Genomic DNA, 72,089 nt, shown 5'->3' with positions numbered 1-72,089 from the left:
CAGCATGACCCCTACACTGCCCGAACACCACTGCACTGCCTTAAACCCTAAAACACCACCCCCAGCATGACCCCCTACACTGCCCGAAAACCACTGCACTACCCTAAACCATAAAACACCAGCACGACCCCTACACTGCGCAAACACCACTGCACTGCCCTAAACCCTAAAACATCAGCCCCAACACAACCCCCTACACTGCCAGAACACCACTGCACTGCCCTTAACCGTGAAACACCATCCCCTGCACGACCCCCTACACTGCACTAACACCACTGAACTGCCTTAAACCCTGAAACACCATCCAAGCACGACCCCCTACTCTGCCTAAACTCCACTGGTCTGCCCTAAACCCTGAAACACCACCCCCAGCACGACCCCCCACACTGCAGGAACACCACTTCACTGCCCTAAACCCTGAAACACCACCCCTAGCAATACCCCCCTACACTGCCCGAACACCACTGCCCTAAACCCTGAAACACCACCCCAGCATGACCCCCTACACTGCCAAAATACCACTGCCCTAAACCCTGAACACCACCCCTTGCAAGACCCCCTACACTGCCCGAACACCACTGCACCACTGCCCTAAAGCCTGAAACACCACCCCCAGCAAGAACCCCTACACTGCCCGAACACCACTGCCCTAAACCCTGAAACGCCATTCCCTGCAAGACCCCCTACACTGCCTGAAGACCACTGTACTGCCCTAGACCCTGAAACACCAGCCCCAGCACGACCCCCTACACTGCCGAACACCACTGCCCAAACCCTGAAACACCACCCCCGCAAGACCCCCTACACTGCCCGAACACCATTGCACTGCCCTAAACCCTGAAACACCACCCCCTGCATGACCCCATACACTGCCCGAACACCACTGCACTGCCCTAAACCCTGGCACACCTCCCCCAGCATGACCCCCTACACTGCCCGAACACCAATGCACTGCCCTAAACCCTAAAACATCACCCCCAGCACGACCCCCTTCACAGCCCGAAGACCCCTGCACTGCCTTAAACGCTAAAAATCCACCCCCAGCACGACTCCCTACACTGCCCGAACACCGCTGCACTGCCCTAAACCCTAAAACACCACCCCCAACACAACCCCCTATCTTGCCTGAACACCACTGCACTGCGTTAAACACTAAAACACCACCCCCTGCAAGACCCCCTACACTGCCCGAACACCACTGCACCACTGCCCTAAAGCCTGAAACACCACCCCCAGCAAGAACCCCTACACTGCCCGAACACCACTGCCCTAATCCCTGAAACACCACCCCCTGCATGACCCCCTACACTGCCCGAACACCATTGCACTGCCCTAAACCCTGAAACACCACCCCCAGCATGACCCCTTACACTGCCCGCACACCCATGCACTGCCCTAAACCCTAAAACACCACCCCAGCACGACCCCCTACACAGCCCGAACACCACTGCACTGCCCTAAACGCTAAAACACCACCCCTGCATGACCCCCTACACTGCCCGAACACCGCGGCACTGCCCTAAACCCTAAAACACCACCCTCAACACAACCCCTATACTGCCTGAACACCACTGCACTGCCCTAAACACTAAAACACCACCCCCAGCATGACCCCTACACTGCCTGAACACCACTGCACTGCCCTAAACCCTAAAACACCACCCCCAGCACGACCCCCTACACTGCCCAAACACCACTGCACTGCCCTAAACCCTAAAGCATCATCCCTAGTATGACTCCCTGCACTTCCCGAACACCACTGCACTGCCCTAAACACTAAAACACCACCCCCAGTACGACACCCTCCACTTCCCGAACACCACTGCACTGCTCTAAACCCAAAAACACCACCTCGAGCAAGACCCCCTACACTGCCCGAACACCATTGCACTGCCCTAAACCCTGAAACACCACCCCCAGCATGACCCCCTACACTGCCCGAACACCAATGCACTGCCCTAAACCCTAAAACACCACCCCCAGCACGACCCCCTACACTGCCCAAACACCACTGCACTGCCCTAAACCCTAAAGCATCATCCCTAGTACGACTCCCTGCACTTCCCGAACACCACTGCACTGCCCTAAACACTAAAACACCACCCCCAGCACGAACCCTACACTGCCCGAACACCACTGCACAGCCCTAAACTCAAAAACGCTACCCCAGCACGACCCCCTACACTACCCGAACACCACTGCACTACCCTAAACCCTGAAACACCACCCCCAGCATGACCCCCTACTCTGACTGAACACCAATGCACTGCCCTAAACCATGAAACACCATCCCCTGCACGACCCCCTATACTGCATGAACACCACTGAACTGCCCTAAACCCTGAAACACCACCCCAGCACGACCCCCTACTCTGCCTAAACACCACTGCTCTGCCCTAAACCCTGAAACACCACCCCCAGCACGACCCCCTACACTGCCCGAACACCACTGCACTGCACTAAACCCTGAAACACCACCCCCAGCAAGACCCCTACACTGCCCGAACAACACTGCCCTAAACCCTGAAACACCACCCCCAGCATGACCCCCTACATTGCCAAAATACCACTGCCCTAAACCCTGAACACCACCCCCTGCAAGACCCCCTACACTGCCCAAACACCACTGCACCACTGCCCTAAACCCTGAAACACCACCCCCAGCAAGACCCCCTACATTGCCCAAACACCACTGCCCTAAACCCTGAAACATCACCCCCTGCACGCCCCCCTTCCTCTGCCCTAAACCCTCGCACACCACCCCCAGCATGACCCCCTACACTGCCCGAACACCAATGCACTGCCCTAAACCCTAAAACACCACCCTCAGCACGACCACCTACACAGCCCGAACACCACTGCACTGCCCTAAACACTAAAACACCACCCCCAGCATGACCCCTACACTGCCCGAACACCACTGCACTGCCTTAAACCCTACACACCACCCCCAGCATGACCCCCTACACTGCCCGAACACCACTGCACTACCCTAAACCATAAAACACCAGCACAACCCCTACACTGCATAAACAACACTGCACTGCCCTAAACCCTAAAACATCAGCCCCAACACAACCCCCTACACTGCCAGAACACCACTGCACTGCCCTAAACCATGAAACACCATCCCCTGCACGACCCCCTACACTGCCTGAACACCACTGAACTGCCTTAAACCCTGAAACACCATCCAAGCACGACCCCCTACTCTGCCTAAACTCCACTGGTCTGCCCTAAACCCTGAAACACCACCCCCAGCACGACCCCCCACACTGCAGGAACACCACTTCACTGCCCTAAACCCTGAAACACCACCCCTAGCAAGACCTCCTACGCTGTCCGAACACCACTGCCCTAAACCCTGAAACACCACCCCAGCATGACCCCCAACACTGCCAAAATACCACTGCCCTAAACCCTGAACACCTTCCCTGCAAGACCCTCTACCCTGCCCGAACACCATTGCACTGCCCCAAATCCTGAAATACCACACTCAGCACGGCCCCCTACACTGCCCGAACACCACTGCACTGTCCTAAACCCTGAAACACCACCCCCAGCACGACCCCCTACACTGCCCGAACACCACTTTACTGCCCTAAACCATAAAACACCACCCCAGCATGACCCCTACACTGCCCGAACACTGCACTGCCCTAAACCCCAAAACACCACCCCCAGCATGACACCCTACACTGCCTGAACACCACTGCACTGCCCTAAACCCTAAAACACTACTCCAGCATGACCCCCTACACTACCCGAACACCACTGCACTACCCTAAACCCTAAAGCACCATCCCAGCACTACCCCCTACACTGCCCGAACACCACTGCACTACCCTAAACCATAAAACACCAGCCCCAGCACGACCCCCTACACTGCCCGAACACCACTGCACTGCCCTAAACCATAAAACACCAGCCCCAGCATGACCCCCTACACTGCCCGAACACCCCTGCACTGCCCTAAAGCCTGAAACACCACCCCCTGCATGACCTCCTACATTTCCCGAACACCACCACCCTACCCTAAACCCTTATTCACCAGCCCCAGCACGACCCCTCACACTGCCCAAACACCACTGCACTGCCCTAAACTCTCAAACACCACACTCAGCATGGCCCCCTGCTCTGCCCGAACACCACTGCACTGCCCTAAACCCTTATTCACCAGCCCCAGCATGAACCCTCACACTGCCCGAACACCACTGCAATGCCCTAAACCCTGAAACACCACACTCAGCACGACCCCCTACACTGCCTGAACACCACTGCACTGCCCTAAACCCTGAAACACCACCCCCAGCACGTCCCCTACACTGCCCGAACACCACTGCCCTAAACCCTGAAACACCACCCCCAGAACGACCCCCTACACTGCCCGAACACCACTGCACTGCCCTAAACCCTGAAACACCAGTCCCCAGCATGACCCCCTACACTGCCCGAACACCACTGCACTGCCCTAAACCATGAAACACCACCCCCAGCATGACCCCCTACACTGCCCGAACACCACTGCACTGCCCTAAACCATGAAACACCACCCCCAGCAAGACCTCCTACACTGCCCGAATACCACTGCCCTAAACCCTGTAACACCACCCCCTGCAACATCCCCTACACTGCGTGAACACCACTGCATCACTGCCCTAAACCCTGAAACACCACACCCTGCAAGACCCCCTACACTGCCCGAACACCACTGCCCTTAACCCTGAAACACCATTCCCTGCAAGACCCCCTACACTACCTGAACACCACTGTACTGCGCTAAACCCTGAAACACCACCCCCTGCTAAACCCCCTACACTGCCCGAACACCACTTCACTGCCCTAAACCCTAAAACACCACCCCATCACGACCCCCTACACTGCCCGAACACTGCACTTCCCTAAACCCCAAAATACCACCCCCAGCATGACACCCTACACTGCCCGAACACCACTGCACTGCCCTAAACCCTAAAACACTACTCCAGCATGACCCCCTACACTACCCGAACACCACTGCACTACCCTAAACCCTAAAGCACCATCCCAGCACTACCCCTACACTGCCCGAACCCAACTGCACTGCCCTAAACCATAAAACTCCAGCCCCAGCATGACCTCCTACATTTCCCGAACACCACTACCCTGCCCTAAACCCTTATTCACCAGCCCCAGCACGACCCCTCACACTGCCCGAACACTACTGCACTGCCCTAAACCCTGAAACACCACACTCAGCACAGCCCCCTACACTGCCCAAACACCACTGCACTGCCCTAAACCCTGAAACACCACCCCCAGCACGACCCCCTACACTGCCCAAACACCACTGCCCTAAACCCTGAAACACCACCCCCTGCAAGACCCCCTACACCGCCCGAACACCACTGAACTGCCCCAAACCCTGAAACACCACCCCCAGTAAGACCCCCTACACTGCCCGAACACCACTGCACTGCCCTAAATCCTGAAACACCACCCCCAGCAAAAACTCCTACAATGCCCGAACACCACTGCACTGCCCTAAACCCTGAAACACCACCCCCTGCACAACCCCCTACACTGCCCAACCAGAACGGCACTGCCCTAAACCCTGAAACACCACCCCATGCACGACCCTCTACACTGCCCGACCACCAGTGCACTGCCCTAAACCCTGAAACACTACCCCAGGATGACCCCGTACACTGCCCGATCACCACTGCACTGCACTAAAACCTAAATCACCACACCCAGCACGACCCCCTACACTGACTGATCACCACTGAACTGCCTTAAGCACTAAAACACCACCCCCCGCACGACCCCCTACACTGCCTGAACACCACTGTACTGCCCTAAACCCTAAAACACCCCCCCAGCATGACCCCCTTAACTACCCGAACACCACTGCACTACCCTAAACCCTAAAACACCACCCCCAGCACGACCCCTATACTACCCAACCACCACTTCGGTGAATATCCCCTGCGCCAGCATTCCGCGGAAATTCTTTCCTAGCTCTCCCACATCGACGACGATGTCATAATAGCACGGCTCCGCTCCCGACACCGTATGACGTCATAGGAGCCATAAGAGGACCTCGTCGGCGTGCTGAAGTCAGTCCCACCCATTTTTTCCATGCCACCGAGGTAAACAGGTGGACCGACACATTTTCACATGTATACATAGTATACTAAATATATATTTTATATATATATATATATATATATATATATATATATATATATATATATATATATATATATATATATATATATATATATATATATATATATATATATATATATATATATATATATATATCACCACAAAGTTTGCCCGAAGAGGAGAGGCCACCACAGGTAGGTCTGTTGCCAAAATTTTAATGAAAGTTGCAGCACAGATTAAAAACAAAACTGCCAAGCTCAAATAATGAAGTCCATCCTACGCGTTTCGTGATCCCAGCACTTAATCATGGGCTCATGGCTTCTGGACTGCAGATAGGCAAACAGCAATTTTTTGGCACCTGAAATACATCACAGTCTCCGCCCAGGTGGACGTGGCCAACACTCTGGCCTGATGGTAACTGTAGTGCCCTACGTCTCAAGTGAGTTGCTGTGCCCTCTCTTCGTAGTTCCAAATAATCCCAAGTGGGTTGCGAGGCCGAAGTCTTTACCCCTGCTGCATTTTACAACCTTCATTACCGGCTCCTGTCCCCAAGGCTGTCACGTGTTTGGCGCAACAACGGGGCTGCTTGCACAGCGGGGCTCTCGCCGCGGCCCAGGCAAGGCCGCTACACATTACCACAAAGTTTGCCCGAAGAGGAGAGGCCACCACAGGTAGGTCTGTTGCCAAAATTTTAATAAAAGTTGCAGCACAGATTAAAAACAAAACTGCCAAGCTCAAATAATGAAGTCCATCCCCGACGCGTTTCGTGCTCCCAGCACTTAATCATGAGCTCATGGCTTCTGGACTGCAGATAGGCAAACGGCAATTTTTTGGCACCTGAAATACATCACAGTCTCCGCCCAGGTGGGCGTGGCCAACACTCTGGCCTGATGGTAACTGTAGTGCCTTACGTCTCAAGTGAGTTGTTGTGCCCTCTCTTCGTAGTTCCAAATAATCCCAAGTGGGTTGCGAGGCCGAAGTCTTTACCCCTGCTGCATTTTACAACCTTCATTACCGGCTCCTGTCCACAAGGCTGTCACGTGTTTGGCGCAACAACGGGGCTGCTTGCACAGCGGGGCTCTTGCCGCTGCCCAGGCAAGGCCGCTACACATCACCACAAAGTTTGCCCGAAGAGGAGAGGCCACCACAGGTAGATCTGTTGCCAAAATTTTAATGAAAGTTGCAGCACAGATTAAAAACAAAACTGCCAAGCTCAAATAATGAAGTCCATCCCCGACGCGTTTCGTGCTCCCAGCACTTAATCATGGGCTCATAGCTTCTGCACTGCAGATAGGCAAATGGCAATTTTTTGGCACCTGAAATACATCACAGTCTCCGCCCAGGTGGGCGTGGCCAACACTCTGGCCTGATGGTAACTGTAGTGCCTTACGTCTCAAGTGAGTTGCTGTGCCCTCTCTTCGTAGTTCCAAATAATCCCAAGTGGGTTGCGAGGCCGAAGTCTTTACCCCTGCTGCATTTTACAACCTTCATTACCGGCTCCTGTCCCCAAGACTGTCACGTGTTTGGCGCAACAACGGGGCTGCGTGCACAGCGGGGCTCTCTTCGCGGCCCAGGCAAGGCCGCTACACATCACCACAAAGTTTGCCCGAAGAGGAGAGGCCACCACAGGTAGGTCTGTTGCCAAAATTTTTATGAAAGTTGCAGCACAGATTAAAAACAAAACTGCCAAGCTCAAATAATGAAGTCCATCCCCGACGCGTTTCGTGCTCCCAGCACTTAATCATGAGCTCATGGCTTCTGGACTGCAGATAGGCAAACGGAAATTTTTTGGCACCTGAAATACATCACAGTCTCCGCCCAGGTGGGCGTGGCCAACACTCTGGCCTGATGGTAACTGTAGTGCCTTACGTCTCAAGTGAGTTGCTGCGCCCTCTCTTCGTAGTTCCAAATAATCCCAAGTGGGTTGCGAGGCCGAAGTCTTTACCCCTGCTGCATTTTACAACCTTCATTACCGGCTCCTGTCCACAAGGCTGTCACGTGTTTGGCGCAACAACGGGGCTACTTGCACAGCGGTCTCTCGCCGCGGCCCAGGCAAGGCCGCTACACATCACCACAAAGTTTGCCCGAAGAGGAGAGGCCACCACAGGTAGGTCTGTTGCCAAAATTTTAATGAAAGTTGCAGCACAGATTAAAAACAAAACTGCCAAGCTCAAATAATGAAGTCCATCCCCGACCCGTTTCGGCACTACCCTAAACCATAAAACACCATCCGCAGCACGACCCCCTACACTGCCCGAACACCACTGCACTGCCCTAAACCATAAAACTCCAGCCCCAGCATGACCTCCTACATTTCCCGTATACCACTACCCTGCCCTAAACCCTTATTCACCAGCCACAGCACAACCCCTCACACTGCCCGAACACTACTGCACTGCCCTAAACCCTGAAACACCACACTCAGCACGGCCCCCTACACTGCCCAAACACAACTGCACTACCCTAAACCCTGAAACACCACCCCCAGCACGACCCCCTACACTGCCCAAACACCACTGCCCTAAACCCTGAAACACCACCCCCTGCAAGACACCCTACACTGCCCGAACACCACTGAACTGCCCCAAACCCTGAAACACCACCCCCAGTAAGACCCCCTACACTGCCCGAACACCACTGCACTGCCCTAAATCCTGAAACTCCACCCCCAGCAAGAACCCCTACACTGCCCGAACACCACTGCCCTAAACCCTGAAACACCACCCCCTGCAAGACACCCTACACTGCCCGAACACAACTGCACTGCCCGAAACCCTGAAACACCACCCCCTGCATGACCCCCTACACTGCCCGAACACAACTGCACTGCCCGAAACCCTGAAACACCAACCCCTGCATGACCCCCTACACTGCCCGAACACCGCTGCACTGCCCTAAACCCTAAAACACCACCCCAACACAACCCCCTATACTGCCTGAACACCACTGCACTGCCCTAACCACTAAAACACCCCCCCAGCATGAACCACTACACTGCCCAAAAACCACTGCACTGCCCTAAACCCCAAAACACCACCCCCAGCACGACCCCCTACACTACCCGAACACCACTGCACTACCCTAAACCATAAAACACCAGCACGACCCCCTACACTGCCCAAACACCACTGCACTGCCCTAAACCCTAAAGCACCAGCCCCAGTACGACTCCCTGCACTTCCCGAACACCACTGCACTGCTCTAAACCCCAAAACACCACCCCCAGCATGACCACCTACACTACCCTAACACCACTGCACTACCCTAAACCATAAAACAACAGCACAACCCCCTACACAGCCCAAACACCACTGCACTGCCCTAAACCCTAAAGCATCATCCCTAGTACGACTCCCTGCACTTCCCGAACACCACTGCACTGCCCTAAACACTAATACTGCCCTAAACACCGAAACGCCAGACCCGGCATGATCCCTACACTGCCCAAAGACCACTGCACTGCCCTAAACCCTGAAATGCCAGCCCCGGCATGACCCCCACACTGCCCAAACACCACTGCACTGCCCTAAACCCTGAAACGCCAGCCCCATCACGACCCCTCCACTGCCCAAACACCACTACACTACCCTAAACCCTGAAACACCAGCCCCAGCACAACCCCCTACACTGCTCGAACACTACTGCCCTAAACCTTGAAACACCACCACCAACACGACCCCTACACTGCCCAAACACCAATGCAATGCCCTAAACAGTGAAACACCATCCCCTGCACGACCCCCTACACTGTCCGAACATCACTGCACTGCCCTAAACCCTGAAACACCATCCCAGCACAGCCCCCTACTCTGCCTAAGCAACACTGCTCTGCCCTAAACCCTGAAACACCACTCCCAGCCCGACCCCCTACACTGACCGAACACCACTACACTACCCTGAAACACCACCCCCAGCAAGACCCCGTACACTGCCCGAACACCACTGCCCTAAACCCTGAAACACCACCCCCTGCAAGACCCCCTACACTGCCGAAATACCACTGCCCTAAACCCTGAAACACCACCCACTGCAAGACCCCCTACACTGCCCGAACACCACTACACCACTGCCCTAAACCCTGAAACACCACCCCCTGCAACACCTAAAACAACAGTCCCAGTACGACCCCTCACACTGCTTGAACACCACTGCACTGCCCTAAACCCTGAAACACCACACCCAGCACAACTCCCTACACTGCCCGACCACCACTGCACTGCCCTAAACCCTGAAACACCACCCCCAGCATGACCCCCTACACTGCCCGAACACCACTGCACTGCCCTAAACCCTGAAACCCCACCCCTGCATGACCCCCTACACTGCCTGAACACCACTGCACTGCCCTAATCCCTGAAACACCACCCCCAGCATGATCCCTACACTGCCCGAACACCACTGCACTGCCCTAAACCCTAAAACACCACCCCCAGCACAACCCCCTACACTGCCCGAACACCACTGCACTACCCTAAACCATAAAACAACAGCACGACCCCCTACACTGCCCAAACACCACTGCACTGCCCTAAATCCTAAAACAACAGCCCCAGTGCGACCCCTCACACTGCTTGAACACCACTGCACTGCCCTAAACCCTGAAACACGACACCCAGCACAACTCCCTACACTGCCCGACCACCAATGCACTGCCCTAAACCCTGAAACACCACCCCCAGCATGACCCCCTACACTGCCTGAACACCACTGCACTGCCCTAAACCCTGAAACACCACCCCCCTGCACAACCCCCTACACTGCCAGAATACCACTGCACTGCCCTAAACCCTGAAACACCACCCACAAAAAGACCCCCTACACTGCCCGAACACCACTGCCCTAAACCCTGAAACATCACCCCCAGCAAGACTCCCTACACTGTCCGAACACCACTGCACTGCCCTAAACCCTGAAACACCACCCCCAGCAAGATCTCGTACACTGCCTGAACACCACTGCCCTAAACCCTGAAACATCAACCCCAGCATGACCCCCTATAGTGCCTGCACACCACTGCACTGCCCTAAACCCTAAAACACTGCACCCAGCACGGCCTGAACACCACTGCACTGCCCTAAACCCTGAAACACTACCCCCAGCAAGTCCCCCTACACTGCCCGAACACTACTACACTCCCCTAACCCCTGAAACATCACCTCCAGCAAGACTCATACACTGCCCGAACAACACTGCCCTAAACCCTGAAACACCACCCCCAGCAAGACCCCCTACCCTGCCCAAACACCACTGCACAGCCCTAAACCCTGAAACACCACCCCCAGCACGACCCCTTACACTGCCCGAACACCACTGCACTACCCTAAACCCTAAAACACCAGCCCCAGCACGACCCCCTACACTGCCTAAACACCACTGCACTGCCCTAAACACCGAAACGCCAGACCCGGCACGATCCCTGCACTGCCCAAACACCACTGCACTGCCCTAAACACCGAAACGCCAGACCCGGCACGATCCCTACACTGCCCAAAGACCACTGCACTGCCATAAACCCTGAAACGCCAGCCCCGGCATGACCCCCACACTGCCCAAACACCACTGCACTGCCCTAAACCCTGAAACGCCAGCCCCAACACGACCCCTCCACTGCCCAAACACCACTACACTACCCTAAACCCTGAAACACCAGCCCCAGCACAACCCCCTACACTGCTCGAACACTACTGCCCTAAACCTTGAAACACCACCACCAACACGACCCCTACACTGCCCGAACACTAATGCACTGCCCTAAACAGTGAAACACCATCCCCTGCACGACCCCCTACACTGTCCGAACATCACTGCACTGCCCTAAACCCTGAAACACCATCCCAGCACGACCCCCTACTCTGCCTAAGCAACACTGCTCTGCCCTAAACCCTGAAACACCACCCCCAGCCCGACCCCCTACACTGACCGAACACCACTACACTACCCTGAAACACCACCCCCAGCAAGACCCCGTCCACTGCCCGAACACCACTGCCCTAAACCCTGAAACACCACCCCCAGCAAGACCCCCTACACTGCCGAAATACCACTGCCCTAAACCCTGAAACACCACCCACTGCAAGACCCCCTACACTGCCCGAACACCACTGCACCACTGCCCTAAACCCTGAAACACCACCCCCTGCAACACCTAAAACAACAGTCCCAGTACGACCCCTCACACTGCTTGAACACCACTGCACTGCCCTAAACCCTGAAACACCACACCCAGCACAACTCCCTACACTGCCCGACCACCACTGCACTGCCCTAAACCCTGAAACACCACCCCCAGCATGACCCCCTACACTGCCCGAACACCACTGCACTGCCCTAAACCCTGAAACCCTACCCCTGCATGACCCCCTACACTGCCTGAACACCACTGCGCTGCCCTAATCCCTGAAACACCACCCCCAGCATGATCCCTACACTGCCCGAACACCACTGCACTGCCCTAAACCCTAAAACACCACCCCCAGCAAGACCCCCTACACTGCCCGAACACCACTGCACTACCCTAAACCATAAAACAACAGCACGACCCCCTACACTGCCCAAACACCACTGCACTGCCCTAAACCCTAAAACAACAGCCCCAGTACGACCCCTCACACTGCTTGAACACCACTGCACTGCCCTAAACCCTGAAACACCACACCCAGCACAACTCCCTACACTGCCCGACCACCACTGCACTGCCCTAAACCCTGAAACACCACCCCCAGCATGACCCCCTACACTGCCTGAACACCACTGCACTGCCCTAAACCCTGAAACACCACCCCCCTGCACAACCCCCTACACTGCCAGAATACCACTGCACTGCCCTAAACCCTGAAACACCACCCACAAAAAGACCCCCTACACTGCCCGAACACCACTGCCCTAAACCCTGAAACATCACCCCCAGCAAGACTCCCTACACTGTCCGAACACCACTGCTCTGCCCTAAACCCTGAAACACCACCCCCAGCAAGATCCCGTACACTGCCCGAACACCACTGCCCTAAACCCTGAAACATCAACCCCAGCATGACCCCCTATAGTGCCTGCACACCACTGCACTGCCCTAAACCCTAAAACACTGCCCCCAGCACGGCCCGAACACCACTGCACTGGCCTAAACCCTGAAACACTACCCCCAGCAAGTCCCCCTACACTGCCCGAACACTACTACACTTCCCTAACCCCTGAAACATCACCTCCAGCAAGACTCCTACACTGCCCGAACAACACTGCCCTAAACCCTGAAACACCACCCCCAGCAAGACCCCCTACCCTGCCCAAACACCACTGCACAGCCCTAAACCCTGAAACACCACCCCCAGCACGACCCCTTACACTGCCCGAACACCACTGCACTGCCCTAAACCCTGAAACGCCAGCCAGCACAACCCCCTACACTGTCCGAACACCACTGTACTGCCCTACACCCTGAAACACCAGCCCCAGCACGACCCCTCTACACTGCCCGAACACCACAGCACTGCCCTAAGCCCTAAAACAACAGCCCCAGTACGACCCCTCACACTGCCCGAACACCACTCCACTGCCCTAAACCCTAAAACACCACACCCAGCACAAACCCCTATACTGTCTGACCACCACTGCACTGCCCTAAACGCTAAAACATCACCCCCGGCATGACCCCTACACTGCCCAAACACCAATGCACTGCCCTAAACCCTAAAACACCACCCCCAGCACGACCCCCTACACTGCCCGAACACCACTGCACTACCCTAAACCATAAAACAACAGCATAACCCCCTAAACTGCCCACACACCACTGCACTGCCCTAAACCCTAAAACAACAGCCCCAGTATGACCCCTTACACTGCCTGAACACCACTGCACTGCCCTAAACCCTGAAACACCACACCCAGCACAACTCCCTACACTGCCCGACCACCACTGCACTGCCCTAAACCCTGAAACACCACCCCCAGCATGACCCCCTACACTGCCTGAACACCACTGCACTGCCCTAAACCCTGAAACACCACCCCTCTGCACAACCCCCTACACTGCCAGAATACCACTGCACTGCCCTAAACCCTGAAACACCACCCCCAGAAAGACCCCCTACACTTCCCGAACACAACTGCCCTAAACCCTGAAACACCACCCCCAGCAAGACCCCCTACACTGCCCGAACACCACTGCACTGCCCTAAACCCTGAAACCCCACCCCTGCATGACCCCCTACACTGCCTGAACACCACTGCACTGCCCTAATCCCTGAAACACCACCCCCATCATGATCCCTACACTGCCCGAACACCACTGCACTGCCCTAAACTCTAAAACACCACCCCCAGCACGACCCCCTACACTGCCCGAACACCACTGCACTACCCTAAACCATAAAACAACAGCACGACCCCCTACACTGCCCAAACACCACTGCACTGCCCTAAACCCTAAAACAACAGCCCCAGTACGACCCCTCACACTGCTTGAACACCACTGCACTGCCCTAAACCCTGAAACACCACACCCAGCACAACTCCCTACACTGCCCGACCACCACTGCACTGCCCTAAACCCTGAAACACCACCCCCAGCATGACCCCCTACACTGCCTGAACACCACTGCACTGCCCTAAACCCTGAAACACCACCCCTCTGCACAACCCCCGACACTGCCAGAATACCACTGCACTGCCCTAAACCCTGAAACACCACCCACAAAAAGACCCCCTACACTGCCCGAACACCACTGCCCTAAACCCTGAAACATCACCCCCAGCAAGACTCCCTACACTGCCCGAACACCACTGCACTGCCCTAAACCCTGAAACACCACCCCCAGCAAGACCCCGTACACTGCCCGAACACCACTGCCCTAAACCCTGAAACATCAACCCCAGCATGACCCCCTATAGTGCCTGCACACCACTGCACTGCCCTAAACCCTAAAACACTGCCCCCAGCACGGCCCGAACACCACTGCACTGCCCTAAACCCTGAAATACTACCCCCAGCAAGTCCCCCTACACTGCCCGAACACTACTACACTCCCCTAACCACTAAAACATCACCTCCAGCAAGACCCCTACACTGCCCGAACAACACTGCCCTAAACCCTGAAACACCACCACCAGCAAGACCCCCTACCCTGCCCAAACACCACTGCACAGCCCTAAACCCTGAAACACCACCCCCAGCACGACCCCTTACACTGCCCGAACACCACTGCACTGCTCTAAACCCTGAAACGCCAGCCAGCACAACCCCCTACACTGTCCGAACACCACTGCTCTGCCCTACACCCTGAAACACCAGCCCCAGCACGACCCCCCTACACTGCCCGAACACCACTGCACTGCCCTAAGCCCTAAAACAACAGCCCCAGTACGACCCCTCACACTGCCCGAACACCACTGCACTGCCCTAAACCCTGAAACACCACACCCAGCACAAACCCCTACACTGTCTGACCACCACTGCACTGCCCTAAACGCTAAAACATCACCTCCGGCATGACCCCTACACTGCCTGAACACCAATGCACTGCCCTAAACCCTAAAACACCACCCCCAGCACGACCCCCTACACTGCCCGAACACCACTGCACTACCCTAAACCATAAAACAACAGCACAACCCCCTACACTGCCCACACACCACTGCACTGCCCTAAACCCTAAAACAACAGCCCCAGTATGACCCCTTACACTGCCTTAACACCACTGCACTGCCCTAAACCCTGAAACACCACACCCAGCACAACTCCCTACACTGCCCGACCACCACTGCACTGCCCTAAACCCTGAAACACCACCCCCAGCATGACCCCCTACACTGCCTGAACACCACTGCACTGCCCTAAACCCTGAAACACCACCCCTCTGCACAACCCCCTACACTGCCAGAATACCACTGCACTGCCCTAAACCCTGAAACACCACCCCCAGAAAGACCCCCTACACTTCCCGAACACCACTGCACTGCCCTAAACCCTGAAACACCACCCCCAGCAAGACCCCCTACACTGCCCGAACACTACTACACTCCCCTAACCCCTGAAACATCACCTCCAGCACGACCCCCTACACCGCCCGAACAACACTGCCCTAAACCCTGAAACCCCACCCCCAGCACGACCCCTTACACTGCCCAAACACCACTGCACTGCCCTAAACCCTGAAACGCCAACCAGCACAACCCCCTACACTGCCCGACCACCACAGCACTGCCCTAAACCCTGAAACACCACCACCAGCACAACCCCCTATACTGCCCGAATAACACGGCACTGCCCGCATACCACGGCACTGCCCTATACCCTGAAACACCACCCCCGGAAAGACTCCCTACACTGCCCGAACACCACTGCCCTTAACCCTGAAACACTACCCCCATCAAGACCCCCTACACTGCCCGAACACCACTGCACTGCCCTAAACTCTGAAACACCACCCCCAGCAAGACGCCAACACTGCTCGAACAACACTGCCCTACACCCTGCAACACCACCCCCAGCATGACACCCTACAGTGCCCGCACACCACTGCACTGCCCTAAACCCTGAAACACCACACTTTGCATGACCCCCTACACTTCCTGAACACCACTGCACTGCCCTAAACCCTGAAACACCACCCCCCGCACGACCCCTACACTGCCCAAACACCACTGCGCTGCCCTAAACCCTGAAACACCACCCCCAGCATGACTCCCTTCACTGCCCGAACACCACTGCTCTGCCCTAAATCCTGAAACACCACCCCCAGCACGATCCCCTACACTGCCCGGACACCACTGCACTGCCCTAAACCCTGAAACACTAGCACCAGCACGACCCCCTACAGTGACTGAACACCACTGCACTGCCCAAAACCCTGAAACACCAGCCACAGCACGACCCCTTACACTGCCCGAACACCACTGCACTGCTCTAAACCCTGAAACACCACCCCCAGCATGACCCCCTACTCTGTCCGAACACCACTGCTCTGCCCTAAACCCTGAACCACCACCCCCAGCACGACCCTCTACTCTGCTCAAACACCACTGCTCTGTTCCCTAAACCCTGATACACCACCCCTGCATGACCCCCTACTCTGCCCTAACACCACTGCTCTGCACTAAACTGTGGTAAATAATTTTCCTTTACCAGGACTGAATTTGATACAGAAACATAATAAAATAGCTCAGTAAAATGAGAGGCAGAATCCGTGGTATTAGAGGTTCGGAATGGGCTTTATTCCAATAATCGATTATAATCGGATGCTCCAAGTTCCATCACCACGGGGGTTCAGGAAGTGAAGTACATACATTATTGACATGAAATGACTTTTATAGTACATACATTACAATGAAACGAATGCAATAGGCGTAACAATTGATAAGGAAAATGACGAGTTGTCTGCGTAACCGAAAATGGGTGGAACAAGGAGTAAAAAGGAACATAATTGGTTATGATGTCACCTATAGGTGGATCTATAAGATAATACTTGGCATAGATGCGCGCGCAGCAGCATGACGTGTAATTGACGTGTAACTAGGGGGTGAAGGGGACTTGACATTTAGCTCTACATGTGGAGACAAGAAGTCTGGGGGGTCAAGTCAACCTAATCCCAAATCATATCTAACATCCTATGTTTAAAGAACTATGTTATCCATAAAAGAAGGACTCTCGGACAGAATCTGTTCTATACTGACTGTGTGTGCGTGTACAAGCGTCTAAGTGTCTACACTAAATGCGAGGGGGTAGAAATATTCCATGGTAACAGGACTATGAATTACTTGCATGAGAACCGAGAAGCCGGGCCCTTTGCTTGGTAACTGGAAGAATGTTTACTTAAACTACTAGGCAGGAATGCATCGGCTGAGGGGGAAGCAGATAATTCGAAGGTGAAATACAGTTCTTGGCAGAGAATAGGCTGATGTCAGGCTTCGTGAGCCGCGCAGAGAATGAGACAAAGTTCATGGTCACAGATGCAGGCTCGAACTGGAGCTTTCAGAGGCAGAAAGCAAGAAGAGTTTGATGACAGCATCTGGGCCTACTTGCCTGGACTGTAAAATGGCATAAGTGAACCATATAAAGCCGGTGGCCTTTCGTACTTAGGAATGGAATATCCGGCCTATTCATGGCGGATCTGACAGAGGACATGTTGACGGTGGACGCACATGTATTTGCGTCTTCATAACTGGAACTGGAGGGAACATACATGTACTTGTGACATGCACATAGAACCGTTGGGGTCCAAGATAGGGGACATAACTGACCAGAAAAATCCATATTTCCACATTCCCTCCTTGTCCCCTACTTGCCCGTTAAGAGATATCAATCTTCATCAATCCATTGATCTGTTAATATAACATCATTTGTTCTTCTTTCTTCTTCCGTGACGAATGAAATCTTGGTGGTGGAATACATGATGTGGCACACAGACCACAGATCGCTGGTCCACATTGTAGACATAGACAGCAACTGAATAGTATGAGAAGGCCAATACCTAGGAAGGATAGAACTCTCCATCCCCAGGCTGATATCACACTCCAAAACCAACTGGACCAAGTCCAAGTGCCTGGGTTCTGGTGTATCTGGTTTACAATCTTATGAAGGCGAGTTATGGCTTTATATACTGATGGCGAATTTTCTGGTATGAATACGCAGCAGCTTGATCCGATGACCCTACAAGCTCCGCCCCTATCAGCCAGGATGACGTCAAGGACAAGACGATTTTGAAGCACAACAATCCGCATAGCAGACTGCTCTTCTGTTAAATTGCCTAGGGCGGAAATAGTTTCATTCACTACTGCTTCAAGGGTTCTAGTTAATCTACGTATCAGTTTACTATTAGTAACAGTACCTATATAGGGAAAGATGCCTTTATTGAAATCTGTGTATTTTTCCCATGCTGTTTCAGTGTAATCGACAATTGGGAGATCTCTCCGCTCTCTGTTGTGTACTAAATGAATATTTCTGTAATAATCAGGAGGAGCTAGAAAAACAGGTGGCAAAAGGAATGCAATGTAGCAGGTACCGTCCCAGTCTAGAGGCAGACGCATATATGCAGTCTGACCACATATAAAGTAGGAGTGGTGGTAAGCTCTAAATGAAGATTTGCCTTGATCACTGAATTCTACTATAGTAGTGCATTTACTATGGCCCATATGTATGGAACCAACCTTTCTTACACATAATTCCCCTTTTGCTGGGAATACTGACATGGTGGGTAAGACTAGTTCAACTTCGGATATTACATTTAAAATCATGGGATTAGGTGTAAAATTACCTAATCCATATACTTCATTTTCTAGATTAGTTCCTGTTCTTTTGGGGCGACCCTCCTTGTCAGGGTAGCAGACCTTGAGTAAAACTAGGTTCAGATTTCCCCATACCCATTGATCTTGGTAAACAGCAGTGTCTGAATCTATGGAATTTATTAAACTAAACCATGCTCCACAGGAGCCGTTATGTGTAAATGGGTGTGGAAAGAATGGCAGGACTCCTTCATAATTCTGATAGGGAGGGAGCCGACCACACACCCAACAATTAGTGGCATTACTGGTCTGATGGGAATGATGTAACATACTAATGAAAGTGTTATTGCGCAGCGCAAGTCTATAAGACAATTCATGCGGAGGTAAGTCACTAAAAGAATGTTCAGCAGTAACATTATAAACATGTCTAGAAATAGGGTAATATATGTGCAACAATATGCTTGCAGTAATTATTAAAAGACTCAAGAAAAACAAGATTATTAATGTCACTATGCAATGGCTACGCAGTAATTTACAATACGCCTGTCGTTTCATCATTTTTCGCGACTGTCCATGATTCAGGTCTAGAGGATACATGTCAGAGACAGATTCAACCGTTTCACCTAGGAGAGGACTTAAACAATCAAACCGTCTGACGTTCTAGGCCTCAATTTAGCTTTATAGAGTTCATTTTCAGTTTTTTCAACCAAAGGAAGTTTTGAATCAGTCTGTGAGGGAGTGCAGGGCACAATGTCTATATCCGAGGATTGTCCATGAAATTTCTTGATATGACTTGAATGAATCCAGCCCTTGCGGCCCTCGATCTTCACGGCTGTCCTTGTGGTTAGCAGAACCAACTTGGGTGTCTTCCACCTGGGCTCCAGCTGAGTCTTTCGGTCGAAATTTCTCACAAATACAATATCACCCGGAACTACGTCATGGGGTTTCACCTCAGTGTTGTCGGGAAAGGCTGCAGCTACCTGTGAACGACAAGATTGTAGTGCAGACATCAAGGAAGCCAAGTAATCTGTCAGCATATTACAGTCAACATCAGTTATTTTGCGTGGAATAGGCGTCCCCCACATATTTGGTGGTCTGCCGAAGATCACCTCATACGGGGATAGCCCTGTTCGAGAGTGTGCTACCATTCTCATGTAAAAGAGTGCAACTGGTAATGCTACTACCCAGTCGACACCTTTCTCTCTGCATATTTTGGACAATCTGATTTTCAGTATCTGGTTATGTCTTTCTACGAGACCTGCTGCCTCGGGGTGTCGGACACAGTGGAATTTCCACTGATATCCTAACAGAAGTGAAACATGTTTCATTAATTCGGATGAGAACGGCTGGCCGTTATCTGAGTAGACAACACGTGGTAAACCGTATCGTGGGAAGAATTCTCGAACCAACTGTTTGGCAGTAGTCGGGGCAGTGTAATCTGAAACCGGGTATGCCTCCGTCCAACGGGACAGAGCGCAGACGACTACGAGAACGTATTTGAATCCTCGACATCGTTCCATCTGGATATAATCCATCTGGAGCACTTCAAAAGGGTGATCAGGAGGATGAAATCCACCCTGTTCTACGGGAACGCTTTTTCCTGGGTTAAACTGACAACAGATCATACAGGTACGGACTTTTTGCTTTGCGGCTGCTCGTAAATGTTTATTGAACCAAATGTGCTGAATGCTGTCTAGCATAGCTTTTTCTCCGAGATGTGCTGGACTATGTGTAGTGTTAATTATAACTTGGACCATTGAATCAGGAAGGAACCACACAGACTTTTCCTTCATCATCCATCCCTGGTCCGTTTGGATCCCTCCTAATTCAGTCCATTTCTTTATTTCGTCTTGTGTAGCATGTGTCTGTATGTCAATTACGTCAAGAGTAGGATCTTTAACTGTCATACACTGTGTCGGTGTCGGGACTGTTGTCTTTGTCATGTCGGGGGTTTGAGTTTGAGCAGTCTGTTTAGCTGTTCTGTCGGCTAGATCATTGCCTTGGGAAATGATATCAGTAACCTTCGTATGAGCCTTACATTTCATAATTGATATTGCAGTGGGTAGATGTATTGCATCTAATAAGGCATGAATGAGGGGTCCGTGCTGAATGTGGGCACCGTGGGAAGTTAAATAACCTCTCTCTCGCCACAGCACGCCGAAGTCATGTACAACTCCGAATGCATAACGTGAATCAGTGTATATGTTGACTTTTTTATTCGTGGCTTGAATACAGGCTTGTGTCAGAGCGATGAGCTCTGCGGCTTGAGCTGACAAAGTATTTATACGATTAGTTTCAATGACTTCAGTATCTGTTGTGACTGCGTAAGCGGCCACTAACTCTCCTGTACTTGTTCTCATACATGAACCATCTACATACAACGTCAGGTCTGGATCTGACAATGGGACATCGGTTAAGTCTTGTCTGGGTTTTGTCGTTATAGTAATGACTTCAATACAGTCATGAGCTAGTGGGTCTGTTCCGGTTACTGGCAAAAGTGTGGCAGGATTCAATGTGTTACAGCGTCTGATTTCTATATGTGGCTGAAACAATGTAAGTTCATACCCTGTAAGTCGCGCTATAGTCAAGTGTTGTGTTTGCGTTCTATTTACAAGAACCTCTACTGCGTGCGGTACTTGAACTGTCAATGGATGTCCTAACACTATGGCATCGCTTTGTCTGATTGCTAAAGCTGTCGCTGCTACTGATTTCAGGCATGCTGGCAAAGCCTGAGCTACGGGATCTAATGTACTAGAAAAATAAGCACATGGTTTGTGTGCTCCTGCTTGTTCCTGTGTGAGTACTGACAAGGCAGTACCTTCGCGTTCTGTAACAAAGAGTGTAAACTGTTTTCTGTAACATGGTGTTGCTAGAACAGGTGCTTGACATAAAGCTTTCTTTAGGCTTTCAAAAGCTTGTGTATGTTCCTGAGTCCAAGGGAGAACAGCCGATGTGGCTGCCTCCTGTGTTGTCAACTGAATGAGTGGTTTTGCTAGAAATGCATACTGAGGGATCCACTGTCTACAGTATGAAGTGAGGCCTATGAAAGCCCGTACTTCCTTTTGTGTCTTGGGCATTGGCATGTTAGCTATTAACTGAATGCGGTCGGGTGTAAGCTGCCTTCCCTCCTTGGACAGCGAGTGTCCAAGATAAACAACTCGCTGGACACAGAATTGCAGCTTAGAAGGGGACACCTTGTGCCCCTTTTCGGCTAGAAATTTTAAAACTGTCAGTGATGCTTTTTCACATTCTGGTTCGCTTCTTGCGGTGATCAGCAAATCATCGACATATTGGAGCAGAGCAGTGTTAACTGGCATGTGGATACTATCTAGTTCTCGCTTCAGTGCTTGGCTATAAATGCTGGGGCTTTCTGTAAATCCTTGAGGTGCGCGTGAGAATTTAAAGCTACGTCCATTTAAACTAAATCCGAACAAATATTGGCTTTCCGGATCTATTGGGACGCTGAAAAAAGCATTCTTGAGATCAATTACAGTAAAGAATGTTGCTTCGGAATCAATGGCTGTCAGTAATGACGAGATATCTGGGACCACAGGGAATTGTGGCACAATGCATTTGTTTAACTCGCGCAGATCAATAACCAATCGATAGACTGGCGGGGCCTTTGGATCTGCTCGTTTAAGAATCGGGATTATCGGTGAATTACATACATTGGAGTCCGTTTCCACGACTACTCCTTGGGCAATGAGCTCGTCAATTATTTGTAGTAAAGCCACTACAGCATCTGGTGGTAACTTGTATTGTCGCATTCGTGGTAGCACCACTCCTGCCTTTAATGTGACTCGATATGGTGTGATATTCATGCGTCCAACATCAGTAGGGCCTTGTGCCCATAGATGTGTAGGTAATGTCTGTAGTCGGGGATCCATGTCTCTAGACACATAATGGCCTTTAAAATCACGTAAAAACAACCTTACTCCTTCCGGAGAACAACATATTATGGCTCCTAGAGCTTTCAACGTTTTTATTCCTAGCAAGTTTTCTGGACATGATTTAGTAAGCAATAAATCTGTAGTTCGGGTCAGAGGTCCTATCGTAAGTGGCAGAGGTTGTGACACTTCATTAACAATAGGTTTTCCTGAAAAACCAAGGGAAATATTCTGTGAGCCTGAGAGGGGTGCCCCTGGAACTTCACTACGTTTTATGGTCGTTCGACTTGCCCCTGTATCGAGTAGAAATTTTCTATCTTGGCCTAATAATTCACTATGTACATAAGGTCCTTCTTGATCTACAGGTATTTCAATAAGGGGTAAGTCAACTTCCCTCTCTAGGCTAGTTCATGCGTAACGCTGATACTCAGGATATTCATACTGTGCGGTCTGATACATTTGTCGTGTTGTTGTCTGTGTGGCAGCAACAGGCAACGGTGGTGCAGCTGGCACAAACTGTACTGGCTGTTGTGCGGCTGGCATGGCCTGGGCATGCTGCAGAGCTCCTTGTTCATTCTGATCTTGTCTAAGTGGCCGTGATCTTTCTTGTGTTTTACCTATGGCGATATTATGTTTTAAAACTGGACAATCGTGTACATAATGACCTGGCTTTTTACAATAATTGCATGTCCCCTTTACAGGTCCTGCTGAATCGGAATGTGTCATACCCTTTTTATGTCCTTCAGCTGGAACTGTCTGGGAAACTAACATTTTCATTTTCGTGTCTTTCATGCGTCTGTGTTCATGTTCTTGTTCCTCTCTAATTCTATTGTGATGGTACTGTAACATTTGTAACATTTGTGATGGAGTGTTACCTTGCCAGGTACTCTCGAATTTTAATACTCTATTCTTTACTGGTGGCAGGGCATTTTCTACTAATTTTGTTACAAACAGATGTGGGTATGATTCGCTACTTGCTTTTATGCCACTATTTATACCAAAACATTTTTCAAATCGGGCATAGTAATCACTAGTGTCTTCATCTTGCTTCTGTTTACAGGCTGAAATTGTACCCCAATCTTCCTTTTTCGTAGTTAATAAACGTGGCAGTACCTGTACTAATAAACCTGGCAGTGCTTTAGTTTTATCCCCAAGTCCTGCTCCTGCAGTTCGGGCCTTTTCTTCTGCTTCTAACACTGACCATTCTATCTTTTGGTCTCCTACCTCCCACTCTTTTTCCTTGAGTTTCTCATAAATACCAGCAGGCATTAATACCTTTAATATTGTCATAATGTCGGGATAGGTATACTCTCCCATGAGTAACATGTCCTTAATTTCTCGGTGAAAACCCGCTGGATCTTTGTCATGACTGGGTACCACTTTTTTCATTTGTAACAATTCTATTTTTGATATGGGCGTATATACAAATACGCGCTTAAACTCGTTGTCCTCGCCTTTTATTGGGTGCACTTCTCGTAAGGGATTCTGTCTATCCATGTGATACGTGGTTCTTTCCTTGACGGGCAATGAGACATGCTCTGCGCATACAAAAAGAATATACTGCTTTCTTGATTCTAGAATTTCTTTAATTAATTTAGTACCTGCACCTCTCCATTTATTCACAAGCAATTCAGTCAGTATGTCAGGTAAGGGACCAGGGTCCGAATGCTGACTCCGATATAGTATAATGAGTTGTTGAATCATATAAATCCCAGCTAACCTCTGTTCGTCTGGGGTGAGATTCAAAAATGTGCGTGCTACTGTATCATCACTATATTTTCCGGGACTGTCCACCCAATGGACAGCTGCCCTGGCTAAATCTTGTTCATCCATAGAATCGAGAAAATGATAACCCCTTCGTTCTTGGAGTAGTTTGTCGGCGGTTTGGAACGAATGCTCGTTAGACCTTATATTAATTATAGGTATTTGGAAATTCCTGTTATTATCTGGACATATCGGACGTATCGAGTCAGTAAGACGTCTATTACTATTACAAGATCTTCCTCTACCTACATAGGCTATGGTGTCCGACTGTCCTGTGGGCAGTCCTGACCCTTCTTCCTCGCTTTGTTCGAACTCGTCTACCTCTAATCTCTCTTCATGTAGGCGTTCTATTTCTTTACGGATCTTTCGGCACATGGCTATTATACAATTCTGTTTATCATGTCTCCCTTCTGATATATTCTGGCTCCGCCTTGTAAGAATTTGCATTGCTTCCGGGTCTACCCCCGGTCGGTCTTGGTTTCTGATCACACAGTTTATGAGGAAACGTAACAGTTCCCCCTGTACCTCTACTTTCTGGTATTCCATAGCTCTGTTAATACATTCGGGATCTCGCCCTGTTTGGACAAAATGATATATTTTATCTAGATGCGCAGTCATTCCTGGTAACTTTCCTAAATACACTGCGGCTCGTCTGATACGCAATGATGCCAGGGTCATTTCGTCCTCTTTACCGGGCACAGGGTCATATCTGCAATCTATAAGAAGTTCCTTCAGCGTACGGGCACTTATGAGTTTCGGTGTACGTGAATGTGCTGACTCTTGAAAAGTAAGTTTGTTTATTCTGGGTGGCGTAGAAAAAATGTTGCTAGCACCTCCCGTAGCCCCATCTGGGGTGTCGGGCGTGAAAGGATTCATCGAACGTGACACAGCAACTACAGGTGTGGACACAGCTATAGAAGTAGCTGTAGGAGCGGATGCAGAAACAGATGTGCTTGCCGGAACTTGTGACTCGATTTGTTGCTGTAGGGATACGGGCACTGGATCTTGGCGTTGAACCTCCCTGATATGCGGTCTATGTGGGGCGGAATTTGCATACTCGGGAGCTGCGTCATCTAAATATGAGGAAAGAAAAACATCTTCTGCGGTTCTAGGATGCCCCTTAGGATGTACCTTTATTGGGAACAATGGGGGTGGCAAGTCTTTCGGTATTTCTGGAGTAGCCTTAGGTAATCCTTCGGCTAGAAGGGGATACATACCATTCATAAGGGCATTTCTTTGCCTATCTACTTGTTCTGATTTCACTCGGATACCTTCCTCAATTAATAGATTTTTCTCGAACTTTATTTGAACTTTCTTTATTCTTTTCCTCCTGTCTACGTGCTTTTTCTGTGCGTCTATGAGATTCTTTACGCCATAACTCAACGGCGTCTTTCTGTGACTGTCTGACCTTCCTTTTCCATAACTCTTCCTCAACTTTCATGATGCACTCTGCATCCCAGGTTCCCGCTGTGGGCCACCTCTGACTTTCTGGTAATCCCTTGGTGTAGTCTACCCATAAATCAAGAAATAATATAGCGTCTAAGCCATGTTTGTGATACATAAAGTGCCCTGGAGTGTCCCTAGGAGGAATAGGAACGGCTTCTTCGAGAACCCCTTTTCTAGTAGTGATCTGTCTTAATTTCGAAAAGAGCGGCATATTGAGAACTGACCTTATACTTGATTTTGACCAACTGACCTGATACTTGAATTTGAACAGACTTAATACAATAAACACGATAATGAACAGTCATTCATACCACAATATGCAGGACGTTTTTAAACACATTAAACATTTAACATTAAACCTTTAACTGAAACAACAATGATGATCGTCTGCATAACTAATCACCAAGCTTAATTCTTGATACTTCGGAATACTTGATATACTGCTAAACAGTACAGATACACTGCTAAAACAGTGCAGACCGGATTTGTGTTCCCAAACCCGTCTTGACCGGCACAACCTATGTGCACGTCAGAAATGCCTCCCCAGCAATGGTACTCACCGGGTAGCTTCGGAAACGGAAGGCCTCGGTAACTTGAACTTGAACCGGACTGGACTCGACTCGGCTCGTCGGACACTGGACTTGACTTCGAACTGGTGGGTCTCTGTATACCTCGGATCTTGCTCTCTCAGCTAGGCTCTGGTCGGGATACTTCGCACTTCTCACCGCCTCGTCTGGGTGTTGATCGCAGTCTCAGTCGCCCCTGCTTGACCGGAGGGAGATACAGGAAATCCTGCTGGTACGCGTTATTGTCCGTCCAGCTGTGGCAGGAGACCGGGCCTGCAACTCACCGCCGGCGCGTGAGATGAGGAAGTGTCCCTACTCGGGCGCCATTCATGTGGTAAATAATTTTCCTTTACCAGGACTGAATTTGATACAGAAACATAATAAAATAGCTCAGTAAAATGAGAGGCAGAATCCGTGGTATTAGAGGTTCGGAATGGGCTTTATTCCAATAATCGATTATAATCGGATGCTCCAAGTTCCATCACCACGGGGGTTCAGGAAGTGAAGTACATACATTATTGACATGAAATGACTTTTATAGTACATACATTACAATGAAACGAATGCAATAGGCGTAACAATTGATAAGGAAAATGACGAGTTGTCTGCGTAACCGAAAATGGGTGGAACAAGGAGTAAAAAGGAACATAATTGGTTATGATGTCACCTATAGGTGGATCTATAAGATAATACTTGGCATAGATGCGCGCGCAGCAGCATGAGGTGTAATTGACGTGTAACTAGGGGGTGAAGGGGACTTGACATTTAGCTCTACATGTGGAGACAAGAAGTCTGGGGGGTCAAGTCAACCTAATCCCAAATCATATCTAACATCCTATGTTTAAAGAACTATGTTATCCATAAAAGAAGGACTCTCGGACAGAATCTGTTCTATACTGACTGTGTGTGCGTGTACAAGCGTCTAAGTGTCTACACTAAATGCGAGGGGGTAGAAATATTCCATGGTAACAGGACTATGAATTACTTGCATGAGGACCGAGAAGCCGGGCCCTTTGCTTGGTAACTGGAAGAATGTTTACTTAAACTACTAGGCAGGAATGCATCGGCTGAGGGGGAAGCAGATAATTCGAAGGTGAAATACAGTTCTTGGCAGAGAATAGGCTAATGTCAGGCTTCGTGAGCCGCGCAGAGAATGAGACAAAGTTCATGGTCACAGATGCAGGCTCGAACTGGAGCTTTCAGAGGCAGAAAGCAAGAAGAGTTTGATGACAGAATCTGGGCCTACTTGCCTGGACTGTAAAATGGCATAAGTGAACCATATAAAGCCGGTGGCCTTTCGTACTTAGGAATGGAATATCCGGCCTATTCATGGCGGGTCTGACAGAGGACATGTTGACGGTGGACGCACATGTATTTGCGTCTTCATAACTGGAACTGGAGGGAACATACATGTACTTGTGACATGCACATAGAACCGTTGGGGTCCAAGATAGGGGACATAACTGACCAGAAAAATCCATATTTCCACAAAACCCTGAAACTCCACTCCCAGAATGACCCCCTACACTGCCCGAACACCACTGCTCTGCCTTCAACCCTGAAACACCACCCCCGGAACGACCCACTACACTGCCCGAACACCACTGAACTGCATTAAACCCTGAAACACCAGTCCCCGCATGACCTCCTACACTGCTCAAAAGCACTGCACTGCCCAAAACCCTGAACATCACCCCCAGCTTGACCCTCTACACTGCCAGAATACCACTGCACTCCCCTAAACCCTGAAACACCACCCCCAGCAAGAACCCCTACACTGCCCGAATACCATTACCCTGAACCCTGTAACACCACCCCCTGCAAGATCCCCTACACTGCCCGAACACCACTGCCCTAAACCCTGAAACACCACACCCAGCAAGACCCCCTACACTGCCCGAACACCACTGCACTGCCCTAAACCCTGAAACACCACCCCCTGCACGACCCCCTACACTGCCTTAACACCCCTGCACTACCCCAAACCCTGAAACACCACCCCATCAAGACCCCCTACACTGCTCTAACACCACTACACTGCCCTAAACCCTAAAACACCACCCCAGCATGACCCCCTACACTGCCCGAACACCACTTCACTGCCCTAAACCCCAAAACACCATCCCCAGCATGACACCCTACACTGCCCTAACACCACTGCACGACCCTAAACCCTAAAACACTACTCCAGCATGACCCCCTATACTACCCGAACACCACTGCACTACCCTAAACCCTAAAGCACCACCCCCAGCACTACCCCCTATACTGCCTGAACACCACTGCACTACCCTAAACCCTGAAACACCAGCCCCAGCATTACCTCCTACATTTCCCGAACACCACTACCCTGCCCTAAACCCTTATTCAACATCCCCAGCACGACCCCTCACACTGCCCGAACACCTCTGCACTGCCCTAAACCCTGAAACACCACACTCAGCACAAACCGCTATACTGCCCGAACACCACTGCACTGCCCTAAACCCTGAAACACCACCCCCGCAGGACCCCCTACACTGCCCGAACACCACTGCCCTAAACCCTGAAACACCACCCCAGCACGACCCCCTACACTGCCCGAACACCACTGCTCTGCCCTAAACCCTGAAACACCACCCCCAGAACGACCCCCTACACTGCCCGAACACCACTTCACTGCCCTAAACCCCAAAACACCATCCCCAGCATGACACCCTACACTGCCCTAACACCACTGCATGACCCTAAACCCTAAAACACTACTCCAGCATGACCCCCTATACTACCCGAACACCACTGCACTACCCTAAACCCTAAAGCACCACCCCCAGCACTACCCCCTATACTGCCTGAACACCACTGCACTACCCTAAACCCTGAAACACCAGCCCCAGCATTACCTCCTACATTTCCCGAACACCACTACCCTGCCCTAAACCCTTATTCAACATCCCCAGCACGACCCCTCACACTGCCCGAACACCTCTGCACTGCCCTAAACACTGAAACACCACACTCAGCACAAACCCCTATACTGCCCGAACACCACTTTACTGCCCTAAACCCTGAAACACCACCCCTGCAGGACCCCCTACACTGCCCGAACACCACTGCCCTAATCCCTGAAACACCAGTCCCCGCACGACCTCCTACACTGCCCGAAAGCACTGCACAGCCCAAAACCCTGAAACACCACCCCAGCATGACCCCCTACACTGCCCGAACAACACTGCCCTAAACCCTGAAACACCACCCCCAGCAAGACACCCTACCCTGCCCAAACACCACTGCACTGCCCTAAATCCTGAAACACCACCCCCAGCACGACCCCCTACACTGCCCAAACACCACTGCACTGCCCTAAACCCTTAAACGTGAGCCAGCACAACCCCCTACACTGTCCGAACACCACTGCACTGCCCTAAACCCTGAAACACCAGCCCCAGCACAACCCCCTACACTGCCCGAACACCACTGCACTGCCCTAAACCCTAAAACAACAGCCCCAGTACGACCCCTCACACTGCCCGAACACCACTGCACTGCCCTAAACCCTGAAACACCACACCTAGCACAAAACCCTACACTGCCCGACCACCACTGCACTGCCCTAAACCCTGAAACACCACCCCCAGCACAACCCCCTACACTGCCTGAATACCACGGCACTGCCCTATACCCTGAAACACCACCCCCAGAAAGACTCCCTACACTGCCCGAACACCACTGCCCTAAATCCCTGAAACACCACCCCTAGCAGGACCCCCTACACTGCCCGAACACCACTGCACTGCCCCAAACCCTGAAACACCACCCCCAGCAAGACCCCCAACACTACCCGAACACCACTGCCCTACAACCTGAAACACCATCCCCAGCATGACACCCTACAGTGCCCGCACACCGCTGCACTGCCCTAAACCCTGAAACACCACCCTTTGCATGACCCCCTACACTTCCCGAACACCACTGCACTGCCCTAAAACCTGAAACACCACCCCCTGCACGACCCCTACACTGCCCAAACACCACTGTGCTGCCCTAAACCCTGAAACACCACCCCCAGCATGACTCCCTACACTGCCCAAACACCAATGCTCTGCCCTAAATCCTGAAACACCACCCCCAGCACGACCCCCTACACTGCCCGATCACCAATGCACTGCCCTAAACCCTGAAACACTAGCACCAGCACGACACCCTACAGTGCCTGAACAAAACTACTCTGCCCTGAACCCTGAAACATCACCCCCTGCAGGACCCCCTAAACTGCCTGAACACCACTGCACTGCCCAAAACCCTGAAACACCAGCCACAGCACGGCCCCTACACTGCCTGAACACCAATGCACTGCCCCGAACCCTGAAACGCAACCCCAGCATGACCCCCTACACTGCCTGAACACCACTGCACTGCCCTAAACCCTGAAACATCAACCCCAGCACGACCCCCTACTCTGCACGAACACCACTGCTCTGCCCTAAACCCGGAACCACCACCCCCAGCATGACCCCCTACTCTGCTCAAACACCACTGCTCTGTTCCCTAATCCCTGATACACCACCCCCAGCACGACCCCCTACTCTGCCAAAACACCACTGTTCTGCCCTAAACCCTGAAACTCCACCTCCAGCATGACCCCCTACACTGCCCGAACACCACTGCTCTGCCTTAAACCCTGAAACACCACCCTCAGAACGACCCACTACACTGCCCGAACACCACTGCACTGCATTAAACCCTGAAACACCAGTCCCCGCACGACCTCCTACACTGCCCGAAAGAACTGCACTGCCCAAAACCCTGAAACACCACCCCCAGCATGACCCTCTACACTGCCCAAACACCACTGCACTGCCATAAACCCTGAAACACCACCTCCAGCAAGACCACCTACACTGCCCGAATACCACTGCCCTAAACCCTGTAACACCACCCCCTTGTAAGATCCCCTACACTGCCCGAACACCACTGCCCTAAACCCTGAAACATCACACCCAGCAAGACTCCCTACACTGCCCGAACACCACTGTCGTAAACCCTGAAACACCACCCCCTGCAAGATCCCCTACACTGCCCGAACACCACTGCCCTAAACCCTGAAACTCCACCCCCAGCATGACCCCCTACACTGCCCAAACACCACTGCTCTGCCTTAAACCCTGAAACACCACCCCCAGAACGACCAACTACACTGCCTGAACACCACTGCACTGCATTAAACCCTGAAACACCAGTCCCCGCACGACCTCCTACACTGCCCGAGAGCACTGCCCTAAACCCTGAAACATCACACCCAGCAAGACCCCTACACTGCCCGAACACCACTGCCATAAACCCTGAAACACCACTCCCTGCAAGACCCCCTACACTGCCCGAACACCACTGCACTGCCCTAAACCCAAAAACACCACCCCAGCACGACCCCCTACACTGCCCGAATACCACTTCACTGCCCTAAACCCCAAAACACCACCCCCAGCACGACACCCTACACTGCCCAAACACCACTGCACTGCCCTAAACCCTAAAGCACTACTCCAGCATGACCCCCTACACTACCCAAACACCACTGCTCTACCCTAAAGCTCCACCCCCTGCACTACCCTCTACACTGCCTGAACACCACTGCACTACCCTAAACCGCAAAACACCAGCACGACCCCCTACACTGCCTGAACACCACTGCACCAGCCCCTGCATGTCCTCCTACATTTCCAGAACACCACTACCCTGCCCTAAACCCTTATTCAACATCCCCAGCACAACCTCTCACACTGCCCGAACACCACTGCACTGCCCTAAACCCTACAACACTACTCCAGCATGACCCCCTACACTACCCGAACACCACTGCTCTGCACTAAACCCTGAAACTCCACTCCCAGAATGACCCCCTACACTGCCCGAACACCACTGTTCTGCCTTAAACCCTGATACACCACCCCCGGAACGACCCACTACACTGCCCGAACACCACTGCACTGCATTAAACCCTGAAACACCAGTCCCCGCACGACCTCCTATACTGCTCAAAAGCACTGCACTGCCCAAAACCCTGAAACACCACCCCCAGCATGACCCTCTACACTGCCCGAACACCACTGCACTGCCCTAAACCCTGAAACACCACCCCCAGCAAGAACCCCTACACTGCACGAACACCACTGCACTGCCCTAAACCCTGAAACACCACCCACTGCACGACCCCCTACACTGCCTTAACACCCCTGCACTACCCCAAACCCTGAAACACCACCCCATCAAGACCCCCTACACTGCTCTAACACCACTACACTGCCCTAAACCCTAAAACACCACCCCAGCATGACCCCCTACACTGCCCGAACACCACTTCACTGCCCTAAACCCCAAAACACCATCCCCAGCATGACACCCTACACTGCCCTAACACCACTGCACGACCCTAAACCCTAAAAAACTACTCCAGCATGACCCCCTATACTACCCGAACACCACTGCACTACCCTAAACCCTAAAGCACCACCCCCAGCACTACCCCCTATACTGCCTGAACACCACTGCACTACCCTAAACCCTGAAACACCAGCCCCAGAATTACCTCCTACATTTCCTGAACACCACTACCCTGCCCTAAACCCTTATTCAACATCCCCAGCACGACCCCTCACACTGCCCGAACACCTCTGCACTGCCCTAAACCCTGAAACACCACACTCAGCACGACCCCCTATACTGCCCGAACACCACTGCACTGCCCTAAACCCTGAAACACCACCCCCCGCACGACCCCCTACACTGCCCGAACACCACTGCCCTAAACACTGAAACACCACCCCAGCACGACCCCCTACACTGCCCGAACACCACTGCTCTGCCCTAAACCCTGAAACACCACCCCCAGAACGACCCCCTGCACTGCCCAAACACCTCTGCACTGCCCTAAACCCTGAAACACCACACTCAGCACGACCCCCTATACTGCCCGAAAGCACTGCACAGCCCAAAACCCTGAAACACCCCCCCCCAGCATGACCCCCTACACTGCCCGAACAACACTGCCCTAAACCCTGAAACACCACCCCCAGCAAGACCCCCTACCCTGCCCAAACACCACTGCACTGCCCTAAATCCTGAAACACCACCACCAGCACGACCCCCTACACTGCCCAAACACCACTGCACTGCCCTAAACCCTTAAACGTGAGCCAGCACAACCCCCTACACTGTCCCAACACCACTGCACTGCCCTAAACCCTGAAACACCAGCCCCAGCACAACCCCCTACACTGCCCGAACACCACTGCACTGCCCTAAACCCTAAAACAACAGCCCCAGTACGACCCCTCACACTGCCCGAACACCACTGCACTGCCCTAAACCCTTAAACGTGAGCCAGCACAACCCCCTACACTGTCTGAACACCACGGCACTGCCCTATACCCTGAAACACCACCCCCAGAAAGACTCCCTACACTGCCCGAACACCACTGCCCTAAACCCTGAAACACCACCCCTAGCAGGACCCCCTACACTGCCCAAACACCACTGCACTGCCCCAAACCCTGAAACACCACCCCCAGCAAGACCCCCAACACTACCCGAACACCACTGCCCTACAACCTGAAACACCATCCCCAGCATGACACCCTACAGTGCCCACACACCGCTGCACTGCCCTAAACCCTGAAACACCACCCTTTGCATGACCCCTACACTTCCCGAACACCACTGCACTGCCCTAAAACCTGAAACACCACCCCCTGCACGACCCCTACACTGCCCAAACACCACTGTGCTGCCCTAAACCCTGAAACACCACCCCCAGCATGACTCTCTACACTGCCCAAACACCACTGCTCTGCCCTAAATCCTGAAACACCACCCCCAGCACGACCCCCTACACTGCCCGAACACCAATGCACTGCCCTAAACCCTGAAACACTAGCACCAGCACGACCCCCTACAGTGCCTGAACACCACTACTCTGCCCTGAACCCTGAAACATCACCCCCTGCAGGACCCCCTAAACTGCCTGAACACCACTGCACTGCCCAAAACCCTGAAACACCAGCCACAGCACGGCCCCCTACACTGCCTGAACACCACTGCACTGCCCCAAACCCTGAAACGCAACCCCAGCATGACCCCCTACACTGCCTGAACACCACTGCACTGCCCTAAACCCTGAAACATCACCCCCAGCACGACCCCCTACTCTGCACGAACACCACTGCTCTGCCCTAAACCCGGAACCACCACCCCCAGCATGACCCCCTACTCTGCTCAAACACCACTGCTCTGTTCCCTAATCCCTGATACACCACCTCCAGCATGACCCCCTACTCTGCCAAAACACCACTGCTCTGCCCTAAACCCTGAAACTCCACCCCCAGCATGACCCCCTACACTGCCCGAACACCACTGCTCTGCCTTAAACCCTGAAACACCACCCCCAGAACGACCCACTACACTGCCTGAACACCACTGCACTGCATTAAACCCTGAAACACCAGTCCCCGCACGACCTCCTACACTGCCCGAAAGAACTGCACTGCCCAAAACCCTGAAACACCACCCCCAGCATGACCCTCTACACTGCCCAAACACCACTGCACTGCCATAAACCCTGAAACACCACCCCCAGCAAGACCACCTACACTGCCCGAATACCACTGCCCAAAACCCTGTAACACCACCCCCTGCAAGATCCCCTACACTGCCCGAACACCACTGTCATAAACCCTGAAACACCACTCCCTGCAAGACCCCCTGCACTGCCCGAACACCACTGCACTGCCCTAAACCCTGAAACTCCACCCCCAGCATGACCCCCTACACTGCCCAAACACCACTTGTCTGCCTTAAACCCTGAAACACCACCCCCAGAACGACCAACTACACTGCCTGAACACCACTGCACTGCATTAAACCCTGAAACACCAGTCCCCGCACGACCTCCTACACTGCCCGAAAGCACTGCCCTAAACCCTGAAACATCACACCCAGCAAGACCCCCTACACTACCCGAACACCACTGCCATAAATCCTGAAACACCACTCCCTGCAAGACCCCCTACACTGCCCAAACACCACTGCACTGCCCTAAACCCAAAAACACCACCCCAGCACGACCCCCTACCCTGCCCGAATACCACTTCACTGCCCTAAACCCCAAAACACCACCCCCAGCACGACACCCTACACTGCCCAAACACCACTGCACTGCCCTAAACCCTAAAGCACTACTCCAGCATGACCCCCTACACTACCCAAACACCACTGCTCTACCCTAAAGCTCCACCCCCAGCACTACCCCCTACACTGCCTGAACACCACTGCACTACCCTAAACCACAAAACACCAGCCCCAGCACGACCCCCTACACTGCCTGAACACCACTGCACTGCCCTAAACCCTAAAACACCAGCCCCAGCATGTCCTCCTACATTTCCAGAACACCACTACCCTGCCCTAAACCCTTATTCAACATCCCCAGCACAACCTCTCACACTGCCCGAACACCACTGCACTGCCCTAAACCCTACAACACTACTCCAGCATGACCCCCTACACTACCCGAACACCACTGCACTACCCTAAACCCTAAAGCACCACCACAGCACTACCCCCTACACTGCCCAAACACCACTGCACTACCCTAAACCATAAAACACTAGCCCCAGCAGAACCCCCTACACTGCCTGAACACCACTGCACTGCCCTAAACCCTAAAAGACCAGCCCCAGCATGACCTCCTACATTTCGAGAACACCACTAACCTGCCCTAAACCCTTATTCACCAGCCCCAGCACGACCCGTCACACTGCCCGAACACCACTGCACTGCCCTAAACCCTCAAACACCACACTCAGCATGACCCCCTACACTGCCCGAACACCACTGCACTGCCCTAAACACTGAAACACCACCCCCAGCACAACCCCCTACACTGCCCGAACACCACTGCCATAAACCCTGAAACACCACCCCCTGCAAGACTCCCTACACTGCCCGAACACCACTGCACTGCCCCAAACTCTAAAACACCACCCCCTGCATGACCCCCTACATTGCCCGAACACCACTGCACTGCCCCAAACCCTAAAACACCATCCCCAGCACGACCCCCTACACTGCCCAAACACGACTGGTCTGCCCCAAACCCTAAAACACCATCCCCAGCACGACGCCCTACACTGCCCGAACACGACTGCACTTCCCTAAACCCTAAAACACCACCCCCAGCACAACCCCCTACACTCTCCGAACACCACTGCAATACCCTTAACCATAAAACGCCAGCCCCAGCACGAATCCCTACACTGCCCGAACACCACTGCACTGCGCTAAACCTTAAAACACCGGCCCCAGGACGGCCCCCTACACTGCCCGAACACCACTGCCCTCAACCCTGAAACACCACACCCAGCAAGACCCCCTACACTGCCCGAACACCACTTCCCTAAACCCTGAAACACCACTCCCTGCAAGACCCTCTACACTACCCAAACACCACTGCACTACCCTAAACCCTAAAGCACCACCCCCAGCACTACCCCCTATTCTGCCTGAACACCACTGCACTACCCTAAACCCTAAAACACCAGCCCCAGCATGACCTCCTACATTTCCCGAACACCACTACCCTGCCCTAAACCCTTATTCAACATCCCCAGCACAACCCCTCACACTGCCCGAACACCACTGCACTGCCCTAAACCCTGAAACACTACACTCAGCACGACCCCCTATACTGCCCGAACACCACTGCTCTGCCCTAAACCCTGAAACACCACCCCCAGAACGACCCCCTACACTGCCCGAACACCACTGCACTGCCCTAAACCCTGAAACACCAGTCCCTGCACGACCTCCTACACTGCCCGAAAGCACTGCACTGCCCAAAACCCTGAAACACCACCCCCAGCATGACCCCCTACACTGCCCGAACAACACTGCCCTAAACCCTGAAACACCACCCCAGCAAGAACCCCTACCCTGCCCAAACACCACTGCACTGCCCTAAACCCTTAAACACCACCCCCAGCACGACCCCCTACACTGCCCAAACACCACTGCACTGCCCTAAACCCTGAAACACTAGCACCCGCACGACCTCCTACACTGCCTGAAAGCACTGCACTGCCCAAAACCCTGAAACACCACCCCCAGCATGACCCTCTACACTGCCCAAACACCACTGCACTGCCCTAAACCCTGAAACATCACCCCAGCATGACCTCCTACTCTGCCCCAACACCCATGCTCTGCCCTAAACCCGGAACCACCACCCCCAGCATGACCCGCTACTCTGCTCAAACACCACTGCTCTGTTCCCTAAACCCTGATACACAACCCCCTGCACGACCCCCTACTCTGCCCAAACACCACTGCTCTGCCCTAAACCCTGAAACTCCACCCCCAGAATGCCCCCCTTCTTTGCCCGAACACCACTGCTCTGCCTTAAACCCTGAAACACACCCCCCAGCACGACCCCCTACACTGCCCGAACACCACTGCACTGCCCTAAACCCTGAAACGCCAGCCAGCATAACCCCCTACACTGTCCGAACACTACTGCACTGCCCTAAACCCTGAAACACCAGCCCCAGCACGACCCCCTACACTGCCCAAACACCACTTGTCTGCCTTAAACCCTGAAACACCACCCCCAGAACGACCAACTACACTGCCTGAACACCACTGCACTGCATTAAACCCTGAAACACCAGTCCCCGCACGACCTCCTACACTACCCGAAAGCACTGCCCTAAACCCTGAAACATCACACCCAGCAAGACCCCCTACACTACCCGAACACCACTGCCATAAACCCTGAAACACCACTCCCTGCAAGACCCCCTACACTGCCCAAACACCACTGCACTGCCCTAAACCCAAAAACACCACCCCAGCACGACCCCCTACACTGCCCGAATACCACTTCACTGCCCTAAACCCCAAAACACCACCCCCAGCACGACACCCTACACTGCCCAAACACCACTGCACTGCCCTAAACCCTAAAGCACTACTCCAGCATGACCCCCTACACTACCTAAACACCACTGCTCTACCCTAAAGCTCCACCCCCAGCACTACCCCCTACACTGCCTGAACACCACTGCACTACCCTAAACCACAAAACACCAGCCCCAGCACGACCCCCTACACTGCCTGAACACCACTGCACTGCCCTAAACCCTAAAACACCAGCCCCAGCATGTCCTCCTACATTTCCAGAACACCACTACCCTGCCCTAAACCCTTATTCAACATCCCCAGCACAACCTCTCACACTGCCCGAACACCACTGCACTGCCCTAAACCCTACAACACTACTCCAGCATGACCCCCTACACTACCCGAACACCACTGCACTACCCTAAACCCTAAAGCACCACCACAGCACTACCCCCTACACTGCCCGAACACCACTGCACTACCCTAAACCATAAAACACTAGCCCCAGCAGAACCCCCTACACTGCCCGAACACCACTGCACTGCCCTAAACCCTAAAAGACCAGCCCAAGTATGACCTCCTACATTTCCAGAACACCACTAACCTGCCCTAAACCCTTATTCACCAGCCCCAGCACGACCCCTCACACTGCCCGAACACCACTGCACTGCCCTAAACCCTCAAACACCACACTCAGCATGACCCCCTACACTGCCCGAACACCACTGCACTGCCCTAAACACTGAAACACCACCCCCAGCACAACCCCCTACACTGCCCGAACACCACTGCCCTAAACCCTGAAACACCACCCCCTGCAAGACTCCCTACACTGCCCGAACACCACTGCACTGCCCCAAACTCTAAAACACCACCCCCTGCATGACCCCCTACATTGCCCGAACACCACTGCACTGCCCCAAACCCTAAAACACCATCCCCAGCACGACCCCCTACACTGCCCAAACACGACTGGTCTGCCCCAAACCCTAAAACACCATCCCCAGCACGACGCCCTACACTGCCCGAACACGACTGCACTTCCCTAAACCCTAAAACACCACCCCCAGCACAACCCCCTACACTGCCCGAACACCACTGCAATACCCTTAACCATAAAATGCCAGCCCCAGCACGAATCCCTACACTGCCCGAACACCACTGCACTGCGCTAAACCTTAAAACACCGGCCCCAGGACGGCCCCCTACACTGCCCGAACACCACTGCCCTCAACCCTGAAACACCACACCCAGCAAGACCCCCTACACTCCCTGAACACCACTGCCCTAAACCCTGAAACACCACTCCCTGCAAGACCCTCTACACTACCCAAACACCACTGCACTACCCTAAACCCTAAAGCACCACCCCCAGCACTACCCCCTATACTGCCTGAACACCACTGCACTACCCTAAACCCTAAAACACCAGCCCCAGCATGACCTCCTACATTTCCCGAACACCACTACCCTGCCCTAAACCCTTATTCAACATCCCCAGCACGACCCCTCACACTGCCCGAACACCACTGCACTGCCCTAAACCCTGAAACACTACACTCAGCACGACCCCCTATACTGCCCGAACACCACTGCTCTGCCCTAAACCCTGAAACACCACCCCCAGAACGACCCCCTACACTGCCCGAACACCACTGCACTGCCCTAAACCCTGAAACACCAGTCCCTGCACGACCTCCTACACTGCCCGAAAGCACTGCACTGCCCAAAACCCTGAAACACCACCCCCAGCATGACCCCCTACACTGCCCGAACAACACTGCCCTAAACCCTGAAACACCACCCCAGCAAGACCCCCTACCCTGCCCAAACACCACTGCACTGCCCTAAACCCTGAAACACCACCCCCAGCACGACCCCCTACACTGCCCGAACACCACTGCACTGCCCTAAACCCTGAAACACTAGCACCCGCACGACCTCCTACACTGCCTGAAAGCACTGCACTGCCCAAAACCCTGAAACACCACCCCCAGCATGACCCTCTACACTGCCCAAACACCACTGCACTGCCCTAAACCCTGAAACATCAACCCCAGCATGACCTCCTACTCTGCCCCAACACCCATGCTCTGCCCTAAACCCGGAACCACCACCCCCAGCATGACCCGCTACTCTGCTCAAACACCACTGCTCTGTTCCCTAAACCCTGATACACCACCCCCTGCACGACCCCCTACTCTGCCCAAACACCACTGCTCTGCCCTAAACCCTGAAACTCCACCCCCAGAATGCCCCCCTTCTTTGCCCGAACACCACTGCTCTGCCTTAAACCCTGAAACACACCCCCCAGCACGACCCCCTACACTGCCCGAACACCACTGCACTGCCCTAAACCCTGAAACGCCAGCCAGCACAACCCCCTACACTGTCCGAACACCACTGCACTGCCCTAAACCCTGAAACACCAGCCCCAGCACGACCCCCTACACTGCCCGAACATCACTGCACTGCCCTAAACCCTAAAACAACAGCCCCAGTACGACCCCTCACACTGCCCAAACACCACTGCACTGCCCTAAACCCTGAAACACCACACCCAACACAAACCCCTACACTGCCCGACCACCACTGCACTGCCCTAAACCCTGAAACACCACCCCCAGCACAACCCCCTACACTGCCCGAATACCACGGCACTGCCCTATACCCTGAAACACCACCCCCAGAAAGACTCCCTACACTGCCCGAACACCACTGCCCTAAACCCTGAAACACCACCCCCAGCAAGACCCCCTACAGTGCCCAAACACCACTGCACTGCCCCAAACCCTGAAACACCACCCCCAGCAAGACCCCCAACACTACGCGAACACCACTGCCCTACACCCTGAAACACCATCCCCAGCATGACACCCTACAGTGCCCGCACACCGCTGAACTGCCCTAAACCCTGAAACACCACCCTTTGCATGACCCCCTACACTTCCCGAACACCACTGCACTGCCCTAAAACCTGAAACACCACCCCCTGCACGACCCCTTCAGTGCCCAAACACCACTGTGCTGCCCTAAACCCTGAAACACCACCCCCAGAATGACTCCCTACACTGCCCGAACACAAATGCTCTGCCCTAAATCCTGAAACACCACCCCCAGCACGACCCCCTACACTGCCCGAACACCAATGCACTGTCCTAAACCCTGAAACACTAGCACCAGCACGACCCGCTACAGTGCCTGAACACCACTACTCTGCCCTAAACCCTGAAACATCACCCCCTGCAGGACCCCCTAAACTGCCTGAACACCACTGCACTGCCCAAAACCCTGAAACACCAGCCACAAAACGACCCCCTACACTGCCTGAACACCACTGCACTGCCCTAAACCCTGAAACGCAACCCCCAGCATGACCCCCTACACTGCCTGAACACCACTGCACTGCCCTAAACCCTGAAACATCACCCCCAGCACGACCCCCTACTCTGCCCGAACACCACTGCTCTGACCTAAACCCGGAACCACCACCCCCAGCATGACCCCCTACTCTGCTCAAACACCACTGCTCTGTTCCCTAAACCCTGATACACCACCCCATGCACGACCCCCTACTCTGCCCAAACACCACTGCTCTGCCCTAAACCCTGAAACTCTACCCCCAGCATGACCCCCTACACTGCCCGAACACCACTGCTCTGCCTTAAACCCTGAAACACCACCCCCAGAACGACCCACTACACTGCCCGAACACCACTGCACTGCATTAAACCCTGAAACACCAGTCCCCGCACAACCTCCTACACTGCCTGAAAGCACTGCACTGCCCAAAACCCTGAAACACCACCCCCAGCATGACCCTCTACACTGCCCAAACACCACTGCACTGCCCTAAACCCTGAAACATTACCCCCAGCATGACCTCCTACTCTGCCCGAACACCCATGCTCTGACCTAAACCCGGAACCACCACCCCCAGCATGACCCCCTACTCTGCTCAAACACCACTGCTCTGTTCCCTAAACCCTGATACACCACCCCCTGCATGACCCCCTACTCTGCCCAAACACCACTGCTCTGCCCTAAACCCTGAAACTCCACCCCCAGAATGCCCCCCTTCACTGCCCGAACACCACTGCTCTGCCTTAAACCCTGAAACAGCACCCCCAGATCGACCCCCTACACTGCCCGAACACCACTGCACTGCCCTAAACCCTGAAACACCAGTCCCCGCACGACCTCCTACACTGCCCGAAAGCACTGCACTGCCCAAAACCCTGAACCACCACCCCCAGCATGACCCCCTACACTGCCCGAACAACACTGCCCTAAACCCTGAAACACCACCCCAGCAAGACCCCCTACCATGCCCAAACACCACTGCACTGCCCTAAATCCTGAAACGCCAGCCAGCACAACCCCCTACACTGTCCGAACACCACTGCACTGCCCTAAACCCTGAAACACCAGCCCCAGCACAACCCCCTACACTGCCCCAACACCACTGCACTGCCCTAAACCCTAAAACAACAGCCCCAGTACGACCCCTCACACTGCCCGAACACCACTGCACTGCCCTAAACCCTGAAACACCACACCCAGCACAAACCCCTACACTGCCCGACCACTACTGCACTGCCCTAAACCCTGAAACACCACACCCAGCACAACCCCCTAAACTGCCCGAATGCCACGGCACTGCCCTATACCCTGAAACACCACCCCCAGAAAGACTCCCTACACTGCCCGAACACCACTGCCCTAAACCCTGAAACACCACCCCCAGCAAGACCCCCTACTCTGCCCGAACACCACTGCACTTCCCCAAACCCTGAAACACCACCCCCAGCAAGACCCCCAACTCTACCGGAACACCACTGCCCTACACCCTGAAACACCATCCTCAGCATGACACCCTACAGTACCCGCACACCGCTGCACTGCCCTAAACGCTGAAACACCACCTTTGCATGACCCCCTACACTGCCCAAACACCACTGTGCTGCCCTAAACCCTGAAACACCACCCCCAGCATGACTCCCTACACTGCCCGAACACCACTGCTCTGCCCTAACTCCTGATACACCACCCCCAGCACGACCCCCTACACTGCCCGAACACCAATGCACTGCCCTAAACCCTGAAACACTAGCACCAGCACGACCCCTACAGTGCCTGAACACCACTACTCTGCCCTAAACCCTGAAACATCACCCCCCGCAGGACCCCCTAAACTGCCTGAACACCACTGCACTGCCCAAAACCCTGAAACACCAGCCACAGCACGACCCCCTACACTGCCTGAACACCACTGCACTGCCCTAAACCCTGAAACGCAACCCCCAGCATGACCCCTACACTGCCTGAAAACCACTGCACTGCCCTAAACCCTGAAACATCACCCCCAGCACGACCCCCTACTCTGCCCGAACACCACTGCTCTGCTCTAAACCTGGAACCACCACCCCCAGCATGACCCCCTACTCTGCTCAAACACCACTGCTCCGTTCCCTAAACCCTGATACACCACCCCATGCACGACCCCCTATTCTGCCCAAACACCACTGCTCTGCCCTAAACCCTGAAACTCCACCCCCAGCATGACCCCCTACACTGCCCGAACACCACTGCTCTGCCCTAAAACCCTGAAACACCACCCCCAGAACGACCCACTACACTGCCCGAACACCATTGAACTGTATTAAACCCTGAAACACCAGTCCCCGCATGACCTCCTATACTGCCTGAAAGCACTGCACTGCCCAAAACCCTGAAACACCACCCCCAGCATGACCCTCTACACTGCCCAAACACCACTGCACTGCCATAAACCCTGAAACACCACCCCCAGCAAGACCACCTACACTGCCCGAATACCACTGCCCTAAACCCTGTAACACCACCCCCTGCAAGATCCCCTACACTGCCCGAACACCACTGCCCTAAACCCTGAAACATCACACCCAGCAAGACCCCCTACACTGCCCAAACACCACTGCCATAAACCCTGAAACACCACTCCCTGCAAGACCCCCTACACTGCCTGAACACCATTGCACTGCCATAAACCCTGAAACACCACACCCTGCACGACCCCCTGCACTGCCCAAACACCACTGCACTGCCCTAAACACTGAAACACCCTCCCTGCACAACCCCCTACACTGCCCTTATACCACTGCACTGCCCTACACCCTGAAACACCACCCCCAGAAAGACCCCCTACACTGCCCGAACACCACTGCCCTAAACCCTGAAACACCACCCCCAGCATGACCCCCTACAGTGCCCGAACACCACTGGTCTGCCCTAAACACTGAAACACCACCCTCTGCACGACCCCCTATACTGCCCAAACACCACTGCACTGCCCTATACCCTGAAACACCACCCCCAGAAAGACTCCCTACACTGCCCGAACACCACTGCCCCAAACCCTGAAACACCACCCCCAGCAAGACCCCCTACACTGCCCGAACACCACTGCACTGCCCCAAACCCTGAAACACCACCCACAGCAAGACCCCAAACACTACCCGAACACCACTGCCCTACACCCTGAAACACCATCCCCAGCATGACAGTCTACAGTGCCCGCACACCGCTACACTGCCCAAACCCTGAAACACCACCCTTTGCATGACCCCCTACACTTCCTGAGCACCACTGCACTGCCCTAAAACCTGAAACACCACCCCCTGCATGACCCCTACACTGCCCAAACACCACAGTGCTGCACTAAAACCGGAAACACCACCCCCAGCATGACTCCCTACAGTGCCCGAACACCACTGCTCTGCCCTAAATCCTGAAACACCACCCCCAGCACGACCCCCTACACTGCCCTAACACCAATGCACTGCCCTAAACCCTGAAACATTACCCCCCCTCAGGACCCCCTAAACTGCCTGAACACCACTGCACTGCCCAAAACCCTGAAACACCAGCCACAGCACGACCCCCTACACTGCCTGAACACCACTGCACTGCCCTAAACCCTGAAACGCAAACCCCAGCATGACCCCCTACACTGCCTGAACACCACTGCACTGCCCTAAACCCTGAAACATCACCCCCAGCACGACCCCCTACTCTGCCGGAACACCACTGCTCTGTTCCCTAAACCCTGATTCACCACCCCCTGCACGACCCCCTACTCTGCCCAAACACCACTGCTCTGCCCTAAACCCTGAAACTCCACCCCCAGCATGACCCCCTACACTGCCCGAACACCACTGCTCTGCCTTAAACCCTGAAACACCACCCCCAGAACGACCCATACACTGACCGAACACCACTGCACTGCCCTAAACCCTGAAACACCAGTCCCCGCACAACCTCCTACACTGCCCAAAAGCACTGCACTGCCCAAAACCCTGAACCACCAACCCCAGCATGACCTCCTACACTGCCCGAACAACACTGCCCTAAACCCTGAAACACCACCCCAGCAAGACCCCCTACCCTGCCCAAACACCACTGCACTGCCCCAAACCCTAAAACATCACCCCCAGCACGACCCCCTAAACTGCCCGAACACCACTGCACTGCCCTAAACCCTGAAACTCCAGCCAGCACAACCCCCTACACTGCCCAAACACCACTGCACTGCCCTAAACCCTGAAACGCTACCCCCAGCATGACCCCCTACACTGCCTGAACACCACTGCACTGCCCTAAACCCTGAAACACCACCCCAGAACGACCCACTACTCTGCCCGAACACCACTGCTCTGCCCTAAACCCTGAACCACCACCCCCCGCATGACCCTCTAGTCTGCTCAAACACCACTGCTCTGTACCCTAAACCCTGATACACCACCCCCTGCACAACCCCCTACTCTGCCCAAACACCACTGCACTGCCCTGAACCCTGAAACACCAGCCAGCATGACCCCCTACACTGCCCGAACACCACTGCACTGCATTAAACCTTGAAACACCAGTCCCCGCATGACCTCCTACACTGCCCAAAAGCACTGCACTGCCCAAAACCCTGAAACACCACCCCCAGCATGACCCTCTACACTGCCCAAACACCACTGCACTGCCCTAAACCCTGAAATATCACCCCCGGCAAGACCCCCTACACTGCCCGAATACCACTGCCCTAAACCCTGTAACACCACCCCTTAAAGATCCACTAAACTACCCGAACACCACTGCCCTAAACCCTGAAACACCAAACCCAGCAATACCCCCTACACTGCCCGAACACCACTGCCCTAAACCCTGAAACACCACTCCCTGCGAAACCCCCTACACTGCCCGAACACCACTGCGCTGCCCTAAACCCTGAAACACCACCCCCTGCACGACCCCCTACACTGCCCAAACAGCACTGCACTACCCCAAACCCTGAAACACTACCCCCATCACGGCCCCCTACACTGCTCAAACACCACTACACTGCCCTAAACCTTAAAACTCCACCCCAGCACAACCCCCTACACTGCCCGAACACCACTTCACTGCCCTAAACCCAAAACACCATCCCCAGCACGACACCCTACACTGCCCTAACACCACTACACTGCCCTAAACCCTAAAACACTACTCCAGCATGACCCCCTATACTACCCGAACACCACTGCACTACCCTAAACCCTAAAGCACCACCCCCAGAACTACCCCCTACACTGCCTGAACACCACTACACTACCCTAAACCCTAAAACACCAGCCCCAGCATGACCTCCTACATTTCCCGAACACCACTACCCTGCCCTAAAACCTTATTCAATATCCCCAGCATGACCCCTCACACTGCCCGAACACCACTGCACTGCCCTAAACCCTGAAACACCACACTCAGCATGACCCTCTATACTGCCTGAACACCACTGCACTGCACGAAACCCTGAAACACCACACCCAGCACGACCCCCTACACTGCCAGAACACCACTGCCCTAAACCCAGAAACTCCACCCCAGCACGACCCCTACACTGCCCGAACACCACTGCTCTGCCCTAAACCCTGAAACACTACCCCCAGAACGACCCCTACACTGCCCGAACACCACTGCACTGCCCTAAACCCTGAAACACCAGTCCCCGCACGACCTCCTACACTGCCCGAAAGCACTGCACTGCCCATAACCATTAAACACCACCCCCAGAACAACCCCTATACTGCCCGAACACCTCTGCACTGCCCTAAACCCTGAATCACCACCCCCTGCACGACCCCCTACACTGCCCGACCAGAACGGCACTGCCTTAAACCCTGAAACACCACCCACTGCACTACCCTCTAAACTGCCCGACCACCACTGCACTGCCCTCAACCCTGAAACACCACCCCAGCACGACCCCGTACACTGCCCGAACATCACTGCACTGCCCTAAACCCTGAAACACCATCCCCAGCACGTCTCCCTACACTGCCCGAACACCTCTGCACTGCCCTAAACCCTGAATCACCACCCCCTGCACGACCCCCTACACTGCCCGACCAGAACGGCACTGCCTTAAACCCTGAGACACCACCCCCTGCACTACCCTCTAAACTGCCCGACCACCACTGCACTGCCCTAAACCCTGAAACACCAGCCCCAGCACGACCCCTACACTGCCCGAACACCACTGCACTCTCCTAAAACCTGTAACACCAGCCCCCGCACGACCCCTTACACTGCCTGAACACTGCTGCAGTGCCCTAAACCCTGAAACACCAACCCTCGTACGAACCCCTACACTGCCCGAACACCACTGCACTACCCTAAACCCTGAAACACCAAACCCCTACACTGCCCGAATACCACTGCCGTTAACCCTGTAACACCATCCCCTGCAAGATCCCCTGCTCTGCGCGAACACCACTGCACCACTGGCCTAAACCTTGCAACACCACCCCCAGCAAGACCCCCTACACTGCTCGAACACCACTACCCTAAACCCTGAAAAACCACCGCCTGCAAGACCCCCTACACTGCCCAAACACCACTGCACTGTCCTAAACCCTGAAACACCACCCCCAGCACGACCCCCTAAACTGCCCCAACACCACTGCACTGCCCTAAACCCTGAAACACCAACCCCCAGCAAGACCCCCTACACTGCCCGAACACCACTGCACTGCCCTAATCCCTGAAACACCATCCCTCGTACGACCCCCTACACTGCCCGAACACCACTGCACTACGCTAAACCCTGAAACACCACCCCCAGCACGACCCCCTACACTGCCCCAACACCACTGCACTGCCCTAAACCCTGAAACACCAGCCCCCAGTAAGACCCCCTACACTGACTGTACACCACTGCACTGCCCTAAACCCTGAAACACCACCCCTGCATCACCCCCTACATAACCCGAACACCACTGCACTGACCTAAACCCAGAAACACCACCCCTGCACAACCACCTACACTGCCCGAAAACAACTGCACTGCCCTAAATCCTGAAACACCACCCATGCACGACCCCCTACACTGCCTGAACACCACTGCACTCCCCTAAACCCTGAAACACCACCACAGTAAGACCCCTACACTGCCCGAACACCACTGCACTGCCCTAAATCTTGAAACACCACCCCCAGCATGACCCCCTACACTGCCCAAACACCACTGCACTGCCCTAAACCTTAAAACACCAGCCCCAGCATGACCCCGTGTACTGCTTGAACACCACTGCCCTAAACCCTGAAACACCACGCTCACCAAGACCCCCTACAGTGCCCGCAAATCACTGCACTGCCCTAAACCCTGAAACACCACCTCCTGCACGACCCCCTACACTGCCCGAAAACCACTGCACTGCCCTAAATCCTGAGACACCAGCCAGCACGACCCCCTACACTGCCCGAACACCACTGCACTACCCTAAACCCTGAAACACAAGCCCCAGCACGACCCCATACACTGCCCGAACACCACAGCACTGCCCTAAACCCTGAAACACCAGCCCCAGCACGACTCCCCACACTGCCCGAACTCCACTGCACTGCCCTACACACTGAAACACCAGCCCCAGCACGACCCCTTACACTGTCCGAACACCACTGCACTGCCCTAAACCCTGAAACACCATCCCCAGCACATCCCCCTTCACTGCCCGAACACCACTGGACTGCCCTAAACCCTGAAACACCAGCCCCAGCATGACCCCCTACACTGCCCGAACACCACTGCACTGCCGTAAACCCTGAAACACCAGCCCAGCACGATCGCCTACACTGCCTGAACACCACTGCACTGCCCTAAACCCTGAAACGCCAGCCCCAGCATGACCCCCTACACTGCCCGAACACCACTGCACTCTCCAAAACCCTGAAACACCAGCCCCCGCATGACCCCCTACACTGCCCGAACACCACTGCACTACCCAAAACCCTGAAACACCACCCCCAGCATGACCCCCTACACTGCCCCAACACCACTGCACTACCCTAAACCCTGAAAAAACACCCCCACATGACCCCCTACACTGCCCCAACACCACTGCACTGCCCTAAACCCTGAAACACCAACCCTCAGCAAGACCCCCTACACTGACCGAACACCACTGCACTGCCCTAAATCCTGAAACACCACCCCTGCCTGCACCCCTACATAACCCGAACACCACTGCACTGCCCTAAACCCAGAAACACCACCCCTGCACGACCACCTACACTGCCCGAACACCACTGCACTGCCCTAAACCCTGAAACACCACCCTCAGTAACACCCCTACACTCCCCGAACACCACTGCACTGCCCTAAATCCTGAAACACCACCCCCAGCAAAACCCCCTACACTGCCCGAACACCACTGCACTGCCCTAAACCCTGAAACACTACCCCCTGCATGACCCATACACTGCCCAACCAGAACGGCACTGCCCTAAACCCTGAAACACTACCCCCTGCACTACCCTCTACACTGCCCGACCACCACCGCACTGCCCTAAACCCTGAAACACCACCCCAGCATGACCCCGTACACTGCCCGAACATCACTGCACTGCCCTGAACCCTGAAACACCAGCCCCAGCATGACCACCTACACTGCCCGAACACCACTGCACTGCCCTAAACCCTGAAACACCAGCCCCCGCATGACCCCCTACACTGCCTGAACACCGCTGCACTGCCCTAAACCCTGAAACACCAGCCCTCGTATGACCCCCTACACTGCCCGAACACCACTGCACTACCCTAAACCCTGAAACACCAGCCCCCGCACGACACCCTACACTGCCCGAACACTACTGCACTGCCCTAAACCCTAAAACACCACCCCCAGCAAGACCCCCTACACTGCCCGAATACCACTTCCCTAAACCCTGTAACACCACCCCCTGCAAGATCTCCTGCACTGCGCGAATACCACTGCACCACATGCCTAAACCTTGAAACACCACCCCCAGCAAGACCCCCTACACTGCCCGAACACCACTACCCTAAACCCTGAAACACCACCGCCTGCAAGACCCCCTACACTGCCCGAACACCACTGCACTGCCCTAAACCCTGAAACACCACCCTCAGCACGACCCCCTACACTGCCCCAACACCACTGCACTGCCCTAAACCCTGAAACACAAGCCCAGCACGACCCCATACACTGCCCAAACACCAAAGCACTGCCCTAAACCCTGAAACACCAGCCCAAGCACGACTCCCTACACTGCCCGAACTCCGCTGCACTGCCCTAAACCCTGAAACACCAGCCCCAGCACGACCCCCTACACTGTCCGAACACCACTGCACTGCCGACCAGAAAGGCACTGCCCTAAACCCTGAAACACTACACCCTGCACTACCCTCTACACTGCCCGACCACCACTGCACTGCCCTAAACCCTGAAACACCATCCCAGCATGACCCCGTACACTGCCCGAACATCACTGCACTGCCCTAAACCCTGAAACACCAGCCCCAGCATGACCGCCTACACTGCCCAAACACCACTGCACTGCCCTAAACCCTGAAACACTATCCCCAGCATGACCCCTACACTACCCGAACACCACTGCACTCTCCTAAACCCTGAAACAGCAGCCCCCGCATGACCCCCTACACTGCCTGAACACCACTGCACTACCCTAAACCCTGAAACACCAGCCCCCGCACGACACCCTACACTGCCCGAACACCACTGCACTGCCCTAAACCCTAAAACACCACCCCCAGCAAGACCCCCTACACTGCCCGAATACCACTGCCCTAAACCCTGTAACACCACCCCCTGGAAGATCCACTGCAAGCGAATACCACTGCACCACATGCCTAAACCTTGAAACACCACCCCCAGCAAGACCCCCTACACTGCCCGAACACCACTACCCTAAACCCTGAAACACCACCACCTGCAAGACCCCCTACACTGCCCGAACACCACTGCACTGCCCTAAACCCTGAAACACCACCCTCAGCACGACCCCCTACACTGCCCCAACACCACTGCACTGCCCTAAACCCTGAAACACCACCCCCCACACGACCCACTACACTGCCCCAACACCACTGCACTGCCCTAAACCCTGAAACACCACCCCCCACACGACCCACTACACTGCCCCAACACCACTGCACTGCCCTAAACCCTAAAACACCAACCCCCAGCAAGACCCCCTACCCTGCCCGAAAACCACTGCACTGCCCTAAACCCTAAAACACCAACCCCCAGCAAGACCCCCTACACTGACCGAACACCACTGCACTGCCCTAAATCCTGAAACACCACCCCTGCATGCACCCCTACATAACCCGAACACCACTGCACTGCCCTAAACCCAGAAACACCACCCCTGCACGACCACCTACACTGCTCGAACACAACTGCACTACCGTAAACCCTGAAACACCACCCATGCATGACCCCCTACACTGCCCGAACACCACTGCACTGCCCTAAACCCTGAAACACCACCCTCAGTAACACCCCTACACTCCCCGAACACCACTGCACTGCCCTAAATCCTGAAACACCACCCCCAGCAAAACCCCCTACACTGCCCGAACACCACTGCACTGCCCTAAACCCTGAAACACTACCCCCTGCATGACCCATACACTGCCCGACCAGAACGGCACTGCCCTAAACCCTGAAACACTACCCCCTGCACTACCCTCTACACTGCCCGACCACCACTGCACTGCCCTAAACCCTGAAACACCACCCCAGCATGACCCCGTACACTGCCCGAACATCACTGCACTGCCCTAAACCCTGAAACACCAGCCCCAGCATGACCGCCTAAACTGCCCGAACACCACTGCACTGCCCTAAACCCTGAAACACCATCCCCAGCACGACCCCTACACTAGCCAAACACCACTGCACTCTCCTAAACCCTGAAACACCAGCCCCCGCATGACCCCCTACACTGCCTGAACACCGCTGCACTGCCCTAAACCCTGAAACACCAGCCCTCGTATGACCCCCTACACTGCCCGAACACCACTGCACTACCCTAAACCCTGAAACACCAGCCCCGCACGACACCCTACACTGCCCGAACACCACTGCACTGCCCTAAACCCTAAAACACCACCCCCAGCAAGACCCCCTACACTGCCCGAATACCACTTCCCTAAACCCTGCAAGATCTCCTGCACTGCGCGAATACCACTGCACCACATGCCTAAACCTTGAAACACCACCCCCAGCAAGACCCCCTACACTGCCCGAACACCACTACCCTGAACCCTGAAACACCACCGCCTGCAAGACCCCCTACACTGCCCGAACACCACTGCACTGCCCTAAACCCTGAAACACCACCCTCAGCACGACCCCCTACACTGCCCCAACACCACTGCACTGCCCTAAACCCTGAAACACAAGCCCCAGCACGACCCCATACACTGCCCGAACACCAAAGCACTGCCCTAAACCCTGAAACACCAGCCCCAGCACGACTCCCTACACTGCCCGAACTCCGCTGCACTGCCCTAAACCCTGAAACACCAGCCCCAGCATGACCGCCTACACTGCCCAAACACCACTGCACTGCCCTAAACCCTGAAACACTATCCCCAGCATGACCCCTACACTGTCCGAACACCACTGCACTGCCCTAAACCCTGAAACACCATCCCCAGCACGTCCCCCTACACTGCCCGAACACCACTGGACTGCCCTAAACCCTGAAACACCAGCCCCAGCATGACCCCCTACACTGCCCGAACACCACTGCACTGCCGTAATCCCTGAAACACCAGCCCAGAACGATCGCCTACACTGCCTGAACACCACTGCACTGCCCTAAACCCTGAAACACCACCCTCAGTAACACCCCTACACTGCCCGAACACCACTGCACTGCCCTAAATCCTGAAACACCACCCCCAGCAAAACCCCCTACACTGCCCGAACACCACTGCACTGCCCTAAACCCTGAAACACTACCCCCTGCACGACCCATACTCTGCCCGACCAGAAAGGCACTGCCCTAAACCCTGAAACACTACACCCTGCACTACCCTCTACACTGCCCGACCACCACTGCACTGCCCTAAACCCTGAAACACCACCCCAGCATGACCCCGTACACTGCCCGAACATCACTGCACTGCCCTAAACCCTGAAACACCAGCCCCAGCATGACCGCCCACACTGCCCAAACACCACTGCACTGCCCTAAACCCTGAAACACTATCCCCAGCATGACCCCTACACTACCCGAACACCACTGCACTCTCCTAAACCCTGAAACACCAGCTCCCGCATGACCCCCTACACTGCCTGAACACCACTGCACTACCCTAAACCCTGAAACACCAGCCCCCGCACGACACCCTACACTGCCCGAACACCACTGCACTGCCCTAAACCCTAAAACACCACCCCCAGCAAGACCCCCTACACTGCCCGAATACCACTGCCCTAAACCCTGTAACACCACCCCCTGGAAGATCCACTGCAAGCGAATACCACTGCACCACATGCCTAAACCTTGAAACACCACCCCCAGCAAGACCCCCTACACTGCCCGAACACCACTACCCTAAACCCTGAAACACCACCGCCTGCAAGACCCCCTACACTGCCCGAACACCACTGCACTGCCCTAAACCCTGAAACACCACCCTCAGCACGACCCCCTACACTGCCCCAACACCACTGCACTGCCCTAAACCCTGAAACACCACCCCCCACACGACCCACAACACTGCCCCAACACCACTGCACTGCCCTAAACCCTGAAACTCCAACCCCCAGCAAGACCCCCTACACTGACCGAACACGACTGCACTGCCCTGAACCCTGAAACACCAGCCCCAGCACGACCCCTACACTGCCCGAACATCACTGCACTCTCCTAAACCCTGAAACACCAGCCCCCGCATGACCCCCTACACTGCCCGAACACCACTGCACTGCCCTAAACCCTGAAACACCACCCTCAGCACGACCCCCTACACTGCCCCAACACCACTGCACTGCCCTAAACCCTGAAACACCACCCCCCACACGACCCACTACACTGCCCCAACACCACTGCACTGCCCTAAACCCTGAAACACCAACCCCCAGCAAGACCCCCTACCCTGCCCGAAAACCACTGCACTGCCCTAAACCCTAAAACACCAACCCCCAGCAAGACCCCCTACACTGACCGAACACCACTGCACTGCCCTAAATCCTGAAACACCACCCCTGCATGCACCCCTACATAACCCGAACACCACTGCACTGCCCTAAACCCAGAAACACCACCCCTGCACGACCACCTACACTGCTCGAACACAACTGCACTACCGTAAACCCTGAAACACCACCCATGCATGACCCCCTACACTGCCCGAACACCACTGCACTGCCCTAAACCCTGAAACACCACCCTCAGTAACACCCCTACACTCCCCGAACACCACTGCACTGCCCTAAATCCTGAAACACCACCCCCAGCAAAACCCCCTACACTGCCCGAACACCACTGCACTGCCCTAAACCCTGAAACACTACCCCCTGCATGGCCCATACACTGCCCGACCAGAACGGCACTGCCCTAAACCCTGAAACACTACCCCCTGCACTACCCTCTACACTGCCCGACCACCACTGCACTGCCCTAAACCCTGAAACACCACCCCAGCATGACCCCGTACACTGCCCGAACATCACTGCACTGCCCTAAACCCTGAAACACCAGCCCCAGCATGACCGCCTAAACTGCCCGAACACCACTGCACTGCCCTAAACCCTGAAACACCATCCCCAGCACGACCCCTATACTAGCCAAACACCACTGCACTCTCCTAAACCCTGAAACACCAGCCCCCGCATGACCCCCTACACTGCCTGAACACCGCTGCACTGCCCTAAACCCTGAAACACCAGCCCTCGTATGACCCCCTACACTGCCCGAATACCACTTCCCTAAACCCTGTAACACCACCCCCTGCAAGATCTCCTGCACTGCGCGAATACCACTGCACCACATGCCTAAACCTTGAAACACCACCCCCAGCAAGACCCCCTACACTGCCCGAACACCACTACCCTGAACCCTGAAACACCACCGCCTGCAAGACCCCCTACACTGCCCGAACACCACTGCACTGCCCTAAACCCTGAAACACCACCCTCAGCACGACCCCCTACACTGCCCCAACACCACTGCACTGCCCTAAACCCTGAAACACAAGCCCCAGCACGACCCCATACACTGCCCGAACACCAAAGCACTGCCCTAAACCCTGAAACACCAGCCCCAGCACGACTCCCTACACTGCCCGAACTCCGCTGCACTGCCCTAAACCCTGAAACACCAGCCCCAGCACGACCCCCTACACTGTCCGAACACCACTGCACTGCCCTAAACCCTGAAACACCATCCCCAGCACGTCCCCCTACACTGCCCGAACACCACTGGACTGCCCTAAACCCTGAAACACCAGCCCCAGCATGACCCCCTACACTGCCCGAACACCACTGCACTGCCGTAATCCCTGAAACACCAGCCCAGAACGATCGCCTACACTGCCTGAACACCACTGCACTGCCCTAAACCCTGAAACACCACCCTCAGTAACACCCCTACACTGCCCGAACACCACTGCACTGCCCTAAATCCTGAAACACCACCCCCAGCAAAACCCCCTACACTGCCCGAACACCACTGCACTGCCCTAAACCCTGAAACACTACCCCCTGCACGACCCATACTCTGCCCGACCAGAAAGGCACTGCCCTAAACCCTGAAACACTACACCCTGCACTACCCTCTACACTGCCCGACCACCACTGCACTGCCCTAAACCCTGAAACACCACCCCAGCATGACCCCGTACACTGCCCGAACATCACTGCACTGCCCTAAACCCTGAAACACCAGCCCCAGCATGACCGCCTACACTGCCCAAACACCACTGCACTGCCCTAAACCCTGAAACACTATCCCCAGCATGACCCCTACACTACCCGAACACCACTGCACTCTCCTAAACCCTGAAACACCAGCTCCCGCATGACCCCCTACACTGCCTGAACACCACTGCACTACCCTAAACCCTGAAACACCAGCCCCCGCACGACACCCTACACTGCCCGAACACCACTGCACTGCCCTAAACCCTAAAACACCACCCCCAGCAAGACCCCCTACACTGCCCGAATACCACTGCCCTAAACCCTGTAACACCACCCCCTGGAAGATCCACTGCAAGCGAATACCACTGCACCACATGCCTAAACCTTGAAACACCACCCCCAGCAAGACCCCCTACACTGCCCGAACACCACTACCCTAAACCCTGAAACACCACCGCCTGCAAGACCCCCTACACTGCCCCAACACCACTGCACTGCCCTAAACCCTAAAACACCAACCCCCAGCAAGACCCCCTACCCTGCCCGAAAACCACTGCACTGCCCTAAACCCTAAAACACCAACCCCCAGCAAGACCCCCTACACTGACCGAACACCACTGCACAGCCCTAAATCCTGAAACACCACCCCTGCATGCACCCCTACATAACCCGAACACCACTGCACTGCCCTAAACCCAGAAACACCACCCCTGCACGACCACCTACACTGCTCGAACACAACTGCACTACCGTAAACCCTGAAACACCACCCATGCATGACCCCCTACACTGCCCGAACACCACTGCACTGCCCTAAACCCTGAAACACCACCCTCAGTAACACCCCTACACTCCCCGAACACCACTGCACTGCCCTATATTCTGAAACACCACCCCCAGCAAAACCCCCTACACTGCCCGAACACCACTGCACTGCCCTAAACCCTGAAACACTACCCCCTGCATGACCCATACACTGCCCGACCAGAACGGCACTGCCCTAAACCCTGAAACACTACCCCCTGCACTACCCTCTACACTGCCCGACCACCACTGCACTGCCCTAAACCCTGAAACACCACCCCAGCATGACCCCGTACACTGCCCGAACATCACTGCACTGCCCTAAACCCTGAAACACCAGCCCCAGCATGACCGCCTAAACTGCCCGAACACCACTGCACTGCCCTAAACCCTGAAACACCATCCCCAGCACGACCCCTACACTAGCCAAACACCACTGCACTCTCCTAAACCCTGAAACACCAGCCCCCGCATGACCCCCTACACTGCCTGAACACCGCTGCACTGCCCTAAACCCTGAAACACCAGCCCTCGTATGACCCCATACACTGCCCGAACACCACTGCACTACCCTAAACCCTGAAACACCAGCCCCCGCACGACACCCTACACTGCCCGAACACCACTGCACTGCCCTAAACCCTAAAACACCACCCCCAGCAAGACCCCCTACACTGCCCGAATACCACTTCCCTAAACCCTGTAACACCACCCCCTGCAAGATCTCCTGCACTGCGCGAATACCACTGCACCACATGCCTAAACCTTGAAACACCACCCCCAGCAAGACCCCCTACACTGCCCCAACACCACTACCCTGAACCCTGAAACACCACCGCCTGCAAGACCCCCTACACTGCCCGAACACCACTGCACTGCCCTAAACCCTGAAACACCACCCTCAGCACGACCCCCTACACTGCCCCAACACCACTGCACTGCCCTAAACCCTGAAACACAAGCCCCAGCACGACCCCATACACTGCCCGAACACCAAAGCACTGCCCTAAACCCTGAAACACCAGCCCCAGCACGACTCCCTACACTGCCCGAACTCCGCTGCACTGCCCTAAACCCTGAAACACCAGCCCCAGCACGACCCCCTACACTGTCCGAACACCACTGCACTGCCCTAAACCCTGAAACACCATCCCCAGCACGTCCCCCTACACTGCCCGAACACCACTGGACTGCCCTAAACCCTGAAACACCAGCCCCAGCATGACCCCCTACACTGCCCGAACACCACTGCACTGCCGTAATCCCTGAAACACCAGCCCAGAACGATCGCCTACACTGCCTGAACACCACTGCACTGCCCTAAACCCTGAAACACCACCCTCAGTAACACCCCTACACTGCCCGAACACCACTGCACTGCCCTAAATCCTGAAACACCACCCCCAGCAAAACCCCCTACACTGCCCGAACACCACTGCACTGCCCTAAACCCTGAAACACTACCCCCTGCACGACCCATACTCTGCCCGACCAGAAAGGCACTGCCCTAAACCCTGAAACACTACACCCTGCACTACCCTCTACACTGCCCGACCACCACTGCACTGCCCTAAACCCTGAAACACCACCCCAGCATGACCCCGTACACTGCCCGAACATCACTGCACTGCCCTAAACCCTGAAACACCAGCCCCAGCATGACCGCCTACACTGCCCAAACACCACTGCACTGCCCTAAACCCTGAAACACTATCCCCAGCATGACCCCTACACTACCCGAACACCACTGCACTCTCCTAAACCCTGAAACACCAGCTCCCGCATGACCCCCTACACTGCCTGAACACCCCTGCACTACCCTAAACCCTGAAACACCAGCCCCCGCACGACACCCTACACTGCCCGAACACCACTGCACTGCCCTAAACCCTAAAACACCACCCCCAGCAAGACCCCCTACACTGCCCGAATACCACTGCCCTAAACCCTGTAACACCACCCCCTGGAAGATCCACTGCAAGCGAATACCACTGCACCACATGCCTAAACCTTGAAACACCACCCCCAGCAAGACCCCCTACACTGCCCGAACACCACTACCCTAAACCCTGAAACACCACCGCCTGCAAGACCCCCTACACTGCCCGAACTCCACTGCACTGCCCTAAACCCTGAAACACCACCCTCAGCACGACCCCCTACACTGCCCCAACACCACTGCACTGCCCTAAACCCTGAAACACCACCCCCCACACGACCCACAACACTGCCCCAACACCACTGCACTGCCCTAAACCCTGAAACTCCAACCCCCAGCAAGACCCCCTACACTGACCGAACACGACTGCACTGCCCTGAACCCTGAAACACCAGCCCCAGCACGACCCCTACACTGCCCGAACATCACTGCACTCTCCTAAACCCTGAAACACCAGCCCCCGCATGACCCCCTACACTGCCCGAACACCACTGCACTGCCCTAAACCCTGAAACACCACCCTCAGCACGACCCCCTACACTGCCCCAACACCACTGCACTGCCCTAAACCCTGAAACACCACCCCCCACACGACCCACTACACTGCCCCAACACCACTGCACTGCCCTAAACCCTAAAACACCAACCCCCAGCAAGACCCCCTACCCTGCCCGAAAACCACTGCACTGCCCTAAACCCTAAAACACCAACCCCCAGCAAGACCCCTGTGAGAAGTTGGCCTGGTATATGCTGTTCACTAGTTCTAGTGACCACCTTGTACCATGCCAAGCAACCCTTATGGTGTGGTTGTAAGTCAACCTTTTTGGACTAGCTGCCCTAGTGGTAGCGTAGGCTAAGCAGTCTTTGAGGCTAAACTCGTGATGCGTGTTAAGCAAGCTGTTTTACCAATAGTAACCCCCTTTTATACCAATGAAAGGACACCACACAGATATATATTCAAAATATATATGTATTTATTTCTCAAAGTAACCCCTAGTCTCTTTATGAGCACAGGAGCACAAATCGTCAAACAAGATTATCACAGAATACACAGAAGTTGCACTTTATATGGATAGGCCCTGGTGGCCACTCAAACCATATACTAAAATAGTGGTATAAGTACCACGAACAGAAAAGGGAAAAGGCCTAGGGCCTCTAGAATCGCTGGGCCTACAAGGAGCTAACGTCAGTTAGTGACCAGGAGGTCCACGGGTGGCGTGTGCAGAGCAAATAGTCACACGCGGGCTCCCATAGGTTTCAATGGGTGCGTAAAAAGTACAAAGTTACTGCAAAAGGAATCTTCCGGATGACCTAGGAACTTAAGATTTGGAACACAGGCACTAGAGATGTATTACTACACATGGGCACCGGAGTACCAGCTTTACCTCACCCACAGGAAGCGGGTGCATAGGCCTCAAAGTGCGTCGGGTTTCTTCTATCTGTTCCGTTGAGCCTGGGACAAAGATGCTGCAGGCGGTCGGTCGGGAAGAGATGCAGTGGATCCAAGAGTGGATCGGAGATGTTGAAGACCTGTAAGCAGAGGGGACAGTGTTCACAGTCACTAGCCAGTGACCAGCGTGGCACCAGGTGGGTACCAGGCGATGTCGGGTGCAAACAGGTGATGAGGGGTAGCTTGTCTCCGCAGCCACGTGGTCCCTGAAGGTCGACGACGTCCAGGAGTCGGCTCACGAGCTGTCCCACGCAGGCTCTCGCTGTCGGCGGTGTCGGCGACTTGATCGAAGCAAACAAGCCTTGGCAAAAGCAATTGCAGGAGGATTCGGAAATCAGCTGTTGGTTCTGACCAGCAAGGTCAGAGGGATTGCTCCTTTGGAGGGGAGCAAGGGCCAGTCTGGAGCAACCAGACCAGCGGTGTTTGTCGTAGATTTCGTCGCCAAGATGGCCACTAGCCAGCGGGCCAGCAACCGGTTAGGCGCGTCGAGTGGCAAAATGCAGAAGGGCCCCACGCAGATCGTGGAGATGCTGGAGGGCTCACCTTTGGTGCAGATGCTGCTCGAGGGTTGGGCTTCTCAGGACCCAAAGCACAACTTGGAGGGAGCCTCGGTTGTTGCACTGGTCAGCTTGTCGTAGTCGTTCCAAGATGGCTGGCTCCACGTGTCTCGGTGCCTCCACGGGTCTCCTCTTTGCAGGGACTGTGGATCGGGCGGTGAGAGGTCTGGAGGTCCAGGTCTTGTCAGTCTCTGGGCTCGGGCTCCGGCGGGAGGCGGCGGCAAAGCAGACGTTGATTCGCTGGATGGTGCTTGCGTTAGCAAGGTGGTCACTCCCTGACCACAGGGGAGATTTTCTTCAGTCTTCTGTGCAGCAGAATGTCGAAGTTCCCGTCTTCTTCTTAGTTTCAAGTTGATTCCAGGATGTCTGAAGTCTTAGGACACAGCTCCTACCTTTAAGCGGATTCTAGGGGCCGGACTACCTGCTAGGTCCCTCCCTATGGGTGGGACCAGGAAGGGGGGTGGTTACACCCCCAATCCTTTGTCCAGCTCGCCCCAGGCCCGGGACTGGTGTGCCCCAGGACCGGTTTGAACTGGCATATGCACCGAGGCTCCTTGTGAGCCACAGGCATGTCTGGTTTCTTTCAAGCCCTACCTGACCAATACACAAAATCCTGTCTGGGGTGGTGCATGCACCTCCCCTGGCAGGAAACCCTTTGTCCACACCTCCCAAGCTGGAAGGACTCCCAGCAGCAGGAGGGCAGACTTGTGTCTGTGGTGGCAGCATCCATTTTGTGGAGCTGAGGCTATGTCTGATTTTACCCGGGTTTCAGGTACTGTACATGTCGTGTCCCTCTAGAAGGGTGGAATGCTAACCCCGTCGCCAGAATTGGCGAGGGGTTAGTATTCCAATTCGTATGACACCTTACTCGACATGTTTTGATAAAGCCAAACCAAAGATAGCATTTAACCGCGAGGTTCATAATGCACTTAAGAGTATATGGTATGACGATATCTGGAAACAGTAGAAGGAAGTTGTTCCGACCACTGCAGACAGGCTCAGCTCATGCCAGAGCACCATCTCACATGGAACCAAGCACTCTGCCTTCAGGATTGTTAAGGCCTGCCATAGGAGTGACTTATAGGTTACCAGGTGTCCCATTTAAGGTTAGGTATAGGTATACTACACCTAAGTAAGAGGTGATTACACCAACTTACCCCAGCTGAGTGATCAGCCAGTTGTGTCAAATTGTTAGGCCAAGCCTGGGGTGGCATAATACATGCTTCAGCCCTTGGCAGGCCTTGGGTACACCAATGCCCTGGGTACCTAGTGTACACTGGTACAGGGGCTGACAGGGTGATCCAACCAATTGGGTATGTACCTAGGGTACATGGAGTCCATTTTAAAGAGAGAGCAGATGGGCTGAGGTCCTGAATGGCAGGATCTCAGGCCAACTAAGTCGAAAAACCAGCTAGACACTAGGCAAAAATTTGGGGGTAACCATAGTCAGATATCCACCTTCCTACACAACCCCCCCCCAAACGAAGGGAGATAAGGCTGACCTTGACCAGGTAAGCCTATATTGCCCAAGTGGCCATATAAGGAGGAACCAGCACTGGCATGGTTACCCCCTGTCTCATGGTCCACTAAGCAATCCCTCACCCTAAGGGTATCAGAGGGTCTCCACCATAGGGAATCTCTACCTTTGGTGTGTCTTGGCAAAGTAAAAGGCTGGTGTCGAGATGGAGTACTGAAGTGAGTGTCCTCAAAGTGAGACCTCAGCTTCCTCCAATCATCCTTCACCATGGATGCCTTTCTTTCTTTAACTGAGTTGCACTGTGCTCTCAGGGTCAGCCTCTGGCTACCTAAAGCTGGAGGCTGGGTCCCTTTTGTGGGCTTACTGGAGGGACAGGTCAGGTTTGGGGCCCTAAGGTCCCAGGTTTGCCTGTGCCCAACAGAATCCCTCTGGGGGAGGTCCCTAACTACCTGTAAAGGAGATCCCTCAGGAATGTTTTTACCCATCACCTGACTAGGGCTACTAGCCAGGCAATCCTCATTCTTTTGATGGGGGGGTTCTTGTGGACAGGGGCCCTCTGGGGGTCCACTGGCCTCCCTGACCTCTGCAGCCCTGGGCTGACTGAGGCAGGGTAGAGAGAGGCAGGCTACCTGCACCAGACTGGGTCCCACCTTGGAAGGGGCCACTGACATCAGAGGCTCTGCCAGGCCAGGCCTGGCTACCTCTGGGGCAGTTCCTTCACAAGGGGTGAGGTCAGATCCCTGAGGAGGCTGACCTTTTCCTAATGTCTGGGGAGAGGGAGACTTTTCTTCCTCCCCACTACTCTCAGTTTGTGTGGAGTGATCCATTGTTTCAGGCTTCACTACACCTATGTCAGTCTGAGTATAGGCTGAGACCATTACAGCCTTGCCAACCTTTTCAGGGTGGCACTCAGTTTGTGTTTGAGCTGTGACTGTCACAGCTCTGCCAGTCTCTACAGTGAAGTCTGTCTGTGCCTGGGCTGTGGCTACCACTGCCCTCCCAACCTTTTCAGGGAGGAAATCTATTTGGACAGGGGTTGTGAATGGCACAACCCCCCTACCCTTTTGTGACAGGCCTACCATTTTAGAATGGGTGTCTTGTTCAACTCCAGCCCAAGCTGAGAGTTCTAAGTCATTCCCCAGTAAGCAGTCTACAGGCAAGGTTGGGGACACTGCCACCCTTTTAGGGCCAGTGACACCTCCCCAGCTGAGACATACCTCTGCCATGGGATGACTGTTCTGTTTGCCATCAATGTTGGTCACCTGGTAGGAGAAACCAGGCAAAAGCTGCTCAGAGGGAACTAGCCAATGGGCCACCATTGTGATGCTAGCTCCAGTGTCTCTGTAGGCCTCAGCTTTTGTACCATTGATGTAGGGCTCCTGTCTGTACCTACCCAAAGTGTTGGGACAGGCAGTGAAGTTGGCAAACCCCATGCCACCATCACAGACAAGAGTATCTGCTGCAGGGGAATTGGCTAAGCCAGGGTCCCCCTGTGTTCCCCAAGTAAACCCACCCAGATTTCTGGGGGCACTCCCACCACCTGGGGGATTACTGCTGACAGTAATAGGTGGTGTGACAGGAGTAATTGGAGGAACAGTTTTGTTTTTAGCCCTTGGGCAACCGCTGTCAGTTTTCCAATGCCCAGGAGTTTTACACTCATGGCAGTAGGGCTTTTTGGCTGTGGTAGAGGAGGGAGCTTGGGACCCACCACCCTGTGTGGAGTTTTGGGGCCCTGAGGAAGGTTTCTCTTTTTCTTTATCCCCACCCTTCTCTTGAGGCTTGGTGGTATCTTTCTTTTGGTCACCACCCTGGTTTTTAGGCCTGATCCTGGTCCTGACCCATTTATCTGCCCTCTTTCCCAATTCTTGGGGAGAGGTCAAATCTGAGTCTACCAGGTGTTGATGGAGAAGCTGGTTTTGACAATTACTTAAAATCTGCTCTCTCATCATCAAATTGTACAATCCTGTATAATCAGACACCTTACTTCCCAGCAACCAACCCTCCAAAGCCTTAGTGGCACATTCCACATATTCAGACCAGTCCTGAGTCTGTGTCTTCTGGGTGTCTCTGAACATTAACCTGTACTGTTCAGTGGTTAAGCCTAACCCATCAACTAGGACACTCTTCAGGACTCTGTAATTTCTGACATCCTCTTCTCTAACAGTGAGGAGTCTATCTCTGCCTCTCCCCTCAAAGGAGAGCCATAAGATTGCTGCCCACTGGTCTTCAGGAACCTGCTGCACTTTGCAGGCTCTCTCAAGAGCAGTCATCCATTTGTGGATGTCATCCCCACTTTTGTAGGGGGGCACAATCTTGGACAGGTTCCTATTGTCAAAGACCCTATCTTTGTCCCTAGGGACATTGCTGCCACCAGTGGGTATAGACCCACTCTCTCTATGCTGCCTAGCCTTGCTCAGTTTTTCTTCCATCAGGGCTACTTCTAGCTCCTGCTTCCTGATCCTCAGCTGGGCTTCCTGCATTCTGGCCTCATGTTCCCTCCTCTGAGGGGTGGTCATCCTTTTCCTGGAGTGACCTTGAGAGCCTCTAGAGCCATGGGAAGCATTGGAGTCACCTGAGCGATTCCTTTGCCTTCCAAGCCCTGTGTTAAGTCCACTGGGGAGATCCAGTGGGTTGAACCCACTGTCAGTCCCCAATAGCCTTGGTTTAGCTGGGCCAAGTATAATACTTGGCACTGGGCTAGTTCTCCCTTCATCCTCACTACTGTCAGTATCCTTTTCACTCTCATCCTCTGTGGTAGGCATCCCATCTAAGGGGTGACTATTGGGAAGGGGTACTTCAGTGGCATCTTTAGAAGGGGGGCCTCCTGTTCCTGTCCCTAAGGGGGCTAACTGGGAAGCTTTCTTGAGTGCTCTCTGATTCTCATCATTCTGTAAGAGCTCTCTGAGCTCAGCAGAGTTTGGGTTCTTGGGCTGTTTAAGGCCTCTAAGAGTTGCCAAATGCCTGAGCTCATTCTGATTAAGGGTAGCAAAGCTGGATGGTGCCCTCTGGGGGTCACTCTCAACAGAGATGGGTACAGTGGACCCCTCTGCCCCGGCCATTGCTCTTAAGTGTGGGTGGATGTGTTGCAATCTACCTACACTTGGGTTTACCTACTAAACCTATCTAGTAGTTGTAGTCAGGGTGTGCTACTCCCTTTGCTCTACAACAACTAAGTTCAGTAGAACTTAAGTATATCTAATCTTGTTTTATATGTACCTACAGGTACCTATGTGATCTCTCAATTGGTAACCAAGAGATTACAATGGTAAAACACAGCAAGCTCAAATCCAACCGCTGCTCACCAATGTGAGAAGTTGGCCTGGTATATGCTGTTCACTAGTTCTAGTGACCACCTTGTACCATGCCAAGCAACCCTTATGGTGTGGTTGTAAGTCAACCTTTTTGGACTAGCTGCCCTAGTGGTAGCGTAGGCTAAGCAGTCTTTGAGGCTAAACTCGTGATGCGTGTTAAGCAAGCTGTTTTACCAATAGTAACCCCCTTTTATACCAATGAAAGGACACCACACAGATATATATTCAAAATATATATGTATTTATTTCTCAAAGTAACCCCTAGTCTCTTTATGAGCACAGGAGCACAAATCGTCAAACAAGATTATCACAGAATACACAGAAGTTGCACTTTATATGGATAGGCCCTGGTGGCCACTCAAACCATATACTAAAATAGTGGTATAAGTACCACGAACAGAAAAGGGAAAAGGCCTAGGGCCTCTAGAATCGCTGGGCCTACAAGGAGCTAACGTCAGTTAGTGACCAGGAGGTCCACGGGTGGCGTGTGCAGAGCAAATAGTCACACGCGGGCTCCCATAGGTTTCAATGGGTGCGTAAAAAGTACAAAGTTACTGCAAAAGGAATCTTCCGGATGACCTAGGAACTTAAGATTTGGAACACAGGCACTAGAGATGTATTACTACACATGGGCACCGGAGTACCAGCTTTACCTCACCCACAGGAAGCGGGTGCATAGGCCTCAAAGTGCGTCGGGTTTCTTCTATCTGTTCCGTTGAGCCTGGGACAAAGATGCTGCAGGCGGTCGGTCGGGAAGAGATGCAGTGGATCCAAGAGTGGATCGGAGATGTTGAAGACCTGTAAGCAGAGGGGACAGTGTTCACAGTCACTAGCCAGTGACCAGCGTGGCACCAGGTGGGTACCAGGCGATGTCGGGTGCAAACAGGTGATGAGGGGTAGCTTGTCTCCGCAGCCACGTGGTCCCTGAAGGTCGACGACGTCCAGGAGTCGGCTCACGAGCTGTCCCACGCAGGCTCTCGCTGTCGGCGGTGTCGGCGACTTGATCGAAGCAAACAAGCCTTGGCAAAAGCAATTGCAGGAGGATTCGGAAATCAGCTGTTGGTTCTGACCAGCAAGGTCAGAGGGATTGCTCCTTTGGAGGGGAGCAAGGGCCAGTCTGGAGCAACCAGACCAGCGGTGTTTGTCGTAGATTTCGTCGCCAAGATGGCCACTAGCCAGCGGGCCAGCAACCGGTTAGGCGCGTCGAGTGGCAAAATGCAGAAGGGCCCCACGCAGATCGTGGAGATGCTGGAGGGCTCACCTTTGGTGCAGATGCTGCTCGAGGGTTGGGCTTCTCAGGACCCAAAGCACAACTTGGAGGGAGCCTCGGTTGTTGCACTGGTCAGCTTGTCGTAGTCGTTCCAAGATGGCTGGCTCCACGTGTCTCGGTGCCTCCACGGGTCTCCTCTTTGCAGGGACTGTGGATCGGGCGGTGAGAGGTCTGGAGGTCCAGGTCTTGTCAGTCTCTGGGCTCGGGCTCCGGCGGGAGGCGGCGGCAAAGCAGACGTTGATTCGCTGGATGGTGCTTGCGTTAGCAAGGTGGTCACTCCCTGACCACAGGGGAGATTTTCTTCAGTCTTCTGTGCAGCAGAATGTCGAAGTTCCCGTCTTCTTCTTAGTTTCAAGTTGATTCCAGGATGTCTGAAGTCTTAGGACACAGCTCCTACCTTTAAGCGGATTCTAGGGGCCGGACTACCTGCTAGGTCCCTCCCTATGGGTGGGACCAGGAAGGGGGGTGGTTACACCCCCAATCCTTTGTCCAGCTCGCCCCAGGCCCGGGACTGGTGTGCCCCAGGACCGGTTTGAACTGGCATATGCACCGAGGCTCCTTGTGAGCCACAGGCATGTCTGGTTTCTTTCAAGCCCTACCTGACCAATACACAAAATCCTGTCTGGGGTGGTGCATGCACCTCCCCTGGCAGGAAACCCTTTGTCCACACCTCCCAAGCTGGAAGGACTCCCAGCAGCAGGAGGGCAGACTTGTGTCTGTGGTGGCAGCATCCATTTTGTGGAGCTGAGGCTATGTCTGATTTTACCCGGGTTTCAGGTACTGTACATGTCGTGTCCCTCTAGAAGGGTGGAATGCTAACCCCGTCGCCAGAATTGGCGAGGGGTTAGTATTCCAATTCGTATGACACCTTACTCGACATGTTTTGATAAAGCCAAACCAAAGATAGCATTTAACCGCGAGGTTCATAATGCACTTAAGAGTATATGGTATGACGATATCTGGAAACAGTAGAAGGAAGTTGTTCCGACCACTGCAGACAGGCTCAGCTCATGCCAGAGCACCATCTCACATGGAACCAAGCACTCTGCCTTCAGGATTGTTAAGGCCTGCCATAGGAGTGACTTATAGGTTACCAGGTGTCCCATTTAAGGTTAGGTATAGGTATACTACACCTAAGTAAGAGGTGATTACACCAACTTACCCCAGCTGAGTGATCAGCCAGTTGTGTCAAATTGTTAGGCCAAGCCTGGGGTGGCATAATACATGCTTCAGCCCTTGGCAGGCCTTGGGTACACCAATGCCCTGGGTACCTAGTGTACACTGGTACAGGGGCTGACAGGGTGATCCAACCAATTGGGTATGTACCTAGGGTACATGGAGTCCATTTTAAAGAGAGAGCAGATGGGCTGAGGTCCTGAATGGCAGGATCTCAGGCCAACTAAGTCGAAAAACCAGCTAGACACTAGGCAAAAATTTGGGGGTAACCATAGTCAGATATCCACCTTCCTACAACCCCCTACACTGACCGAACACCACTGCACTGCCCTAAATCCTGAAACACCACCCCTGCATGCACCCCTACATAACCCGAACACCACTGCACTGCCCTAAACCCAGAAACACCACCCCTGCACGACCACCTACACTGCTCGAACACAACTGCACTACCGTAAACCCTGAAACACCACCCATGCATGACCCCCTACACTGCCCGAACACCACTGCACTGCCCTAAACCCTGAAACACCACCCTCAGTAACACCCCTACACTCCCCGAACACCACTGCACTGCCCTAAATCCTGAAACACCACCCCCAGCAAAACCCCCTACACTGCCCAAACACCACTGCACTGCCCTAAACCCTGAAACACTACCCCCTGCATGACCCATACACTGCCCGACCAGAACGGCACTGCCCTAAACCATGAAACACTACCCCCTGCACTACCCTCTACACTGCCCGACCACCACTGCACTGCCCTAAACCCTGAAACACCACCCCAGCATGACCCCATACACTGCCCGAACATCACTGCACTGCCCTAAACCCTGAAACACCAGCCCCAGCATGACCGCCTAAACTGCCCGAACACCACTGCACTGCCCTAAACCCTGAAACACCATCCCCAGCACGACCCCTACACTAGCCAAACACCACTGCACTCTCCTAAACCCTGAAACACCAGCCCCCGCATGACCCCCTACACTGCCTGAACACCGCTGCACTGCCCTAAACCCTGAAACACCAGCCCTCGTATGACCCCCTACACTGCCCGAACACCACTGCACTACCCTAAACCCTGAAACACCAGCCCCCGCACGACACCCTACACTGCCCGAACACCACTGCACTGTCCTAAACCCTAAAACACCACCCCCAGCAAGACCCCCTACACTGCCCGAATACCACTTCCCTAAACCCTGTAACACCACCCCCTGCAAGATCTCCTGCACTGCGCGAATACCACTGCACCACATGCCTAAACCTTGAAACACCACCCCCAGCAAGACCCCCTACACTGCCCGAACACCACTACCCTGAACCCTGAAACACCACCGCCTGCAAGACCCCCTACACTGCCCGAAAACCACTGCACTGCCCTAAACCCTGAAACACCACCCTCAGCACGACCCCCTACACTGCCCCAACACCACTGCACTGCCCTAAACCCTGAAACACAAGCCCCAGCACGACCCCATACACTGCCCGAACACCAAAGCACTGCCCTAAACCCTGAAACACCAGCCCCAGCACGACTCCCTACACTGCCCGAACTCCGCTGCACTGCCCTAAACCCTGAAACACCAGCCCCAGCACGACCCCCTACACTGTCCGAACACCACTGCACTGCCCTAAACCCTGAAACACCATCCCCAGCACGTCCCCCTACACTGCCCGAACACCACTGGACTGCCCTAAACCCTGAAACACCAGCCCCAGCATGACCCCCTACACTGCCCGAACACCACTGCACTGCCGTAATCCCTGAAACACCAGCCCAGAACGATCGCCTACACTGCCTGAACACCACTGCACTGCCCTAAACCCTGAAACACCACCCTCAGTAACACCCCTACACTGCCCGAACACCACTGCACTGCCCTAAATCCTGAAACACCACCCCCAGCAAAACCCCCTACACTGCCCGAACACCACTGCACTGCCCTAAACCCTGAAACACTACCCCCTGCACGACCCATACTCTGCCCGACCAGAAAGGCACTGCCCTAAACCCTGAAACACTACACCCTGCACTACCCTCTACACTGCCCGACCACCACTGCACTGCCCTAAACCCTGAAACACCACCCCAGCATGACCCCGTACACTGCCCGAACATCACTGCACTGCCCTAAACCCTGAAACACCAGCCCCAGCATGACCGCCTACACTGCCCAAACACCACTGCACTGCCCTAAACCCTGAAACACTATCCCCAGCATGACCCCTACACTACCCGAACACCACTGCACTCTCCTAAACCCTGAAACACCAGCTCCCGCATGACCCCCTACACTGCCTGAACACCACTGCACTACCCTAAACCCTGAAACACCAGCCCCCGCACGACACCCTACACTGCCCGAACACCACTGCACTGCCCTAAACCCTAAAACACCACCCCCAGCAAGACCCCCTACACTGCCCGAATACCACTGCCCTAAACCCTGTAACACCACCCCCTGGAAGATCCACTGCAAGCGAATACCACTGCACCACATGCCTAAACCTTGAAACACCACCCCCAGCAAGACCCCCTACACTGCCCGAACACCACTACCCTAAACCCTGAAACACCACCGCCTGCAAGACCCCCTACACTGCCCGAACACCACTGCACTGCCCTAAACCCTGAAACACCACCCTCAGCACGACCCCCTACACTGCCCCAACACCACTGCACTGCCCTAAACCCTGAAACACCACCCCCCACACGACCCACAACACTGCCCCAACACCACTGCACTGCCCTAAACCCTGAAACTCCAACCCCCAGCAAGACCCCCTACACTGACCGAACACGACTGCACTGCCCTGAACCCTGAAACACCAGCCCCAGCACGACCCCTACACTGCCCGAACATCACTGCACTCTCCTAAACCCTGAAACACCAGCCCCCGCATGACCCCCTACACTGCCCGAACA

The sequence above is a fragment of the Triturus cristatus genome, chromosome 1_1 (assembly GCF_964204655.1).
Source record: "Triturus cristatus chromosome 1_1, aTriCri1.1, whole genome shotgun sequence".
Lineage (NCBI taxonomy): Eukaryota > Metazoa > Chordata > Amphibia > Caudata > Salamandridae > Triturus > Triturus cristatus.
The sequence above is the reverse complement of the archived record's forward strand: the minus strand, read 5'-3'. Positions refer to the sequence as shown.